The 57,861-nt window shown below is 38.0% G+C and overlaps 4 protein-coding genes across 4 annotated transcripts; all 4 read left to right on the top strand.

The window, feature by feature from the left end:
* The first annotated feature begins 14,732 nt into the window (after positions 1-14,732).
* On the top strand, positions 14,733-18,789 carry LOC120271878 (serine/threonine-protein kinase BSK1-like). Its single transcript, XM_039278558.1, has 7 exons — positions 14,733-15,109; positions 15,191-15,327; positions 16,834-16,964; positions 17,532-17,634; positions 17,770-17,855; positions 18,085-18,273; positions 18,471-18,789. The coding sequence occupies exons 1-7, from the start codon at positions 15,003-15,005 to the stop codon at positions 18,507-18,509; spliced, it is 792 nt and encodes a 263-aa protein (XP_039134492.1). The 5' UTR covers positions 14,733-15,002; the 3' UTR covers positions 18,510-18,789.
* An 11,008-nt stretch (positions 18,790-29,797) lies between these two features.
* On the top strand, positions 29,798-35,782 carry LOC120271666 (serine/threonine-protein kinase BSK1-like). Its single transcript, XM_039278341.1, has 9 exons — positions 29,798-30,104; positions 30,189-30,324; positions 32,816-32,949; positions 33,165-33,279; positions 33,507-33,592; positions 33,852-34,002; positions 34,367-34,515; positions 34,950-35,060; positions 35,175-35,782. Exons 1-9 carry the CDS (start codon positions 29,913-29,915, stop codon positions 35,430-35,432), a joined length of 1,332 nt encoding a protein of 443 aa, XP_039134275.1. The 5' UTR covers positions 29,798-29,912; the 3' UTR covers positions 35,433-35,782.
* A 4,753-nt stretch (positions 35,783-40,535) lies between these two features.
* LOC120271667 (serine/threonine-protein kinase BSK1-like) lies at positions 40,536-45,398 on the top strand. The gene is made up of 7 exons (XM_039278342.1): positions 40,536-41,318; positions 41,393-41,528; positions 43,258-43,388; positions 43,948-44,050; positions 44,282-44,367; positions 44,635-44,823; positions 45,039-45,398. The coding sequence occupies exons 1-7, from the start codon at positions 40,536-40,538 to the stop codon at positions 45,051-45,053; spliced, it is 1,443 nt and encodes a 480-aa protein (XP_039134276.1). The 3' UTR covers positions 45,054-45,398.
* A 5,565-nt stretch (positions 45,399-50,963) lies between these two features.
* On the top strand, positions 50,964-52,933 carry LOC120271668. Its single transcript, XM_039278344.1, has 5 exons — positions 50,964-51,416; positions 51,549-51,878; positions 52,004-52,123; positions 52,391-52,447; positions 52,604-52,933. The coding sequence occupies exons 1-5, from the start codon at positions 50,964-50,966 to the stop codon at positions 52,931-52,933; spliced, it is 1,290 nt and encodes a 429-aa protein (XP_039134278.1).
* The last annotated feature ends 4,928 nt before the right edge of the window (positions 52,934-57,861 follow it).

Below are 57,861 nucleotides of genomic sequence, written 5' to 3' on the forward strand. Positions count from 1 at the left end.
TCCCCAGAGCTTTAAGCAACTTTGCATAGTGTGAGATGTTGAGACTGAGCGATTTCTCCATCGGGGCATAGTGTAGGGTTAGTCACGTACGGTTGACCTTAGGTTTAGAACCATGTATTTTAAAATTTTCACGACTCATTAAGCATCAATTAGGAGACATAATAGTTGGTTTTTCACTTGAAGTAATAGTCCTAGGGGGAGCAATGTCCGGGTGCCCCACTTTCTATCGATTGCCTTTCCTCTTATTTTTTTATAGCATCTCTCTTCCTTCTTCTTTCTTTATTTCCATTTTCATTATTTTTTTCACACCACTATCGATTCATCTTCATTCTAGTTAAATAGCAATCTTTGTGTTTCTGATCACTATTCCCTATGGATACGACTACTCACTCACCAGGGTATTATTACTTCGACAAACCCATGCACTTGCGGTTCACACGCAAAAAAAGGTGTGTCAAAAATAATTAAAATAGGGCCCACTAAATGATGCGCAAGAATACGGAATGGGATTAAAAATTAATTAAAAAATAATAGCACACCAATTAAAGTTTTCAAGGTACATAAATTATGCATTTGTGTAATTAATTTACAATATGCGCATTTTCGTAACTATTTATTTTTTATAATATTTTAAAAACAAAGCCTAAAAAGGGTGATTCCAAATGTGGACCAATCTCCAACAACCGCGCTTCCCCAAAGGAGCCAATTTCCGATTGACTAAGAAATTGTATTGGAAGCTTACTTATCTTTGCAATACTTTTTTTCCCTCCTCGTTACAAATCAACAGATAGGAATTACCTCTAAGTAGCGAGATTATACCGACTACTAGTCATCCGACCACCTCCGCATAATAATTCTCGATATCCTTGAAGATTATACCATTTGCTCTAGAGTTAACCTTAATCATAAGCATTTCTGGAGAGATCTTGCTTGGTCTTTATGATGAGGCAATGAAAGTTTGAGCTTTTGTAGTTGTTGCAAAGAGACTCCAAGCTGGGTCTAAACTTCCTCACAAGAGGACGATGGGCACTGCTATAAGGGGCTTTGAGAAGTCACCGATGAGAGCTTTACTTGTCTTTTGAGAGGGAGTGAGGGATAGTGAGCTACTACGTGACCAATACATTGGTATTTCATGCAAACTATTAGATGTCAGCACTCCTCCACTTGGTGACTTATCCGAAAGCAATACGAGCAAGCTTGGAGTGGATCTAGTAATCTACTTTTTTTTAGGTGTGTTTAGGGCCCTTTTTTTCCTTGCTTGTCTCCTCAAGTAGTGTTGCTTGTATTGGAGCCTCCTTTTTGGCCAACTACCTGGCTAGCCAGAGTGCCCTTTGCTATTAGTTTAATCCATTCAAAACGGTTGAATCTTTAGCGACACTATTCTTGTTGTGATTAGCCTCATCTCCTCTTGAGGGGCCTGTTATGTGATGTCCAAGCAAGCCTCATCTCCTCTTGAGGGGCCTATTATGATCCCCATTATAGTGCCGTGAGATGTAACCCTCCCCCCTCCTATGTGTGCTGTTATGCGCTCTGCTGTATGTGCTTCTCAGGATCTCACTAAGAAAGTTATCCAAAAGAATTTACATTTTATTCATGCAAACATGTATTGGCATCAATGGTCTAAAATCGATTATATTGGCATGATTGTCCTAAAATTTGGTATAGCAAGGACTAGACTAACAAAAGATAAACACCAATAAAAATGTTTTGTCACATGAAACCTAACAGTGTTCATAATTAATGTATTAAATAGAAATAAATTACAAAGTATATATAAATCTTTTAATAAAAATCATGGAAACATGGAAGCTACTTGTCAAGGCAATCTTTTGGAATAGCCGGTTGGAGTAAAATACTTATATTATTTATTATTGCATACTTCCACCAACCGTACGCTTCTTTGATGGATATATATTCTTCTATTAGTGTTATTTTGCTTTTCATTAATCAGTTTGTTTGTACCAGCTAGCCTTTTATTTTAATAAAGCAATAATTTATTTAAATTTTAAAAAAATTATAAACCTGATAGAAAAAATGCCCATTTAAATAATTTTGAGAAAAGAGAAGATAACATTGAAACCAAGAAGCATTTATTCTGATTTTCTTACCAATACATTTTCAAAATATTTGAGACAAGACAACCCTTCTAATTTTTCATTTTTTTTTAATCACTTTCTTCCATCCAAATGGCTTTCTCAATACAATTAATTTAGGAGCTATAAATTTTGCATAGAGTCACCAAACACAAAATCTGAAGAAAATTCTTATAAATTTGACATAAAAAAAACCTTTTTCGGTGTAATGATGCAAAGACTATATTCAGTACTAAACGCAATACAATGTCCTAGACGTTAGGACATGCACATATAACCTTTGGCCAAAGGGTACATCGAACAAGAATTTAGAGAAGAGAAAAACAAAATTCGGACATCTAGTAATTCATATTAATAGATTTCTGAAAACAAACTATAAACACTACATTTATGAACTAATGGTTTTGACTTCAAATAAATCCAAATAAAAGAATTCTATATAAAGTTCCACATGAATCCCACTCCTCAACACATCAATAACAATTATATTAATTACCAAGATGGAAAGGAAATGGCATATATCAGTACTATGAGAAAAGCTCAAAAAAAAAATAGTGTTACTGTTGTATTAGTGGCCAGTAGATGTCAAAAACTCAAAAAAATAAAAAAAATAAAAAAAATAAAAAAATAAAAATAAAAAGGGCCGAATCTCCATCACTTTAGGTAAGATTTGGAGAGGTATTTGGCCCGGCATTCAAGGGGATTGAAGATTGTAGCAGTCAAGCTCATCTTGGCGGCACACGTGGAGTCTACCTCGGCAACTTTCCATCCTAGGGATTGATAATGGGTTTTCATGGATCCTATGTTTACCTTTATGTTTTGTATCTTGAATGCTTGCCCTCCATTAATGGAGGGCTAATTTGTAAGTGTTTGGGCATAGTTGAACTCTAGGGTTTATATTTTGTGACTTTGGTTGTTGGATCTCTTATGCTTTAATTGATTTCTTTTTTGCAATCATATCTATTTGAGTCTAATTGTGTGAATGGATGCTTGATTGCTGACGAGGTAAAAGCCCTAGCTATGATATCTTATATTGCTACGTGATGAGAAGAAACTTCCACCTAGCATAGGCTTACTGCAATTCAAGAAGATAGTGGGTGCCCTCTGGTTAGAGTATCTAGGTCTCCCACAATCCTTCCGAGTGGGTTGATGATGATCTTCATTCTCTTTGCAATCATGTAGAGTAGATTTTAAGAAAAATCACATTTCTACTTTGTATTTAGATTAGGGACAATTTCTCTTTAGGGGGAGATTTTCTACATAAGAGATTATCATTAGCCCATAATAAGGTTTCATAGAGTATTAATGCGATTGTGTGGATGTCTGTATCAGCTTTCTACACCGATTCAATTACACTTCGCCTGAGAAATCGGGATTTTGTATGCTTCTGGAAAACTTTCAGTTCAAATAGGATTGCATGCTTAGACAACCATTGCCCTATACTTTATAACCTAGAGTGATACTATGCCCGGACATCATTCTCTTCCTTGAATTCTCTCCCTTGATTTTCCCGTATTTCCTAGTTTTATTTTTGTTTTGGTGTTCACACAATTCACATACATCATTAGGCTAATTTTTCGGATTTAGAGTTATTACTAGTATTCACCTCATTCCCTGTGAACTGACACTCTACACTTCAAGCACAATTTATTACGCGATCGGCAAGTACAATTGTGTGCGTCCTTATCAAATTCAATTACACACTTTGCATAATTAATAAATAAACAAGTAAATAATCAAGGAAGCACTTATTTTTCACAAATAAATAAGCATAATTAGGAAATAATTAAAATATCTAAATAACCCATATATAAAATGTCAAAAAAATTTATAATTTCAAAATCTGGAATTTTACTAGTGGATTACTTACTTGCTACCAGACAAAACTCCGAATCCCATCCGAACACTAATTTCAACCCACATCAAATGTCCTAAAGACATGCAATGAGAACTAACATTCTACCAAGTCTAAACTTAAAGTTATAAAAATCACAAAGTTTAAAGGGTCACTCTGCAAAATGGTTACTTTAAATAAAATATACACCAAAAGAAAAGTTAGATTTCCAAGCTTAACTTATTAATAATCAAACTAAAATCACAAAATCAATAGAAATTAATCTAAGCTTCAAAGGGTGTTATCAAGAGAGGGGGTGGTAAGGCCAGCCATACAATGGCTATTCTCACAAAAATAGAGCAACCGTATGTACTAGCAATAATAATAATAATAACCAAAAGAAGAAGATGGAGAATAACGAGAACAAGATCATGAGTCAATTGAAATTGAGACCTACTCAATTAAAATCACAAAGTTTAAAGGGTCACTCTGCAAAATGGTTACTTTAAATAAAATATACACCAAAAGAAAAGTTAGATTTCCAAGCTTAACTTATTAATAATCAAACTAAAATCACAAAATCAATAGAAATTAATCTAAGCTTCAAAGGGTGTTATCAAGAGAGGGGGGTGGTAAGGCCAGCCATACAATGGCTATTCTCACAAAAATAGAGCAACCGTATGTACTAGCAATAATAATAATAATAACCAAAAGAAGAAGATGGAGAATAACAAGAACAAGATCATGAGTCAATTGAAATTGAGACCTACTCAATTATATTAGCAACAAGTGGCTGGTGACCAACCTATATGCATATATATATATATATATAACTATATGCACATTTCTATGTAAATCAACGTATAGGTATACATATATATATAACTATTTTCAAGATAGTGCAGCTCAACATATATGCATGCATATATAGCCATATTCCTAGGTATATGATGCAGAATCAACATATAAGTGTATATATATAACTATGTTTAAAAAAAACTGCAGATCCATCATATAAGTACATATATAACTATATACATTGGTTGCAGCCAGTTCAAAGGAAGGGAGAAGGAAAGAGAAAAGATGAAGCTCAGATCATCTCCAAGATATGCAAGGCTTTAAATATGAACACCATGCACCAATCCTTAGCACAAAGTAAGGCAAGATAAACTTCAAATAAAACCTCTTCTATCTAAGGCAGCAAGGACAATCTTCACCCAAGTATTTACAACCACCACAACACCCAATTTTTAAAATAAAAATGCTAGAAGATTACTTGGAAGAGTGACAAGATAAGGCCAATAAAACTTATAGTTGTGACTACAAGGTTCACCACCGGAGGTTCGCCGGAAGTTCGCCGGAGGATCACAACTCTCTCTCTCTCTCTCTCTCTCTCTCTCTCTCAAACAAAATAATGGGTAGAAGAAAAAAAAATAATACTAATGGCTACCTATATTACAAGATGGCAACAACTAATAAAAACATGGCTTCAACATATGGGTTCACGGGTTTTATTGGAAAATAGGTCAGGAATCCAGGCTTGAAGGGATTGTTACAAACAAATGGAGACAAACTGCTGGGGCCCACATAAATTATAAAAAATATTAAATATAAATAAAATTGAAACTATACCTCTTTTTCTCGTAGAAATTTGATATTGATTACAAATGACAAAATGTTTTTATTAAGATTAATAACACTGAAAATATAGGGACATCAAGAGCAAATAAGTGTTCAGTTCTATAGGACTTGATGAGAGTTTATGATATTGAGTTTTATTCAGAAAAAGGGGATGAAGGTACTTACCTTTTATTCATTCATACGGGAAATATATAACAACATATTGTAAACTGATAAGTAATACAAAAAAACATGTAGCCTATTAATAACAACGCTGGCTGACTTTCAACTCAAAAACAACCAATAACTGAAGAGATCTTCAAGCCATTTCATTGGCTCAATTATTGCAACACCACTACATACAAAATATTAACTTCTGACCACCAATCAATGCTTAAACTAAAGAAGGTGATTAGCTCCTTTATTTTGACTTATCAAAGGTTTCAAGAGCTAACCCTCACATGAGACTCAATCAGTTCAATACCTTTAACACCTTCCTTTGATTGAGGCTCCAATAAACCTAGCTTTGACATGATAAACACCTGCTTCTTCACAGCCAACGCTTGGGTGAAAATGTCCTCCATTTGGTCTTTAGTCGAACAGTGCTCCAAAGAGAACCTTTTCTGCAACCAAACTTCTAATAAAGTGAAACTGAATCTCAATATGCTTTGTGCGAGTGTGATGAATGAGGTTATTCCCTAGAGATATTATAGAGCGATTATCACACCAAAGAGTTGCGACATCTTGCTGGGTTTTACCACAATCTTCCAAAACTCGGTGCATCCAAATAGCTTGACATGCAGCCGCGGTAGCTACAATGTATTTAACATCCGTCGTAGACAAGGCAATGATTTCTTGCTTCTTAGCACTTCAAGCTACTATTCTTGAGCCAATATGAAATACTATTTTAGTTGTACTCCTCCGATCTACCAAAGAACCTCCCCAGTCACTGTCACTCAACCCTTCCAATTTACAGCAATGGGTCTTCTTGTAAGCCATCTAAAGAGTTGATGTACCAGAGAGATACCTTAGCACTCTCTTCACAGCTCCAAGATGATTTCTTGTTGGAGAGTTCATAAACATTGATAAAAGACTAACTGCAAAGCAGATATCTGGTCTAGTATGGGTTAGATACATGAGTTTTCTAATTAAAACTCGGTACTGTCTTGCATCTGTTCTACAATCTGAAACTTAATATTTTTTGACATGCGTGTGAGCACTGATCTACAACTCTTCATATTACATTGTTTTAATAACTCTTCAATGTATTTCACTTAGCTCACATTAATACAATTCATATGTTGGCTCACCTCTAACTAGTGGTGTCAATTGGGCTGCCACGGCCCGGGTCCAAGGTCGCACGGACACTGTGCGTGCTCGGGCCGGCACGGCCCGCCAACATAATAATGTCAGCCCAGCACGAGACACGGCCCACTTTGGGTGGGCTCATGCCGTGCCGGCCCACCCATTAATATTTTATTATTTTTAATATAAAATTTTAAAAATAAAAATAAATTTTAAAAATTCAGAAAAAATTGAAAGAAATTTAGAAAATTGATAAAATATAAATTTACATTCTCAACAAATAATCAATTAATTTGTCAACTAATTTATAATTTTACATTCTCATTCTCCATCATATTAATAAAAGGTGTATCATATTAATTTTACTTCTTCTCTAAGGACTAAGGTGTATCATATTACTTTTACTTCTTCTCTTAGCATCTATTGCCATTCGGGGTTGATGCTGAGCAAGAACATAGTCTAGGTGAGCATCAAAGGTTTTCATAGTCTCATAGAGGAGTGAAGCATAAAAAAAAATTGAGAATTAGAAGAAAAAAAAAAGAAAAATTTCAATAATCAGGATTCAAGAACAAAAAACTTCAAAAACATTGATTTAGGTCCAGTGAAATCCTTACAATCCTTGAAACATTCAGCATTCACAAAAACTTCATAATGTTGCATGAACTTCAGTATTCACAATTGTTGAAACATTCTTTGAGCCATTTAATCCTTACTCTCTTCAAGTGAATATAGAATACAAGAAATTCACCATGCAATCAAAGCAAAAGCAAATACATAGAACAATTAGATAACCTAATTCATCATCCCAAACCTTGATAACGAAAAAAAGGGGATAATCTCGAGTAATCAAACACCAAACCATCATCCAACCAAATCAAAACACGATCAGTGAACAATCATCGAGCACCTGGCCTCCGCCTCGCCGCTGGTCTGACAACTGCCAGCATCGCCGCTAATCGATGGTGTTGTGGGAGCGGCTGCATCACAAGCTCCTCATCTTCTCCTTTGATATGGATCCTTTAATCAAATCATCGGCGGACCAAGAGCCAGCAAAAGCAAAGAGGGAGTGGAGGAGGAAAGGGGAGGCGGAGTGGTGAGCTTTCATGGAAAGAGAGAGGCAGTGGTGAAGGAGGTCCTTGTCCATGGAGGCAGCGGTGGAGATCGGCATCATCAATGTTATGGGTGGTGGTATTGTGGTCCGAGACTCCGAGGAGTATCTTTCAATTTCGAAAGAAGGCTTCATCCGGCGGCTAATCCTAACTCTAACTTCAAATATAAATAGGCGAGAAACAAAAATTTGAAATTGCTATTAAATATTAATATAAGAATATTAAATATTTAAACAAAAGTTGACAAAAAAATGAAATATGAAAATATATCTAGAGATTATCAATTATCTATTATATACTTATCTTTTTTTTTTTTTTAATTTGAAGGCTTGAAAGTTGAAACAATGAAAAAGATTAATCTTGGCATCCTACAAGCTTGAAGCTCATCAATTTATTTCTTCTACGTCAGTATATGTGCCTTCTCCGCCGTCATCAGGGGTGAATTTTTCTCTTTGTTCTTGCAATCTATCTTCAGCGTCCAACCAATCCTTCAAACATATGCACATTTACACTGTTTGATTATTCATTTGGCTCCTCCTATCATCCAATACTCCTTTTTTTGCACTAAAACAAGACTCCGATGCTACTGTAGACATCAGTGGAGTTAAAAGATCATGCACTATGACGGTAAGCATAGGATAACTATGCGCCTGTTGTTTCCACTATGCCAAAATATCAAAATTATCCATTTCTTCCGATGTAAGAAAATTATTAATATTATTATTTAAATAATGATTTATTTCATGAGAAGTAGAAGAAGTACTAGTAGTAGTAGAAGAAGTAGAAGAAGAAGAAGAAGAAGAAGAAGAAGCACCCATGGAAAATTTTTTTAATTATATTTACAACATAAGTTGCGGATCTATTTTTGGTGCTCGAAGAGGAACTTTCAGTAGATTGAGGCATATTGAAAGTCCTTCTATCACCATATTTTATATGATATTCATTATACATATCATAAAATAAAGAATGATAATTTTCTTTGAGAAAAGAATGATCTAGCCCCATATTATTATCATAAGAATCAATTATACAAAAAGTGCCATCAATTTTAAAATGTGGGTCAAGAAACATAGCTAAAATAAGAAGTGGTTCAGGTTTTCCAAAATATTTTTAAAATTTTTCCTCCATGGGAACCATAATAGGAGCAAAATTAGGTTCTTCCCTATATTTTTCAAAAATCTCACTAATAAAAAAATATTTGGTTGACAATATAGATGAAGTGGAATAATAAACGCCGGAAAAAATATTAGTTGAAGCATAAAAAATTTCCAAAAACTCCTTAATCAAATTGCTAATTTCCCAATCATAATTAGTAACATGATCTTTTTGGGAAATCTATCATTATCAAACATGGAAATAATATCTCTATCGTTATAACCACAATCCAACATTTCATAAGTTGAATTCCACCTATGCTCAACATCAATGATATATCTTTTACATCTTCTTCCCCTTTCCGAACAATAAGCTTGAAAATCATGTCTTTGGGTTGAACCATTTCGAACATACAAAATAGAATTACTAACTTTCTTAATATGGGTCTCAATTATTTTTAAACCATCTTTAACACATAAATTCAAGACATGACATGCACAATGCACATGGAAAAAAACTACGGAAAATGAAGGCATTAAATTCAATTTTAAAATATCATTTGTATTTTTATTTGCCAAAGCATTATCCGAAGTAATTGAAAATATAGAACTCGAAATATTATACTCATTAATAGCCCGAGTTATATAACTTGCAATAACACTTGCAGTATGCCGGTGACCTAATTCAAAAAAACTTAAAATACGCTTTTGCAAAACCCAATTATAATCAATATAATGAGTGCTAACACAGATAATTTGTTCAAAATTGAGAAGATCAAATATCCGAATTAAGAGAAATTTTAAAAGAACAAGAAGATAATTTGGAAATTAACTTTTGTTTTTAATCATCATAAATAATAAGACAATAATTAATTTCTCATAGTATTTCTTGAAACCGATTTAAAATTAGGATTAAAAACTTGAAGAAGCATTTTTGTAAAGGACGGATTTTCAGCAAGATAAAAAGGTTACTCATTTTGAATAATAAATTTTGCAACTTCTTTTCTTGCATTTTCGTTATTAAAAATAAAATTTCCCATAGTCAAATCAGTAAAACTTATTTGCATTTGGGTGGGATCGTGTGGCTTTCTTTCGCATGCTTGTCCGCATGTCTTTTTAAATGCCCCCCAAGTTTGGCAAGAAAAATCTTTTTTATATTTTATACAAACTGCCCGAGTGCCTTTGTTCAGAAAATCAACAATATCATAAAATTGGCAGACCCTTAAAGTTCTTTTTCTTGAGCTTGATGGAGGGTTGTTACTAGATGGTCCAATATTTGGGGTCTCAATAACATGCTCGACATCATGATTCGGAGAATTTAACAGGGTATTTTCATGAAAACCAAATGGAGAATTATTGGAGGAAAAGTTGGGAGAAGAACCGGCCATTACGCAAATTAAAAATTAAGAACAAAGGATTACCTCAATTGTTTTAACAAATAATTTAGAAAGTAAATTTTTGGTGTTGATTATCTTTTGAGCGCAATTGAGATAGCTGATGAAGAACTTGAAACTTGGATTTGCTAACTTGAAGCTTGGAAGTTAGAACTTAGAAGCCAAGAGAGAATTAGATTAAGAGATGATAGAGTTTTGTGTGAAAATTCTAGTTTGAATTTAGGGGTATTTATAATTTTTTAAAATATTTTTATTCCAAAAATACCCTCATAGACTAACCGTTTATAGTTGTTGTAAAGGGCAAAAATGTCATACACCAAAAAGACTAAATTACCCATAAACCTAGCCGTTAGATAATTGTTGGGATGGGTAAAAGTGTCTTTCTGAAAAAGCAAAAAATAAATAAATAAATTCAAAATTTTTAATTTTTAATCCCCATAAAAGGAAAAACAATAAAAAATTTTAATATTTGGGTTTTGGGCCATTTGGCCCTTTAATGACCTTTGCGAGCCATGCCGGGCCGACACGGCCCGCGGGCCATGGAGCCCCAGCCTAGGATGACCAGGCATCTGGACCGTGCCAAGCCCAGGCACAGTATTGTAGCACCGTGCCTGGCCTGGGCACTACCCAAATCGTGCCAGGCCGTGTCGAGCCTAGGCTGGCACGGCCCGGTTGACACCACTACCTCTAACACAAGAAAATAATGTAAAAAAGACCCAGACCGATCATCTCAAAAGCCTTCATCATGTCTCCCTTAAACTCGGCAATCAATTCCAAAGAAGAACTCAATAAATTATATCATCAACATTGACACATACCAGATTACATACTCTCCTACACCATGCTTCTTGTATAATGTGTGTTCATTGTTGCTTCTATTGAAGCCTTAACGAGTAAAATAACCATCCAATTTGCAATACCAAGCTTTTGGAGCTTGCCTAAGGCCATACAAGGCCTTCCAAAGCTTACACACATAGCTCACCTTCCCTTCTTCTTGATACCTAGGAGGCTACTCAACAAAGACTTCTTCGCTAATGTCGTCGTTAAGGAAAGCTGACTTGACGTCTAAATGGAACACTGGCCAACCAAATTGAGCAGCCTCAGCAAGCACAATTCTCACAATTTTCATCCGAGCCACTGAAGAATACACATCTTCTATATCGATCCGGAGTTCTTGAGAGTAACCTTTAGCTACAAGCCTTGCCTTGTGCTTCAAGATCCTCCCATTAGTTTGGTACTTTGTTTTGTATACCTATTTTAGGCCTAGGACTTTCCTTCTAGTTGGTTGCTCAACCAGATCCCAGGTTCCATTCTTCTTGATTGAAGCCATCTCTTCATCCATGGCAGACCTCCAAACTTCTTCCTTGAATGCCTTTTCATATGTTGTAGGGTCCTCAACATGCGATGCGAATGAACTAATCACATAAATATCACTTAATGATCTCATCTTTCTTGGAGGAGATCCATTAATTGATACAATGGGTGTTGATTCATTTCTCTGATCCTTGCTCGGAAGTTAACTGTGCTTGGGCTGGAGAATTGAGTTGAAGATCATTCCCAGAATTTCTCTGAATTGAACTTGTTTGTTCACTACTTTTAGCTAAATTTTCAAATGCATTAGCACCATACACATGAGTAGTGGATTGTGTGTTTTGTCTCCATTCCCATGCATCGGTTTCAATAAACCTCACATCCTGACTAATTACAATCTTTCTAGTCATAGGATTATACAAACGGTAAGCTTTGGAATCACTGCAATAGCCGAGAAAGACACACTTCTCAGTCTTCTTGTCCAGTTCACTAAGCTTCTAAGATGGAGTTTTCCTTTCTACTGTACTAGTAGGTGAAATATTGATCAAATAAATGGCAGTGGAGATGACCTCTGCCTAAAAAGTAAGCGGCATTCAATTGATGTTGAGCATGCTCCTTGCCATATCCACAGTAGTTCTATTCTTCCTTTCCATAACTCCATTATATTATGGAGAGTATAGGGTTCTTATACCTTCATTTTCACAAAAAGTCTTGAAAACTTGAGAATGGAATTCACCTCCATGAACAATGCGCAAAGCTTTGAGCTTTCTCCCTGATTCCCTCTCAACTAATGCGTTAAACTTCCAAAAGCATTGAAAAGCTTCTCCTTTCACCTTGACAAAAACACCGAGCACATTAGTGTGAAATCATCAACAAAAAGAACCAAGTACTTACTTCCTCCCATTGATTCTTGCTGCATAGGGCCACAAAGATCAGTGTGAACAAGCTACAATGGTGTAGGTGATCTCTAAGCTTCTCTGCTTTTGAATCAATTTAGGGTTTGTTTACCAGTTATGTATGCTTCACATGGTGTTGAAGAAGAGAGTTCAGGAAGTCCAATTACCATATTACTCTAATGAAGCTTCTTCAAGCTTCTCCAATTGAGATGTCCATAGTGTTTATGCCAAAGCAAGGACACATCTTCAATTTTTTTATGCATGATTAGCTCTTCCTACATGATCCACAATGAGTGGAAACATATTGTTAGAAATCTTTTGAATGGTGACGGGCTTCAAGCCTGAGTCTTTGTCTGCAATGATACAAACATTATCTTCAAAGTTGATTGTTTATCCCATTGCTATTAACTAACTAATGCTGAGTAAATTATAACCCAGCTTGGGCACATATATAATGAACTCCATGCATGAGTTTCTTCTTCCTAGTGGAAGTCTGAAGAAGTATAGTACCTTTTCTTTCAATTTCCACTTGGTTGTTATCTCCAAGCTTCACCATTGATTTATATGAGTCATCAATGTTTTTGAATAAGTGTTTAACACTGGACATGTGGTTTGAACACCCACTATCCAAGACCCAAACTGAATGAGAGAGTGATTGTGGCTCACATTCTGCTATAAAGAAATTGGTTACGTACTTATCTTTTTCTTTCTCAACAACCATACTCGCACCTTTGTTTGAGTTTTCACTTCTATACCAACATTCTGATCTCTTGTAACCATACTTCTTACAATGGAAGCATTGTGTACTACTTCTTCCACCCTTTGAATCTTGATTAAAGTGAGACCTTATCTCCATGGGTCCTCCTCAACCTCTACTCCTTCCTCTTCCTCGCCAATTCCCTCTGCATCTCCCTCTAAAGCCTCCCCTGCTTACATCCCAAGATGATGAAGCTTCAATATTTGAAAAAAAAAAGCCTTCTCCTTATGTTTCTCAGATGCAAAAAGAACCTTCACATCATGAGCTTGCAGTGAACTACTGACTTCATCCAACGATATCTTCTCAACATCCTTAGCCTCTTCTATGGAAGTAATGACAAAGTCATACTTCGGTAAAAGGCTTCTCAGGATCTTAGAAAACTACTTTGGACTCCTCTAGTTGATACCCTAAACCCTTGATTTGGTTAATGATAACTAACATCCTTGAGATATACTTCTAAATACCCTCGCCATCTTTTATTTGCAACACTTTGAAGGATTGCTTAAATGTTTACCGCCTCATCGAGAGCACCCTAGCAGCTCCTTTGGACTCATTTCGTATCATCTCCCATGCCTCCTTTAGCGTAGCTGCATCTTCAATCCTATCAAGGATACTTTCATCAACTGCTTGTTGAATTAAATAGAGAGCTTTGGTGTCCCTTTTCCTTGATTCTCACATCCAAGCTTCATCTGCAAAAAAATAATAACTGAACTTCAACTAAAGTGATGAGATACCTACCATATCTTAATATATGATCTTACGTTTTATTATCAAAAACAGAAATGCTCACCATGTCTCAATTAAAATATAAAAATAAATAATTAATTAAAACCATACACAATCTTAACTAATTCATATTTTCAAAATCAAATTATTATAAAATAGAATAAATAAATAAATAAATAAGAAGTCAGTTGTAAACAGTATAAAAAGATTGATGGAATAATTGTGAGGGTTTATTTAACAATAAATTTATTAGAGAGGTGAGATGTGAGTGATTTGGAGGGGTGAAACTCTTCTCTCTCCTCTTTGCTCTTTCAACTAAGGTAAATTCATCTTTATAAAAAAAATTATAAATAAAAATAACTAAACTTCAACTAAAGAGATAAGATATCTACCATATCTTAATATATGAAAATAGTTTGATTATAAAAAGCACAATCTTAACAATCTTGACTAATGCATATTTCCAAAGTCAAGTGATAAAAAATCTAAAATAAACTAACAATTTATTATAAAAATGGATAAAAATAAATAAATAAATAAACTAACAATTTATAATAAGGATTGTTGGACTGATCTAACTAGGACAGTGGTCATCTTCTCCGCTCTGCCAACAACATCATCACCCCATCATTCCATTCCCTCTCCCTTTGCCACCCCCACTCATTCCCATTTCCCAACTCCCCCGCCGGCGATGGGTTGCTACCCCTCCGCCCACAAGCACCGGGTGAACCCCAACCCCCCGTATCATCCGCCGTCGCAGCCCCCAGCTGAGGGAACAATGCCCTTCCGCCAGTACACACTTGCGGAGCTAATGGCGGCGACGCATGGATTCGCCGGCCGGTACATGATCTCAAAAGGCGGCGATGAGTACCTCCCGAACTTCGCCTACAGGGGTCGCCTTCATGGCGGCCAACAGATCGCCGTCAAGAGGTTTTCAAAGGACGCCTGGCCTGATGAAGAGCAGTTCAGGGTTAGTTCTTGTATAAGTCCTTGTTTTTTTGGGGATCTTGTTGTGATTATTTGTGAGAGATTTGGAGTTGGGTTTTTGTAGGATGAGGCGATTAGAGCAGGGAAGGTTGAGACACAGGCGGCTTGCGAGATTGATTGGGTACTGTTGCGAGGGGGCTGAGAGGCTTCTTGTGGCCGAGTTCATGCCCAATAATTCACTCGCACGGCATCTTTTCAATGGTATATTTTTGTTACTCCCTCGTATTTTTAAAAGATGGATAAACCACAAGATTTACTAAAACAGAATCCGTCGTACTTCTTGTTCTTGCCTGGGTTCTGTGTTTTTTTGATATTTCTTAATGTGGTTTGATTGAATGGAGTTTAGGATTATTTTTGAGTGGATTCTCTGTTATTTCTTGATGTCATGTGATTGAATGGAGCTTTGGATTCTTTCTGAGTCACTGTTTGATGCTCTGCGCTTGAATCGATATGCAAAGTTTCCGTTGCATTGAACTGCACCAATTTAGGTTTTTTTTTTGTTTTTATTATTAGTTTTTGTTAATGCATAGCCAAATTCAGCTTTCTTGGAGCAAGTAATTAATCTCATTCAGTAATATTTACATATTTAAGACTAGTTTGGATATAAACTGATTAGAGACTAAAATAAATTACTGTTTGGATGTGTTGATTAAAATAACTTCAGCTATAAGCCCATGTTTTTCTCCATCTTGTAAGAACGTGTAACCTCTATAGAATTCACAACAGCATATGGGTGAGAAGTCTTTGTTAGCACCCTTCTTTTTTGGAAGAACATTAGTGGGGCTTGATTCATTTTGTTTCCAAATTTGCACCGATATAATAAAGTTGGGGTAAAAAAACATATCTTTCCAAGTGCATCTCTTTAAGAGTGTCCAAAATGGCATCAAAAAATAGGTTGAGATAGCTGTCCAAGCTTTCGTGCTTTTCCTGGATACATGAGTCAGATAGCTCCTGTAATTTTCTCCATTGGAAAGGACTTTCAAGTGAAGATAAGTCCATCCAGTTTACGTAGAGAATTAATGGCATTGCAGCCCCCCTTCACTTTTTCTGCTGCTTGAATGGGTTTGGTGTACTAACTAGTATGCTGGGCCGATCTTGACCTTTGGTACACATTAATTCCTTTTTGGTGATGATGCTACCCAGTTTAGCCCTAGATTTGTCATGTTCTCAATTTTAGCGACAGTCTACATCATATACTTTTGAATATTATCCAAACTTCATCTTTTTGATAAAGAAAATTTGAAAATAAAAAATCTTCCCTTTTCTCTCCTCATAAATCACCTCCCCTACTGTATTTTTATTTAAGCTGCTCCAAACTCTACATTGCTTTTTGGCCTTCAGCATGACCAGTAGTTTTAATAGAATATCCTGTAATGACAAGTGGGAAAAGATGCCATCTATTTCTGAAAAATGAGTATCATTTATTTTCACTATTTCTCTAGAAGGTTTAAAACCCTCTAAGGACATATAGCTCATTAGTTAATATCCTGATTACAATTAGGCTTGCTCTGGTGTGTTAACTGTATATTTTTTTGCTTGTTGTGCCTTCAATTTCATTTGTGTTTTCATTGTGATTCTTTATGTTGATCAATTTTATTTCTTGAGATTGATAATGACAAGTTTCACAAGCATCTTGTACAAATTTTCCATTTATCTACATTCCATCATGTTATAAGATTTTAAATAATTTCTTGATTGTTTTTGCAGTTAAAACTAAGACTATGGAGCGGTCTAAGTGCTTGAGAGTCGCATGCTATATAGCAGAAGCTTTGGAATATTGCATCAAAGAACATGCTCTGTATTATGATCTGAATCCACATAAAGTTCTCTTTGATGAGGTCATATTAGTAATTATATTTGAAAGAAATAGATCTTTAGATAATACTAATAAAACCAATTAATAAAGTAAGCTTTCTTTATTGCTTTCTCTACGAATATTACACTATATAATTGCTCTGAGAAACATAAGTGAAATATCATTCGTAGCCATTTTTGCTAATATCTATTTCATTAGATTATATTTGTCACATAAAAACCAAACAAGTTATGTTGGCTCGACTCAACCCTTAAGTTGATATATAGGTTGAGATCGAGATGCCAACATTTATATTATAAATATATATGTGTATACCAACTAAATCACTTTGGGACTATTAACTACGCTAATATGCCTTGTTGGCACATGTTATTTTATTTTAGGTGGCCTCCTTATAAAAACCAATTCATGAAGCTCTAACATTGTTTAAAGTATATATCTAGCTTGAGCATGTTTTTCTTTTTATTTTTATAGTGAAGTACTTGCACTTTTGCTAACAAAAGATTTAAGAAATTCACGTAAATATATGGCATGTCTCTTTAGATGCCATTTTCCTCCTCAATGTTGCAGGTTTGTTGACTTTTTGCAGGTTGGTAATCCTTGTCTTTCTTGTTTTGGTCTCGTGAAAAACCACAGGGATGAAAGATGTTTCCACACTAACATTGCTTACACACCTCCGGGGTGCTTATATGGTATTGACCTACCATTGCTTGAAATTGATTTGCTATAGTTAACAATCATATTTAACCATGATATTTTAATTAAAGTTGCCATATAATAAGTCTTAGTCAAATAATTGTGTGAACTTATTTCTTTTTCTTTTGTAGGAATGGCCAGTGCTAAAAGCATGGTATTCAGCTTTGGCATTCTGCTACGAGATTTACTGAGCGGAAAGCAAATCTCAGATGAACAAGTAAGGCTTTTATACATGTCAGATATCTCATATATTAATTAATTTCTGCTTCTCTTCTACTACTGATGTTCTTTTGGACAGATTTTTTTCAATTTTCATGAAGCATAGGAGTCAAAATCATTATAATTAACTATGCATACACATTTTCTTTTTCATTTCTGGACTTCTATTTAAATTATTTGTGATCTATTTGTCATAATCATGTTTAATGCATGTTTCATTTTTCCAGGCAATGGATGCAATATTGGGTACAAGAATCCCTATCGTTCTGGATTCTCGTTTGTGGGGTAAATGTTCCGCTGAAGGGGCCACTGCTTTGGTGAAACTTGCTTATGACTGTTTGCAATATAAACCTATTGACCGACCCTCCATAAAATATGTTATTGCAACCCTTGCACAAATTCAAAGCAATTCTGTGGTGAGCAACTCAGTGATTTAAAAGTTTGATATCTATATATGATCTATGTTACACATGTGGCTTTTGAAAAATGCATTTCTTGTCAAGCATGTTATAAGTTTGCAGTTTCTAAATAACTTAAGTGAGGCTAATCTCATAACCTTTCCAATTTTGTTCTGAAATCAGTGAGATTTGATGCTTTGTCACATTCAATGCAGGGACCATCTAATCCAATGCCAAAGACTGGAGCAAGATAAAACCACACCATTGAGCGTGGGAGACTCAGAAGCAAGTTAAATTCTCACCTAGAGGAGGCACTTGACTGTTCTCCACACAAGGTGTGCATCATCACGTTGTTCCACATTTGCCAAAAGCCAAAAATTGGAGTGAACTTTTGCATCAGAAACGCCTATATATTACTACATTGATTGGTTGGTGTACATTGATAAGTGCGAATATTATTTGTTGGTGTGTATGGATAAGTGTGAATATTCTTTGTTGGCGTATATAGATACGTGTGAATAAGAATATTAAATTTCTGAGCTACCACATGTTTTCTGTTTTACTAGGTAGATTTCAGCATTGCCATCAATGAGCAGGCTCATGAATTCCTACGTAGATTTCAGCTTTTCCCATGAATGGTCTCCTTTTCTATGAGAAGTTTAGATATTCCCTCAGTTTTTTTTTATACATATTGTTTAATTATGTTGCACATGGTATTAAATTATCTAAATTTTAACCTAATTATTCCTCTCTTGAAACCATGTATTTTTTTTTTACTATAAATCCGGAGATTTTTATTTTTCTAAAATTATATATTTAATTTATTTATTTATTATTATCTTATCTAATAAAATTTTAAATAATTTTAAATTATAAAACTTAATTTTTGATAATATTAATATCTAATAAATTTATCGTCATAATAGGCTCCTCTCTTAGGACTCCGTAATTCTTTTTAAAAAATTATATTTAAAATTTTCATTTATTATTATCTATCCACATAGTTATAATCTATTAAATGGATTAATGAAGTTAACATTGGGACTTGGTTATACCTAGGGGTGTAAATGATACACCTCTACTCGCAAACTACTCGGGCTCGACTCGGTAAAAGCTCGAATTTGGCTCGGTCACAGTCGACTCGAGCTCGAGTAGTCGAGCGAGCCGAGTTCGAGTATTGTGATTCTTGGCTCGAGTGCTCGCGAGCCTAATCGAGCATGTATGTATATATATAATATTAGATTTATTTGATAAAAATCAAGGGGAAAAACTTTCGAGCTCGAGCTCGAGCTCGAGCATAATGTTTATGGTTATTTTCAGTTTTTTCGAGCTTAATCGAGCGAGCTTGAGTAGCTCGATTTGTGTACCGAGCTCGAGCTCGAGCTATAAAATAAATACTCGATCGAGCTCGAGCCGAGTATCGAGTACCGAATTTTCAGTCGAGCTCGCTACTGCTCGGCTCGAACTCGATCGATTACACCCCTTAGTTATACCGTTACAATATTAATATTCTAATATTAAAAAAAACACACACACACACACACAAAGCCTTTACACTTTTTTTTTAAAGAGTCAAACATACCATTATAAAGTTTAAAAAATCCATTATTTGCTTTTGGTGTTGAAATCTTTATAATTTCATAGTGTTCTTAGGGTGCATTTGATACGCAAAAAAATGAAGGATAATACTAAACACAAACTCTTTTATCCCTTGTTTGTTTATAAATGAGCTTAGAGTGCATCACAAAAACTTGGTTAAGTACAGCACAAGTGGTTAAAAATTTTGTCTCACCAAAATCACAGTACAACTTTTTAAATGTGGTATAGCACAACCAAAAAATAGTTTTGCCCCTAGTTAAAATTAAAAATTACAACACCTGACCTCAACCTAATAAAAAATTTTGGAAATAAAAAAATTATATTTGATAAAAAAATTGTTAATTATTGTATTTTAGAAATAAAAAAATATAATTATACCCTAATAATTTTACAAATTATAAAAAAATTAAGTGATGACTATTAAAAATGAAAAGAAATTTCAAAATATATTGTCTTGTCAAAATTTTTTCCAAAACAACAAAAAGATTATGAAAAGGGTCTATAGTAATTTTATAATTTTTAGTCTAGTACTTATGTAAATCAAACAGAAAACAGTAGAATTTTTTTTTTATGTCCACTGAATATCAAATAAAGAACAATACAAGCATTTGTACTGTACTTAAGTATTTGTACTGTGTTGTACTCCTTGTGTTGTACCTATGTGCAAATCGAACAGACCCTTAATCTTAGTTAAAAATTTTCAGCAGTCATAATCAATGTCAATTATCTAATAATTTCAATTTTATTTAATTTTAATATTTTTTAATTTATATGCATTGTTTATTATTTTTACTATGTCAAATAGTTGCTTGGTTTTATTTTTATTTTCTTATAGGGATTATGCAACCTTAATAAAAAAAAAGTTTTACTTGAATCAGGTGTTACGAGAAAATATGACTCTGGATATGAGAAAAGAAAAAAAAAAAGGCCCAAGTAAATAAAACGAACAAAAAATGGCAGTAGAGAATAGGGTAAATATTTTGATAATTAAATTGGCATGAGGAGCTGTTTGTTTGTTTTTCTTGATTTGACCATCGAAGTGACATGCTCGATTTCAATTATTAATTTATCATTTATATTTTTGGTTAGTGTTGGATGGATCGAATCTCCTTATGCCTATATTCAATCAACCTCTATTGGCATTGCCATTGCCATTTAGGGTTAGAGACATATTAATACACTGAGGGCCATGACCTGGTGTAGAGCATTCCTTTTCATCGTAACTAGTTTGCTGATGGGCTTCACTAGCACTTACACTATAGACCAACCCTAACAATTAAGAGGAGGCTTTTTAAAAAAAATATTGTAAAAGAAATTAATAATTATGGAAATGCACATTTTATAGGTTAATTACAAAAATATGCATATATGCACGTACAACCTTCAAAAATAATAAAATATTGCAAAGCAATCCATTTTTTAATTAATTTTAACACACTCTTTCTCTAGCGAGCTCATCGCCATAGCACTCTGCCTCCAACACAATGGTGTGTTTCTAGTATAACCTTCAAAGACATTAATGAGGATGCAAAACACTTATCCACATTTTTTTCAAAAAAAAATGCAAAACACATAAAAAAAATCACTGTAATCCATAAAAATTTTAAAAAATCAAGCTCCCATTGATATCTAAACATACTTATTAGAGCTAGGCTCCATAATTGGCATCATTTAACACCAAGTCAAGATGACATGGCAATAATGATGACATGGCAAGTCTAGTGACATGGTAAGATGACTTGGCAAAGGATGATGATGTGGCGAAAGAAAACATGAAGGCTGGGAATTCGATATAGGAGCTTATATTTGGAGGATCTCTCAAGAAATCATATGGAACTATCTTTAGTAGGAACTTATATTTGGAGGATCTCTCTCAATGAACCAAATGGAGAAAATCTATTGAAGCTATCTTTGGTAAGAGCATCAACCTTGGAAGATCCCTCTTAAAGAGCAAGGAAAATGCATGTGGAGAATATTTATACAACTATTTTTGGAGAGGAGATTTATTTGAAGACACAATGATATCTATGGTGACATCTATTTGATGAGATGAAAGCTATATTTAGAGAAGCTATATAAGGCAAGTGAGTTGCAACTTCAAGTGACAAGAAAGCAAATGATGTGCCAAACAATGGTGACAAGAATGATGATGTGGCTAATGTATGGTGACTTGGAGCATGATGATATGAAGGCTAGAAGATCTTGGTAGGTGACTATGATTGGAATATTTCTCTCAAAAGATTCATTTAAGGAAGATCGATTTTCAACATGAGTATCAAAGTAAAAGGATCTCTCTTGAAAAGCAAGTATTATATTTTTGGCAGAATCTTTTCATATGGGAAGTTTATTTCTAAAGAGAGGAATTATCTATTGTTGACAAGTATGAAGATCTTCTCTTGGAAACCAAAGATTACATAGAGTTTAGTTTGGTGTGAAGCTATTTGAAGACACAAACTAAAAAAAGCAATGACAAGCTACATGATTCTCAAGACCATAATTAGCAATGTAATTTGAAGAAAAGATCCAAGCTAATTATGGGTGGAGTTATTTATGGATGGAGCTATTCCAAGACACAAGATCATCATGAATATTGCTTGGAACATAATTTGGTAAGAAGGCTAATTATGGGTGAAGATATTAAAGGTTACAAGACATATATGGTAAGATTTGATTGAAGATTGAGGACCCAAGTATGGATGATTGAAGATTATGCTTGAAAGATATTGAAGACTAAACTTGGATGAGAGGAGAATAGGTTTAGTAACAATATATTGATGGATCAATTGAAAATCATAATTAAAGACCAAACTTGGACTAAGTTTGGAAAGAAGATCCAGAGATCTTTGGTAGCCATCTTTGGTGAGATGGTGTTCCCACCCTGGTGGGTGTGACCCTTGGGAGAGGGGCTTGCTGAAATGATGTGAGGAAGGAAGCGGTTGTAGGAAGGAGGAGCTCAGGATGAGTCAATTGCTATGAAGGATATTGAAGGAACCGGGAGGGTTGAAGGTGTCGCAAGTTCAGTTGCAACTGGGCTAGAACCCAGTCATGTTCAGCAAGGTAAACAGTGTTGTAACTGGGTGTTACAACATCTAATTTTAAAAGGTATCCAATTTAGGAAGCCATGGAGAAGTCTAAAAGAGGAGGATCTGTTGGAACATAGGTGAGTCCATATAAGATACCCTGCTTACAGATTTAGGATGAGCCACGTGTAAGAGACCCCAAAGTGTGTGGGTTGAGGAGAGTGGGCATCGGGCATCTTCTGGAATTACTTTTAAACAATGAGATCATATCCACTACTAGACATCCGACCATCTTCACATAATAATTCTCGATATCCTTGAAGGTAGCAACTCTGGAGTTAACCTTAATCATAAACACTTCTGGAGATCTTGCTTGGTCTTTATGATGTCCAAGGTAAGAGGCAATGAAAGCTTGAGCTTTTGCAGTTGTTGCAGAGAGACTCCAAGCTGGGTCTAAACTTCCTCACAAGAGGACGATGGGCACTGCTAAAGGGCTTTGAGAAGTCACCGATGAGAGCTTTACTTGTCTTTTGAGAGGGAGTGAGGGATAGTGAGCTACTACATGACCAATACCTTGGTATTTCATGCAAACTATCAGATGTCAGCACTCCTCCACTTGGTGACTTATCCAGAAGCAATACGAGCAAGATTTGAGTGGATCTAGTAATCTACTTTTTTTGAGGTGTGTTTAGGGCCCTTTTTTACTTGCTTGTCTCCCCAAGTAGTGTTGCTTGAATTGGAGCCTCCTTTCTGGCCAACTACCTCGCTAGAGAGAGCGCCCTTTGCTATTAGTTTAATCCATTCAAAAAGGTTGAATCTTTACCGACGCAATTCTTGTTGTGATTGAGAGCTCCCCGCTTGAATGTATGTGACATCCAAGCGAACCTCATCTCCTCTTAAGGGGCCTATTATGATCCCCATTGTAATGCCTTGAAATATAATCTCCCCCTCCTATGTGCGTCGTCATGCGCTCTTCTTTATGTGCTGCTCAGGAGCTCACCAAGAAAGTTATCCAAAAGAATTTACATTTGATTCATTCAAACATGTATTGGCATTAATTGTCTAAAATCGTTTATATTGGCATGATTGTCCTAAAATTTGGTATAGTAAGGACTAGACTAACAATGCGTCTGAGGTTAGAGTGGCTCACTTTAAGGAAGTGAGAGAGCAGGTTAAGGAGACGCACATGGGGGAGAGTCATATGTCTCCTCAGCCGCTGGACCAAGTTAAGGAGGCTGATGACGTCTCACACATGGAGGTGCTGGCACACGTTAAGCAGAGTAGTGCGTTGAGGAAGCGGCTGACCCAATTGCTTTGGATGTTGGGCTGAACTTAAACATGGGCCAGAATTCAAACCCAAATAATAATGTTAATTTTGGGGACTCTCTTTTAATTTGTGATGTAGGCCAACAACTGGGCCTGCACTCCTTTAGTAGGCATCCGTTGGAATGTTCTGTGGGCCATGAGCCGAATACTATGTCTATTTTGAAAAATTGTGACCCTAAGTTGGACTTGGGGCATTAGGAGGATGATTCACAAGCATAAGCAACTTTTTTAGCAGATATGGATTTCAGTAACATTTCTGCTGTACTTGCCTTGGCACCTCAGATGGCTTTAAATGGTAATTCTTGGCAGGGGTGTGGGCTTTGGTCCCTGAATCAGTTTCCTCTGTTGTTAGCATTGACAGTTGCGCTGATATATTAAAAGAGAGAAAAGGAACAGATACCCGATCTATGGATAAATTGTCGCCTGACAATGACCTAGAGTCAGATGACTCAATGTCAGAATTTGAAAGGAACCTCAGAGAACTGTTGTCAGATCTAAATGGAGGGCATGAATCTGCAACAGCGGGGCAACCTATAGGGACCAGGAAAAGTAAACGGCTAAAGAAACCATCCTCATGGTTCAATGAGGAGGCGGGGTAGTTGGCAGAGCCGCCGAAATCGACCATAAAGAAAGGGACTGGGGGTGACTATGCTAAATGTATGAGTTCCAAACTGTTTCTCATTTCAGATTGGAATAATGTTCAAATTGCTAGCTACTGTGATGCATGTGACATTTCCTTTTCTGAATCTGTGAATGATTGCATAAACCATATTCGCTTGCTAGAGAAGACTCGTTATGCCTCTTCTAAGGGGTTGGCGGAGAACTCCTCCGAGGTCCACGGGAACTAGTTAGGTGTTCATGAATATAATCAATTGGAATGTTAGGGGTCTAGGTAGGCCATCTAAGAGATTTCTAGTAAAGGACTTTTTGAACATTCATTTTGCTGAAGTGTGTTGTTTACAAGAAACCAAACTTAATGAAATTACACCGGTAACCTGGTGGAAGATTGGGGAAAGTCGTCTCGACCAATTTGCCTTCATTCCAGCAAATGGATCTGGGGCTGAATTGCTTTAGGTTGGAACAACGTGCTATTAACCAGAAACTTGAGCATGCGGGGGATTTCAGTTTGACGGTGGAATTTGTGTCCAAAAAGGACAACCTTAGATGGTGATGCACGGTGGTGTATAGGCCAAATGAGCGATCTTGCAAGCATGCTTTTTTGGGAGGAACTAAGAGACAGTGGAGGTGCTTCCACTATACCGTGGGTGATTTCAACTTGGAGGATATCCGCAATGCCAATTCCTTAATGTTTGATTTGGGTTTACAAGAGTCACCAATGGTGGGTAGAAGGTTTTCCTGGACAAATGGCCAAACTAATCCGATCTGGGTTAAACTAGATCATTTCCTAATTAAAATAATGAGTGGGTTGCCTACTTCCCTAAAGTGATACAGACGAGTCTCCCTAGACTTGGGTCTGATCATGTGCCACTTCACCTTGAAGTTAGCAAACACTCTTCTACCCCTAAGACCTTTCCGCTATAAGTTGGTGTGGTCCACCAAGGATGGGTTTCACAACTATTTGCATTAGTGGTGGACGGATTTAACTCCTGTTGGTTGTGGCGCCTTTATCTTTTCCAAAAAGATTGATGGGGTCAGGTCCCAGTTGCGTAAGTGGACTAACGTTACTTTCGAATCTATTAAACTTAGAAAACATGACTCACTGCAAAATGTGGAAGCTCTGGACATTGTTAAGGATTCAAGAAGGCTAACCTTAGAGGAGGCTCGGAAGGAGCAGGAATTATTAGATAACTTGAATGAAATTTGTAAACAAGAAGAGATCTACTGGAAGCAAAGATCAAGATTACAATGGCTCAAAGAAGCGGATGAAAACACAAAATTCTATCACGTTGTGGCCAATGGGCGGAAGAATCGTAACTACATCCCAAGAATTTGTCAGAATGGTGTCACTCTTACAAATCCCCGTGATATTGGCAATGTGTTCACATCCCAATTTAAACAACAGTTTGTGTCTAAACGACCATCGAGATTCCGGATCGACTTTCAGAAGCTTTTCAAAAACAAGATATCTGTTGACCTGACTCAGCTGGAAAGGCCTTTTCACTTTAGAGGAAGTTAAAAGAGAGGTTTTTGATCTAGGAGGAGACAAAGCCCCAGGCCCAGATGGTTTTCAATTCATTTCTTAAAGCAATTCTGGGATACAATTAAGTCTGACCTTTTCCTTCTTTGTGAGGATTTCTTCTTTAATAGAGCCAATTTAGAAAAGATCAATTGGGCTTGAATTGCTCTTATTCCTAAAGTGGAATCCTCTGAGTCTCTGAGATACTACAGACCCATCAGTCTGATAAATTCTTCTTTAAAAATTATTTCTAAACTGTTGGCGACGCTTCTGAGCAAGGTCATGAATTCTCTTGTAGACATTGAACAACCAACTTTCTTAAAAGGATGATATATCTTGGATAACATTGCTATTGCAGAAAAACTGACTTCAATATTCACAAGTACAGGCTACCAAGGCACATTTTGAAAGTCAACTTTTCCAAGGCTTTTGATCTAGTAGATTGGGATTTTCTTTTTGATTTGCTGAAAGCTTGATGATTTGGGGATTATTGGGTGGGATGGATCAAGAGTATCTTGTTCTCCTCTAAGGCTTCCATTTTTGTAAATGGTTCCCCAAATGACTATTTTCGATATAAAAGGGGTTACAGCAAGGGGATCCACTATCACCCTTGCTGTTTGTGCTTGTTATGGACGTGTTGAGTACAATGTTCATGCATGAGCTTCGATCCAAGGTTTTGGTTGGTGTGCCTTTAGGAGGATTTGGAAGTAGGTGTAATCTTTACTATGCTGATGATCTGCTAATTTTAAGAATGGAAGACTTGAAGACCAGCGAATTATGAAGCTTATTTTATATGTGTTTGAAGGGATGACGAGTTTAGCAACTAATTTCTCACAAACTTGCTTATACTCTTCTACTGTAGGTGTGCTCCCAGAGTCGGCAGCTGCAGAAACTTAAAACTGCAAGAGGGGCATGCTCCTAATAACATACCTGGGTATCCCGATTTCTGGTAGAAGGTCAAGAAGACAAGACTGGGAGGGGCTCATTTCTAAAGTTAGAAAGCGGTTATCCTCGTAGAAAGTGCAACATTTATCCTTAGAAGGTCGCATTACTCTGGTGAACTCGGTACTCTCTGCCTTTCCAACTTACTGGATGTCAATGTTTAGATTGCCATGTTGGGTCATCAAAGAGAACAACTGAATTAGAAGAGACTTCTTGTGGTCAGGACCAGATATTGACCATCCAAGCTGTAGATTAGTCTGTTAGAAGAACCTCTGTTGTCCTCGTGACCAAGGGGGTTGGGGAATTCTAGATCTGCATAACTTCAACCAGCCATTGATGGGCAGATGGCGGTGGAAATTCATGATGGAACCTTCTTGGTTTGGTGCAGATGTTGTGCAATAAAATTATGGTATGTCTAGATGGAACATGTTTCCTAGGCAATCAGGTAGGATCTCTTTCTTCTGGAAAGACGTTACTGACTGACTTCCAACCCTAAGAGGTTGTGTCTTACAAGGAATTAATACGGCCAGAGCCACTTTTTTGGAAAGATCGTTGGTTGAATGGTAGAGCACCTATGTATTTATGGCCGGAGAAGTGCAGAAGGAATCATTTCTCCAATGGCACAGTTCGTGAACTGTGTTCTCTCTTGGCTGAGGCTCCCTTCTCTGAGGACATGGATGTTTTGCCTTTTAGAGATCATTTGCGGGCGCCATACGAGAATTGGGGGATAAAAAATGGTGGAGGCTTACTAGAAATGGAACTTTCTTGGTTAAATCCTTCTATAACTTCTGAAACGATGGTGGGTTGCACTGTCCAGTTGCGAGATTCTTTTGGTGAAATACTTGCCCGAAGAAAATAAACATTTTCAACTGACTTATATGGAAAAATAAGATCCTTTCTCTAGAGAATCTAGAGAAAAGAAGACGTAACCAACTTACAACCGCCACTTGTGTTATGTGCCACTCTACGATTGAATCGGTGGATCATCTTTTTCTTCGGTGAGATTTTTATAGACAAGTGTGGGATTATTTTGTGAGACTTTTCCATCTACCAAATCCACCAATGTCTTTGCAATCTGTTTAGGGAGCTTGACGAGCGTTAGTGAGGGTAACATGTAGGGACATGGGGGACCTAGTTGTGAAATCAATTGTTTGGAATATTTGCCTTGCTCGAAATGATTACATCTTTAATGCTAATACCTTGCCTATACATGCTCATATTTTAAAAATTGATCATAGGCTCATATCCTGGTTCTCTACAGTCGTAGAGGGAGCTAAAGCGAAGATGGAGGATTCCATCTCTTCCATCCGTCGTAGTCTGGAGTTTCTGGGACCTCGAGTGGAGGAGATTGGTGACGCTCCACCTTCTGAGGAGGCTCTTGATCATAGCATATGCTAGTTCATCTAGGTTTGCTTTTTGGAGGTTTGAGGTGGCCTACTTCTTCCTCTTCTGTCTCATGTTTTCGTTGTTTCTTTCTTCGTTGTTAGTTTCTTGTTAATTGTTGTGGTACCACTCTAGTGGTCTACTATTGTATCTCTCTTCTGCTGTCTATTTTTGATCTCTTCACTACCGATTAGTGAAAGTCTGTTGAATGCCTTTCTGTTTTAATTGAAGTGGTTTATTCACCTTTAAAAAAAATAATAATAACAAAAAAATAAACACCAATAAAAATGTTTGTCACATAAAATGCCCTAGACGTTAGGACATGCAAATATAACCTTTGGTCAACGGGTATATCAAACAAGAATTTAGAGAAGAGAAAAACAAAATTCGGACATTTAATAATTCATATTAATAGATTAAGTTAACCACTCATTCACTAAATATATGGTTTTGACTTCAAATAAATCCAAACAAAAGAATTCTATATAAAGTTCCACATGAATCCCACTCCTCAACACATCAATAACAATAATATTACTAAGATGGAAAGGAAATGGCATTTATCAGTACTATGAGAAAAGCTAGAAAAAAAAATAGTGTTACTACTATATTAGTTGCCAATAGAGGTCAAAAACTCGGAAAAAAAAAAGGGTTAGACTTAGGCCGGCCAAATAAAATTTTATCAAACTTCAACTGAGTCTATGGTTGTATTAGTAGCTTCACCTCAAACTAAAAAAATGAGGAACAATTAATTTTGATGATGAACTGAATAAATTAAAATAATTATTGAAAATATGGTTTTAGAAAATAAATGAATAATAAAGAACATAATATTTAGAAAATTAATTAAAACAATACACAAACTTAACTACTACATATTTTTAAAATCAAATAAAAAAATATTAAAAAAATTAAAAGTTTATTATAAAAATAATAAATAAATAAATAAAAAAAGAAGTCAGCTGAAAACACTATAAAAGGATGGACTGACCGAACAAGAACATCACCTCCATCATTCCCATTCCCTCTCTCTTTTGTTTGAACTTTGATCCCCAACCACCACCCCAACTCATTCCCATTTCCCAACTCCCCCGCCGGCGATGGGTTGCTGCATCTCCGCCCCCAAACAAGACGACGACGACCACCACCACCATGGCGCCACCGTCACCAATGTCAATCCCCCCGGTCATCCGCCGTTGCAGCCCCCAACCGAGGAAACGGCGCCGTCGGAGACCCCAGACGAGGGAACAATGCGCTTCCCCCAGTACAATTTTGCGGAGCTAAGTGCGGCGACGGATGAATTCTCCCTCCAGAACGTACTCTCACAACTGATCGGCGATGAATTCCCGAGCTTCGTCTACAGGGGCCGCCTTCATGGCGGCCAACAGATCGCCGTCAAGAGGTTCTGCAAGGACGCCTGGCCTGATGCCGAGGAGTTTAAGGTTCGTTCTTGTTTAAGTCCTTTTTTCTTGGTGATCTTGTTGTGATTCTTGGTGAGAAATTTGAAGTGGGGTTTTGTATTGTAGGAGGTGGCTACTGCAGTGGGACGGTTGAGACACCGGCGGCTTGTGAAATTGATTGGGTACTGCTGCCATGAGGATGAGCGGCTTCTTGTGGCGGAGTTCATGCCCAATGATACGCTCGCTACGCGTCTTTTCAACCGTATGTTTGTTCTCCCTCGTACTTCTTGTTCTTGATTTGGTTCTATGTTGATTCTTTTTGCTATTTCTTAATGTGATTTGATTGAATGGAGTTTAGGATTCTTTTTGAGTAGATTCTTTGTTATTTCTTGATGTCATGTGATTGAATGGAGTTTAAGATTGTTTTTAATTCACTGTTTGATGCTCTGGGCTTGAATCTGCTTTCAAAGCAGTTGTATGGGCTTGAATCTGGCTTACAAGGACTGATTAGAGATTAAAATAATTAATGTTTGGATATGTTAATAAAACTAACTAGAGCTTTATACCACCTCCACAGAATTCACAACAGCATCAATTCAGCAAAAATATGGCTGATAAGCCTCTGTTAGCATCCTTCATTTTTGGAAAAGCATTAGTGGGGCTAAATTGATTTTGATTTCCAACTGTGCATCACCATGACAAAGTTAGGGTCATAAAATATCTTTCTAATAGTGCGTCTCTTTAGAGTGTCCAAAATGGCATCAGAAAACAGGATGGGATAGCTGTCCAAGTATCATGCTTTTTCTGGATACATGGGCCAGATAGCTCCTGTAATTTCTCCATTGGAAAGGACTTTCAAGTGAAGATAAGTCCATCTGGTTTACATAGAGTATGGCATTGCAGCTCCCCTTCACATTTTCTGCTGCTTGAAAGGTTTGGTGTGATAGTATGCTGGGCAAATCTCTTTATACTCAAATTATACCCTGCTTTCATTATGTAGCATTGTAAACTAAAAGCTTTTTTTTTTTTTTCTGCAACCACCATTTGCAATTTTTTGAAAGAAGGTGATGCTTGTGTCTCCTTAGACAGATGAATTCTTCACCTTTGGTATTCATAATTTCCTTTTTTAGGTGTTGATGCTGCCCAGTTTTGCCCTATATTTGTCATGTTCTCAATTTTATCCACAGCCCACATCATAGACTTTTGAATAATATCCAAATTAGTTTTTTTTTATAAAGAAAATTTGAAAAATTAAGAATCCCCCCTTTACTCTTCTCATAAATCACCTCCTGTTGTATTCTTGTTCTTCCATACATCTTCCCAGTAAATCTTTCCCTATTGTAGATTTAACCCTAGTAGGCTGCTCCAAGCTCTTCATTGCTTTTTAGCCCTTAGTACGACCAATGGTTTTGATAGAATATGTTCAACAGTCTTCCAGCTAAGTTAAGAAAACAAACCCAAGGAGCTGCGTGTGGCAAAAGTTGCCCTGTATTTCTGAAAATTAAGTGTCAATTATTTTCACTATTTCTTCAAAAGTTTTAAAACCCTGATTCACTCGCCTGGCGTCTTTTCAACTGTATGTTTTCTTCTCCCTCGTACTTCTTTTTCTTGATTAATTTGGTTCTGTGTTGATTCTTTGCTATTTCTTAATGTAATTTGATTGAATGGAGTTTAGAATTCTTTTTTAGTAGATTCTTCGTTATTTCTCGATGTGATTTTATTGAATGGAGTTTAGGATTCTTTTTAATTCACTGTTTGATGCTCTGGGCTTGAATCTGCTTGCAAAGCAGTTGTATGGAGCTGCATTGGTAGTTTTTTAATTCACTAGTTACAAATTTTTAAGACTAGTAAGCCAGAGTTTATAAGGACTGATTAGAGAATAAAATAAATTAATGTTTGTATGTGTTAATAAAACTAACTAGAGCTATAAACCCAGATTTTTCTCCATCTTGTTCACAACGGCATCAATTCAGCAAAAATATGCTGAGAAGCCTCTTTTAGCACCCTTCTTTTTGGAAGAGCATTAGTGGGGCTTGATTGATTTTGTTTCCAACTGTGCACCACCATGATAAAGTTAATCTTTCCTAGTGCATCTCTTTAGAGTGTCCAAAATGGCATCAGAAAACAGGATGGGATAGTTGTCAAAGCTTCATGCTTTTTTCTGGATACATGGGTCAAGATAGCTCCTGTAATTTCTCCATTGGAAAGGACTTTCAAGTGAAGATAAGTTCATCTGGTTTACCTAGAGTATGGCATTGCAGCTCCCCTTCAAATTTTCTGCTGCTTGAAAAGGTTTGGTGTAATAGTATGCTGGGCAATTCTCTTTATACTCAAATTGTACCCTGTTTTCATTATGTATCGTTGTAAACTAAGATTTTTTTTTTTCTGCGACTGCCATTTGCAATTTTTTAAAAGAAGATGGTGCTTGTGGCTCTTTAAGCCGATGAAATCTTCATTTTTGGTATACATAATTTCCTTTTTTAGGTGTTGGCCACACCCAGTTTGGCTCTTTATTTGTCATGTTCTCAATTTTAGCCACAGCCTACATCATAGACTTGCTCTTGTGTGTTGATGGTATATCTTTTTGCTTGATGTGTCTTCAATTTCATTTGTGTTTTTGTAGATTTTCATGTGCTTCTTTACGCTGATCAATTTTATTTCTTGAGATTGATAATGACAAGTTCCATAAACATCTTGTACAAATTTTTCATCATATTTTAAGATATTAAATGATTTTTTGATCATTTCTACAGTTAAATTTAAGACCATGGAGTGGTCTAGACGCTTGAGAGTCGCTTGCTATATAGCAGAAGTTTTGGAATATTGCAACATTGAAGGGCAAACTCTGTATCATGGCCTAAATTCAAATAAAGTTGTCTTTGATGAGGTCATATTAGTAATTATTTTTAAAAGAAATACATCTTTCTTGAAGTATCTAGCTTGTGCAAGATTTTTCCTTTTCTTTCTTCTTTTATTTTATTTGGAGAAATTGCGCTTTTCTAACAAAAGAATTAAAAAATTCACGAAATTATGATGCATGTCTCCTCAAATGCGATTTTTTTGCAGCAATGTTGGATGTTGATGTTTTTGTTTTTTTTGCAGGCTGGCAATCCTTGTCTTTCTTGTTTCGATCTTGTGAAAAATAGTAGGGATGGTAGAAGTTACAACATTAACTTTGATTACATGCCTGCTTACATGCCTCCAGAGTGCTTAAATGGTATTGACCTACTATTGCTTGAAATTCATTTGTTTTAGCTGGCAAGCATATTTGGCCATGTTATTGTTGTTTGTATGTGCTCTGATTCTATTTTAGTAAAAAAGAAATTTATTAAGTAGTTGGCTTTATATTTTAATTAAAACTGTCATGTAATAAGTCTTAGCCAAATAATTGTGTGACGCCTTCCTACAAAAAGAAAAGAAATTAATTTCTTTTTCTTTTTGTAGGAATGGTCACTCCTGAAAGCGTGATATTCAGCTTTGGCATTGTGCTACAAGATCTACTAAGTGGAGAGCAAATTTCAAAAGATGATGTAAGGCTTATATACATGCCAGATATCTCATATATTAATTAATTTCTGGTTCTTTTCTTCTACTGATTCTCTTTTAGACAGGACTTTTTTTCAATTTTAAGCAAAGGAGTGAATCAGCAGCCAGTGCAATTCACTTTTCTATGAACCAAAAGCATCATAACTATGCACACCCAAATCTTGTTTTGCATTTGTGGACTTATATACAAAATAATTTGTGATCTTTTTATTATAATCATGTTTTATGTTTCATGCTTTCCAGTCTCTAGAAATGATAATGGGTAAACAAATCCCTACCTGTATGGATTCTCGTCTGAATGGTGAATATTCCTGGAAAGATGCAACAGCTTTGAAGAAACTTGCTTCTCAGTGTTTGCAAAATAACCCGAAAGGACCGGCCCACTATAAAGGATGTTAATGCAGCTCTTGCACAAGTTCAAAGCAATACTGGGGTGAGCAACTTGTGATTTCATTTTTGATGGCTCTATATCTATGTTACCTGTGCGGCCTTTATTTTTTCCAAATGCATTTCTTGTCAAGCATGTTGTAAGCTTGCAGTTTCTAAATAACTTCAGCGTGGCCCTATGTGCTGTGATATGTATTCTATCATCTCTTGGAAAGCCAATCTCATAACCTTCCCAATTTTGTCCTGAAATTAGTGATATTTGATGCTACTTTGTCGCATTCAATGCAGGCACTATCTAGTGCAATGCCAGGGACTCAGGGGCAAGATAAAACCGCACCAGAAACTCAGACGAAAGATAAAACCCCACTAATGCCGGGCTAGTCCCCAGCAAGATAAAACCCTACCAATTCCTCAACAGATTTCCTTTCCTATGGCTGAAGCTGTTACCAGAATGGACCTCACAGCCATTCATCAGATTCTGTTTTTGGCACACTACAAAGGTGATGTAGCAAGCAGGGAGGTATATAACATTATCAATCATCTTCGTTAAATTATAAACTTGAGTTTCTTGGCCTCCTGTTAGTGTATAATTAATTACCTATCAAGTTTTGGAGAAGGGGTTCATAGCTGCTACTGTAAATAGAAAGAACTTGGTTTCATTCTATTGTGGATCCATTAAGGACTAATAGAAAAAAGACACCAAGGGAAGATGGAAAGTAAACATCAGCGTCTGAGTTCAGATTTAGAGTATATTTTCACACATTTAATCTGGGAAAAATCATGCTGATATAGGTTAAATGACTTGTATACGTTATTCATATATTTTAGCAATTATCCTAAGGTTCAATAATAGAACACCTATTAATAGTGAGAACTGTCACACATGAATCTCATCTACTATAATATATCTTATCAGATGTCATCAGTCAGTTTGATTTCCTCCTCCTTTTTTAGTTTTCTTTTCAGGACTGGCAAAAAATGAGAGAAATGCTGGAGGCTAGGAACAGAGGAGACTTGGCCTTCAATGATAAAGATCTTAAGACAGCCATTGAGTGCTATTCTCAGGTAAATTTTTGTAGTTATGCATATCCTTGAAAATATGTGAAAAATAGAATAGAAATCATGCTTTTCATCTGATCTTGCAACTTTCTAAACATAAGGACTTGTTCTCTTATGTAGTTTCTAGATAAGGGAATATTAGTTTCAGCTACGGTGCATGTGAGAAGAAGCCTATGCTACCTCATGTCTGATCAACCTGACAAAGCCCTTCGTGACGCCATGCAAGCACAGCGCATTCAAGCAAATTGGCCTTTGGCATTCTACATGCTGGCAGTTTCCCTACGCCAGCTGAATATGAACAGGGATTCCACAAACATGTTGAATAAAGCAACTGCACTCGAAAAGCAAAGGCCGAGGAATAGCAGACTAGGCACTTGAATGTTCTCCGCACAAAGTACATGGCATCATATTTCTACATTTGCCAAAAGCCAAAAATTGGAGTAAATTTTTGCATCAGATACACATTACTTACATTGATTTGATGCAAGTTTTGTGTCTTACTCTTTGTTGGTGTATATAGATAACTGTGAATATGAATATCAAATTCCTGAGCTAATACATATGAATATCAAAGTTGAGCTAGCTTGTGAAGGCTGTCGATGTGAGTGGCAATGACAGTCTTTTACGTTGATTAAGCCTTACCTACAGCCCAGAAAAGGGTTGCCGCCAGGGCTACACCTGCAGCAAATCATTTGAAGCTCCCATTTTCAAAATTCACTTCTTCGGCAACCCTGCAGGACGGCCAAACACAGTGATATGATATAATACACAAGAGAAAATGATAAATCAGGAAATATCTATATATATATATTTTTCAGAAAAAATATATATAGAACGTTTGGGTAGCCATATATTATAGTGTTTTCTTATAAAAATTTTAAAAACTGCAACGAAAAATTATCGCAACAAACATATATTTGGGAAGCTGTACAAGTACCCATGGTCCTCGGGAAGAATGGCAATAGTCTCATGAGATTAGTAAGGTAACTAACTAATCAAAGTAGTTATTATGAAATTAACTGAAGACCATATAAAATCACATTGCTTGTAATGATCACAATTTCTTCTATGAAAAATAATCAGAATAATCATCATAGCTATTACTACCCTTAGTAGCCTTCATGATGCAATCCTAAAATTGCAACAGTTGTTCCTCCACTAAATTCAGAAATAAATAGCAAAGATCAAGCACCACCAAAAAGGATTTCTTTAATATTCTCACAAAAGATCGTACAATCAAGAGAAGACCAGAGGCAAAGCTTGGAGATCTATCAAAAGGGAGTACAATCAAGAGTAGATCAGAGGTAAACCTGAAGATCTCTCAAGATGGGAACATTAACATTCATAAGTACACACAATCCATAGGAAAATAAGAACAACAACAATATTGAAAATTAAACACAAATACTTAAAGACCAGGGGTTGTTCACCTGGAGATCTTCAGATGTAGTTCAGAGAACAAGGGAAAGGTAGGAAGAAGACAAGGAGAAGAAGGGATTCTTCAATCTAGATGATGTTCTCTTTCACTTCAGCAATTCTTATATTTTGATCATTGAATCCGGCCGAATGAAAACAATACCTTTGACCTCACAGTCAAACAGCAATAACAGTTCGGGGTAATTAATGTCTTTTCACTCTTCCGGATAACTCTTCACTCACATTGAATGTACCGACATATCCCTGCCCCATGTGTGTACCAGAACCACTGCTTGGGGTTAACTTATGCAATTTCCCCTATTTCCCAATGTTCTTTCAGATATTCAGCAAGCATTCTCCCTTTCAAAATTCTTCGTCAATTCTTCAGCTACTCTTCAGCATCTTCTTATCTTTTAATCAACTACTACTAATACTTAGGATTGCAACACTTCACTACCATTCACTTCCCAAAACAATGACCCAGGGGTGATGATCACTGGTTTTCATTTACATAAAACCAAATATATCTTCAGAATTTTTACTTCATCATAAGCTTCAAATACAAAACAATGGTGTATATATGGAAGAACAAACAAATTGAACAAAAAGAGCAAATCCTTATAACTTACAACCAAAGAACCTTCCGAAGATTCTAAAGTGCCTTACCAAACAATTATTAAACAATCTTCATCCACAAAAGAAAGCATGACAAGAAAAACAACAATTCATAAATTAAATTTAAAAGAGAAAAAAAGAGCAATCGTGAATATGAAAAATAAGTAAGGTATTATACAACTAGCAATTAGAAGACAGGGAGCAAGTTCATTAGAACTAAAATGGCAAACCAAACAACTATCAAAGATGAAAGATCTGTTGAGTGGAGAGAGATTATTTGAAAAATTATATTTATTAATCCAAACCGTCCCTAATCTTTGAACTTCTTGGTTATCATCTTTAAATCTCCAACACCGAAGCCTGTGGGACCTCACCTCACGAGCCATTTTGTGGAATATTTGGCTTGAACGAAATACTCGTATCTTTCAATTAATTGCCTTACCTTATTATTCTAATCTTTAAAGTTGCTAATGTGCTTCTTTCTTAGTTCTTAATAGCTGCAAGCAGTCAACAAGAATCTCTCAATGAAGCTACCCAGCGGATTAAGCGCTCTTTCAATTTCTTAAGCGCAAGAGTCTCAAACCAAAAGGGCGATTCAGACCATGAGTTAGCACAGGAGTAGGATACTCCATTAGATAGGTTGGCCCAGTCTGTGTTAAGACAGTGTTCTTCGCCAGCCTAGTTGTTGTTTATTTTCATGCTTTGTATTTTCTTATTTTATTTTTTTTATGCACCTCACTTCTGGTGAGAGGACTTATTCTGTGTTACTTGTTTGTTTTTCTTTCATTAAAACTGTGGTTTATTCATATTTATTTCAATAAAAAGAAAAACATTCTCTTTCACTTACTTATCACTACTCCACTTTCCTATTTTTTTAATCCAAACCCTCCAAGAGTAGAGAATGCATTTATTCCGTCCTATCCATTGGGATCCAAAGCCACGTGCTTGGAGGAGTTCTAGAAGAAAATTCCAGTCTACCATGTCAAATGAGTTCGCAAAGTCTACTTTGACAATGTTGCTTGGCAACTTGCGTTTTTGCAGGCTAAAGATGGTTTCTTCAACGTTGACTACATTATCCAAGATGCAATGTCTTGCAATAAACGCCAATTGAGGTATGTCGATAAGAAAATCTAAAACTTTGTTGAGTCTTGAAGCAAGTGTTTTTGAAATGATTTTGATAGAGAAATTAATCAAACAATTCGCGAAAGTCTAGGGGCAGTTCAAGAGATTTCACTTTGGGAATGAAAAACAGATTAAGCCAATTGATGTGTTTGAAGTTGATTGTGCCATTATAGAAGTCTTGGCACGCACAATGAAGCAAGGTCGTTATTAATAATAGACCAGAACTTTTAGAAGAAGAAGACAAGGAAACTGTCAGGGCCGGGAGCTTTGTCAGCCCCAAAGAAAAGGTGGCATGTTTGATTTCCTCTAAGGAGAAAGGGCTTCCAGAGTCGACAAATCCACTCTAGATTTGTTGCCCACTAGCCTATCCCACTCGATTCTAAATCAAGAACTTTTGGAACTGAATTGAGATTGGAAATTAAAATATACGTGAGTGCATGTCCAATCTCCTTGGGACCCCCTCTATCCTAGAATAACATCTCTTACATCTCGAAAGGGATGGATGTTCACCATTCATAAATATCTCTATACATGCATTAAAGCAAATTATGCGTTAAAAATATAAATATAATAATTTAATTAATTAAAACTGAAAGCAATTGGAGCTCCAAGGCTTCAAGACTGAACCAAGCTAATTGGAATGGTCAGATCTAGACTTTCACCTTGGAAAGCAATTTACCTCTTCTTAGGAGGCCATCTAACTCTTATTATCTCAATTTTACCCATTGTTCCAGTCTACTGGATGTTAGTATTCAAATTACCAACCTGGATAATACTTGAAATTGATAAGATTAGAAGGGATCTTCTCTGGAAAGGACCAGACCTTGGACCCAAAGGAGTCAGATTGGTAGCATGGAAGAGAATTTGTTGGCCTCGCCCAATGAGAGGCTGGGGAATTTTAACCTTCAGGAGTTCAATAATGCTTTACTAGGGAAATGGTGGTGGAAGATCTACAATAATCCTAAAAGTTGCTGGGGCAAAATAATCAATGTCAACTATTTAGTTATATCCCAGCGTAGAGCTCTTTTCCAAAGCCCCCTAAGGAACAAATACTTCTTTTGGGCAGGAATTTTCTCATCTCTTTCCTCCTTCTGATCTTGCCTCTCAAAAATGGTTCAAAGTGGCAATAACACTTACTTCTGGCAATAACTTTCATCGATTTTCCACAATATTTCTCTAGAAGACATAACTCCTCTCCTGAACATAATTCCAGATGGTTTGAATGATTAGGAAGACCTTATTATGTGGACTTTTAAAAAAAGTGGAAACCTTCACAATCAAATGCTTCTACAATTTCCTAATAGATGGGGGATTAAGTAGCCCTTTATACTCAAACTTCTGGAAAGTTCATTGCCCTAGTAAGTAGAACACTTATTTTTAGAATGTGGCTATTCAGAGCGAATTTGGTCCTTCTTCAATTAACACTTGGGCTTCCACTCGTCTCCACCTTCAGTTTCCAAAATTTGGCCTTCATGGGTGTCCTCTCTAAATTCCACTCTTCGAACCCTCTACGACTTTATCACCAGATCCATCTTCTGGAATATTTGGATGGAGAGAAATAAACGCATATTTCAATTAATTGATCTTCCTTTTCATTCAGTTTGTTATAAAAATTGCTAATATGCTTCTTTTTTGGTTTTCCATAGCTTCAGATAGTCAGCAAAACTTTTAATGAAGCTTCCCAGAGGATTAAGCCTTCCCTTGACTTCATGAGCGCAAGAGCAGACAATCGTTATCGGCGAGTCAAACCCTACTGTGGCTCAGGAGTAGTTGACTAATTTATGCTCGGGCAAGCCTGTAACTCCAGACGGCAGTCTTCACCAACTTAGTTATCTTTCTTCCTTGTTTCTATCTTCTTTTCTCTTGTTTTGAGAGGCTCATCGCTGGTGAAAGCCTCAATCTCTTTTGTTCTTCTATCTGTTTTGCCATGTTTCGTCCTTCTCTGGAGTTGTTGGATTCTTCTTCTTTCATCTAATAAAACAGTGATTTATCCATTTTTAAAAAAATAAATAAAAACAAATTACAGTTTTAACTGATATACATATTTTCAAAGTAAAATTAAAACCGTACACAATCTTAACTAATACATATTTTCAAATTAAAATAATAAAAAAATCTAAAATAAATTAAAAATTTTATTATAAAAATAAATAAATAACCATTTTGATATATAAATAAATAAATAAAAAGAAGTCGGCGGGAAACAGTATAAAAGGATGGACTTTTTCTCAAAAAAAGAAAAAAAGTGAACAAGAACAGTGATCGTCGAACAAGAACAGTGATCATCTTCTCCGAGCTCATCACATTTCCCCAACTCCCCCTCCGGCGATGGGTTGCTGCACCTCCACCCCCAAACAAAGGGAGAACCCCAACTCCGGCGACGACGGCCAGCACAACACCCCCGGCACCAATGTCAACCCCCACGATCATTCGCAGTCCCCCGCCGGACAAGCAAGGCCTTCGCGCAGGAGGTTTTTTCTGAAAGATACCTATCGGATCGCAAAGCCATTACCCCTACCCCTACCTCCCGGGCATGCAGGGCCATCGCGGCTCCCCCCCGAGCATGCAGGGCGTTCGCGCATTAGGTTTTTTCTGAAAGATAATTCCAGGAATGCAGAGCCATTACCCCTACCCCTACCTCAAGGGCATGCAGGGCCATTGCAGCTCCCCTCAGGGCATGCAGGGCCATTGCATCTCCCCCCCGGGCATGCAGGGCCATTGCATCTCCCCCCCGGGCATGCAGGGCCATTGCAGCCCCCCTCCGGGCATGCAGGGCCATCGCATCTACTCCCCGGGCATGCAGGGCCATTGAACCCACCCACCAGGCATGCAGGGCCATTGGAGCCAATCCCCGAGCAAGCATGGCCATTGGAGGCAATCCCCGAGCAAGCAGGGTCGTCGCAGCCTCCAGCCCAGGGAACATCATCCTTCCGCCACTACAATTATGGGGAGCTAGTGGCAGCGACGCAAGGATATGCCAACGAGAACATACTCGCAACTGGCGGCGGTCTAATCCCGAACTACATCTACCGGGGCCGCCTTCGTGACGGCCAAAAGGTCGCCATCAAGAGGTTCTCCTCGGAAGCCTGGCCTCTTGTCGATTTGTTCAAGGTTCGTTCTTGTTTAAGTTCTTGATTCTTGGTGATCTTGTTGTGATTCTTAATTTGGAGTGTGGAGTTTTGTAGGAGGAGGCGATTAAAGCGGGAAGGTTGAGACACCGGCGGCTTGCGAGCTTGATTGGGTACTGCTGCCAGGGTGATGAGCGGTTTCTTGTGGCGGAGTTCAAGCCCTATGATTCACTCGCCAAGCATCTTTTCAACGGTAAGCTGTTACATTATCGTAGATTTGGAGATGATGATGGTTTATTGTTAATTGTGCTGAAGATCGGTGACTTGTGAATTGATTTACTGAATGTCCCTCTCAATTTCTGGGTTGATTTACTTGAAATTCAATAGATCTGCTGTTTCTTATTTCATTGAGATGATTGTTCTGTTCTGAATTTACTGGAGAAGCAGTGATTTGAATTTTCCTTGTGTGCTGGGAGAATTATTCATAACATATGCACGTTTTAATTGTTCTTGATTTGGTTCTGTGTTGATTCTTTGCTATTTCTTAATGTGATTTGATTAAATGGAGTTTAGGGTTCTTTTTGAGTAGATTCTTTGTTATTTCTTGATGTGAATTTGTTGAATGGAGATTAGGATTCTTTTTAATTAACTGTTTGATGCTCTGGGCTTGAATCGATATGCAAAGTTTACGTTGCATGGAACTGCACCAGTTAGTTTATTGCCAGCCAAATTTAGCTTTCTTGGAGCAAGTAATCTCATTCATTAATTGCATATTTAAGACTAGTAAACCAGAATATATATAGATTGAGTAGGGGCTAAAATAGATTACTGTTTGGATGTGTCCATAAAAATAACTGAAGCTATAAACCCAGATTTTTCTCCATCTTGTAAAAAAGTGTCACCTCTAAAGAATTCACAACAGCATCAATTCAGAAAACATTTGGCTGAGAAGTCCTTGTCACCATCGCCTTCTTTTTCTAAAGGACAGTAGTGGGGCTTGATTGATTTTGTTTCCAACTGTGCGCCGCGACCAATGATAAAGTTAGGGTAAAAAAATATCTTTCCAAGTGCATCTCTTTAGTGTCCAAATCGGCATAAAATAAAAAAAGAGGATAAATAGCTGTCCAAGCTTCGTGCTTTTCCTGGTCATTTCAAAGAATGGCATCGCAGCTCCCCTTCAATTTTTTGGCTGCTTGAAAAGGTTTAGTGTAATAGCATGCTGGGCAAATCTCTTCGTTATGTAACATACTAAAATAAGATTTGTCTGTAACTACCACTTGCAATTTTTTGAAAGGAGGTGGTAGTTGTGCCCCCTTGTATAAGCCAATGAAATCTTGACCTTTGGTACACAATTTCCTTTTTAGTGATGATGCTACCTAGTTAGCCCTATACTTGTCATGTTCGCAGTTTTAACCACAGTCTACATCATAGCTTTTAAACAATGCCCAAATTAGATATTTTTGATAAAGGAAAATTTTGAAAATCAATATTCCCCAATGTCTCTCCTGACAAATCATCTCACTAATGTATTCTTGTTCTTCCATACATCTTCCCAGTAAATCCTTCTGTATTGTAGAGTTAGCTATATATATAAAGTAAGCTGCTCCAAGCATTTCATTGATTTTTAGCTCTCAGCATGATCAATGGTTTTAATAAAATATTTTTAGACAGTGGAAAAATATGCCATGTATTTTTAAAAAATAAGTGTCAATTATTTTCACTATTTCTTGTAAGCTCATCAGTTAATATCTTATTTACAATTATACTTGCTTTGGTGCATTGATAGAATTTTTTTTTTGCCTGTTGTACATTCAAATTCATTTGGGTTTCTCATAGATTTACATGTGCTTATTTTTGTTGATCAATTTTATTTCTTGCAATTGATAATGACCAGTTACATAAGCGTCTTATACAAATTTTCTACGTATCTTCATATCATTATGTCTTAAGATATTAAATGATTTTTTGAATTGTTTTTACAGCTAATAAGACAATGGAGTGGTCTATGCGCTTGAGAGTCGCATGTTATATAGCAGAAGGCTTGGAATATTGCTGCAATGAAGGACAAGCTCTATATCATGATCTGACTCCATATAAAGTTCTCTTTGATGAGGTTATATTAGTAATTATATTTAAAAGAAATAGATCTTTGAATAATACTAATGAAGCCGATAAAAAAAAACAAGCAACCTTTATTGCTTTCTCTGTGAATATAATACTGTATAATTGCCTTGAGAAACAGAAGTGAAATATCAGCCTTGATCACTTTTGTTAATATATATTTTATTAGATTATATTTGTCACGTAAAAAACAAACATGTTATGTTTGCTCAACTCAATCAAAAAGTTCAAGTTGATAGGTTGAGAGACATTGACATATATATATATACCAACTTAAAGGTACTATCGATTACTTTAATAATATGCCTTATTGGCACATGTTAGTTTGTTTTAATTGGCCTCCTTGTAAAAACCAATTCATCCAGCTCTAACATTGCCTGAAGTATCTAGCTTGTGAAAGCTTTTTTTTATTTTTCTTTTTTGGATAGTGGAGTATTTGTGCTATTCTAATAAAAGAAGTAAGAAATCCATGCAAATATGATGCATGTCTCCTCATATGCTATTTTCCGCAGCAATGTTGGAGATTTGTTGATGTTTTTGTTCTTTTGCAGGGCGGCAATGCTTGTCTTTCTTGTTTCGGTCTTGTGAAAAATAGGAGGGATGGTAGATGTTTTGCCACTAACATTTCTTACTATTCTCCAGATATCATAAGAGGTATATTGATCTACCATTGATTGAAATTTATTTGTTGTAGCTGGCAGGCGCATTTGACCATGTTATAGTCGTCTGCATGTGTTCTAATTCTTTTAGTAAGAAAAATATTTTTATGTAGTTGGTTTTGTATTTTAATTGAAGCTGACATACAATAAGTCTTGGCCAAATAATTGTGTGCATCCTTCCTACAAAAAGAAAAGATTAAAAGATTTTTTTTTTCTCTTTTTGTAGGAAGAACCACTCGTGAAAGCATGATATTCAACTTTGGTCTTGTGCTACATGATCTACTGAGCGGAGAGCAAATTTCAGTACAACGGGTAATTAGGCGTTTATACATGCCAGATATATCAAAGATTAACTCATTTCTGCTTCTTTTCTCCTACTGATTCTCTTTTAGGCAGATTTTTTTCAATTTTAGTTTAAGCATTGGAGTGAATAAGAAGTCAGTGCAATTTACTTTTCTATGAGCAAAAAAGCATTATAACTATGCACACCCAAAACTTCTTTTTGCATTTCCGGACTTCAATTCAAAATAATTTGTGGTCTATTTGTTATAATCATGTTTCTTGTTTTCATGTTTCCAGAACGTAGAATTGATTATGGGTATAAGAATCCCTATAGTTCTGGATCCACGTTTGAAGGGTAAATGTTCCGCTGAAGAAGCAACAGGTTTGGAGGAACTTGCTCATCAATGTCAGCTATATAAACATACTGACCGACCCACCATAGAAGATGTTATTGCAACCCTTGCTAAAATTCAAAGCAATGCTGCGGTGAGAAACTCGTGATTTCATTTTTGATGTCTATATATCTATATATGTTACCTGTACGTGTGGCTTTTTGAATAATGCATTTCTTGTCAAGCATGTTGTAAGCTTGCAGTTCTATATGCTGTGATATTTATTCTATCATCTCTTGAAAATTGAGCCAATCTCATAACCTTCCCAATTTTGTCCTGAAATCAGTGAGATTTGATGCTTTGTCACAGACTGGAGCAAGATAAAACCACACCAATGAGCGTGGGAGACTTAGAAGCAAAATAAAACCTAACTTTTTTGGGGAACTCAGAAGCAAGATAAAACCTCACTTTTCCGGGAACTCACAAGGTGCACAACATCACCTTTCCACATTTGCCAAAAGCCAAAAATTGGAGTAAATTTTTGCATCAGAAACGCCTATTACTACATTGATTTGATACACCAGTTTTGTGTTTTTTTCTTTGTTGGTGTATCTAGATAAGTGTGGATGTCCTTTGTTGGTGTATATAGATGAGTGTAAATATGAATATCAAATTTCTGAGCTACTACATAACTTCGGTTATCCTACATAGAGTTCAGCTTTGCCATCAATGAAGAGGTTCATAACTTCCTCCCCATCAACGGTCCCCTTTTCAATGAGATGTTGAGCTACTTTGTGAAGGATGTGTGAATGATATATGATAGTACTCTTGGCCCTTGAATAAACCTTATTCTACCAGTTCCCCCACCTCGATCAGTGTCATATCTGCTGCATCTGCAGTTGCCATTGAATCATACAGTCTATCTTAATCAGAATCAATTGGCACTCATTAAAACAATTATTTTCATTTACCACTCATCCCAACTAATCTTATTGAAAAAACTATGATTCTAGTCTAACAAATTATCCCAACAAATTACTCAAATAAAAACAGATTGGTGTTCAGGTATACAACTAAATGATAATAATAATCTTGTTACTTTCAGTATTTTTACATGTAAGACATGATGCTCAGTTTTACTAGAAGATATACAGAAGAAGCCATTGGTTTCTCTGTTCGTAGTGGTTGCATATGTATGCATGATTAGATGTTATATTTGAATGTCTGTGTATTGTCTCTATGTTGTGTCGGTGACTTTGACTTACTTGTGTAACTCTTATGTGTTTCAATCTAGTATAAAAGTTGTTAGTTGAATATTTTGCCAACTCTTTGTATCTGTTCTTCTTCCTCCTCGTGTTCGTGTGTGTGGAGAGATCACCAGAGAGAACCATTGTGTGTGAGAGAGAGGAAAAGATTGATAAGGATGAGGAGAACTCTTATAAGTGGAACACTCACTGAACTCAAGCTAACGAAGAGAAAGATGAGATAGTAGTAGCAAGACTTAGCATATATTCAACTTACTTAACAACAATACAAAGTCAGTATATATAGAGACCATAGTTGACTTTAACTACAGACAGAATTCAGAGAAAAGGAAAAGCACAGACAAAAGATATGGCAGTAGAACCAGGTTGTAAAGTGAAACTCCAATCGCAGCCTCGCGCCCCATGCAGCCATCAATCGCTGACTCTAAAGCAGCCAACGTACACAGTAGTCCATACTAGAGCCATGTGAGTAGTTCAGAGTACCACCTTCAATACACTCCTCTTACTCTGAATTTCCCACACCGAGACCATCTCTGAAGCCTTCGAATTTGTGACTTGGAAGACCCTTTGTAAATATATCTGCAAGCTGGTCATGAGTGCTGCAGTACAAAATGTCAATAACTTGGTCTTTTACCAAGTCTCGAATGAAATGATATCTAGTGTCTATATGCTTCGTGCGTCCATTTAGAACAGGATTGTGAGCAATGGAGATCGCTGACTTGTTATCACACATAATGATACTTGATTCAGTCTGCCTTTCATTCAGATCCTCCAACAGCCTCCGTAACCAAACGGCTTCACATGCTGCTGAGGTAACAGAGATATACTCTGCCTCAGTGCTTGAGAGAGCAGTAATAGGTTGCTTCTTCGAACACCAAGCGACTGCACCAGACCCGAGAGTGAAGACCCATCCTGTTGTGCTACGACGATCGTCCGGTGATCCTCCCCAGTCACTATCTGAGTAGCCGGTGAGTTTGAACTTCTCATTCTGTGTATAATGGATTCCAAAGCCCAAGGTTCCGCTCAAATATCGCAGGATGCGTTTAACAGCACCATAGTGGTGTAGGGTTGGCATTTGCATGAATCGGGATACAACTGCAACGGCATGCATGATATCTGGACGAGTGTTTGTTAAGTAAAGTAAACCACCAACTAGCTGTCTGTATTTTGAAGGATCAACCATCCCGGAATTGTCATTGGAATGCAATTTTTCGTTGGAGTTCATTGGAGTAGCTGAGGGGTTGCAATGCATCATCCTTGCTTTGGTTAAGAGATCTTCAGTGTACTTACGCTGTGAGACAAACAAAGAGTGTTCAGATTGTCTCACCTCAAGCCCCAGGAAGTATTTTAGTTGTCCAAGGTCAGACATCTCAAACTCATTCATCATACTCTCCTTGAATTTCATCAGCATAGCCTTGGAGTTACTCATGTAGATGATGTCGTCGACGTATAGGCATAGTAATAGAACACAAGAATTCTCCCCTTGCCTTTTGTAAATTGTTGGTTCATTTGTGCTTCTAATAAACCCCATCTGCTGGAAATATGAATCGATACGGCTATACCAGGCTCGAGGGGCTTGCCGGAGTCCATAGAGAGCCTTGTGAAGCCTATAGACTTGCTCTTCTTTTCCTTTGATAGTAAACCCCTCCGGTTGCCTCACATATACCTCCTCCTTTAGTTCACCATTTAGAAACGCCTGCTTTTAACGCTCAAGTTGGTAGATGCACCACCTTTGTTGAATCCCAACAAAGAAGGAAGAGCCGAACAGTTTCCATGCGTGCAACTGGGGAGAAGACTTCTTCAAAGTCAATGCCTTCAAGTTGACTGTAGCCTTTTGCAACAATTCTTGCTTTCTTCTTCAATAAGCTGCCATCCGGATTGAATTTTGACTTGTAAACCCACTTCAAACCGATCGCCTTCTTCCCTTCCGGTAGGTTTGATAGTTCCCAAGTCTTATTTCTTTGGACTGCTTGCATTTCTTCTTTCATGGCAAGCATCCAATCTTCACATTGTGCTGCCTCTTCGAACGAAATAGGATCTGCTGCGGTTAACGCAAAAGAACATTCATCATATATTTCAGTTAAGCTTCTATACCTCACAGGAGCATCATTTCCTTCAGGTGCGTCTGAGAAATTTTCATTCAAAGAATGGTTTGCATTTTGAATAGGTTCCAGCCGTTGATCTGCGGAGATGTGAGGTTGAGAGGCACCTAACTGATCCTGCACAATGTCACCTTCTAGGTTAGCAATGGGCACAAACATTGTTGCAACTGAATCACCCTTTTCAGCATTTGTCCAATCCCAGCATTTGTTTTCAAAAAAACACACATTTCTGCTGACTTGGACCCGCTTCTTTATTGGGTCGAACACCTTGTATGCTTTCGCGTTGTCACAGTAACCAATGAAAACTCCTGCAGTTGTCTTGGCATCAAACTTTAATCTTTGCTGTGGATCAATGAGAGTGTGAGTCAGACATCCAAAGGTTCGGAGATGATCCACGTTTGGCTTGGACCCGGTCAAAGCTTCATAAGGTGTTAAGTCTTCATTCGCCGTTGTTGGAGATCGGTTTAGAATATGAACCGCCGTAGCCACAGCTTCAGCCCAGAACTCCGTTGGCACTTGTGTTGTCTTCAGCATGGTCCTTGCCATCTCAGTTACGGTGCGGTTTTTCCTCTCGGTGACCCCATTCTGCTGGGGTGATCGTGGAGCAGTCAACTGCTGTTGTATACCAGAGGCTTCACAGAAGGACTTGAAATCTCGAGACGTGAACTCACCTCCACGGTCCGTGCGGAGGGCTTTTAATGGCAAGGACAGTTGCTTCTCAACAAGCAGTTTGAAAATCTTGAACTTCTCCAGTGCATCTGACTTTCGCTGAAGGAAGTACACCCAAGAATGCCGAGAGTGATCATCAGTTAATAAGAAAAAATAAAGATTACCTCCAAGTGATGATGTCTTCATTGGACCAACTAAATCTCCATGGACCAGTTCTAAAGGAGCTTCTGCTCTTCTAGCTTGTCCAACAGGAAATTCCTGCCGTGTTTGCTTTCCCAAGCAGCATGCTTCACATGACTCAATTGTAGTAATCGCAGGAAGACCGATGACCATCTTCTTGTCTGAAAGAAGCTTCAAGCTCCTTAGATTTAAGTGACCAAACCTCCTATGCCATAGATCAGAGGCAATATGTTCTCTCGCGACATTAGCCGATCCAACATCATCGGCTTCGAGTGGGAAAAGCCGATGAGATGTCATGCTAACCTGAGCAACTTTGGCCCTAGTTACACCATTTCTGATGATGCACTCACCCCCTGAGAATTCCACCATGAATCCGGAGCTCATGAGCTGACCAACACTTAACAGATTGTGCGCAAGATCGGGCACAAATTGTACATTGGTTAGAGTGTGAATCTTTCCATTGCTGGTGCGGAGTGGAATGGAGCCGATTCCACAAACTTTTAGGGTTTTTCCGTCCCCTAGCCTGATGGTCTTGTTTGGAACTTCTTGTAGATTGGAGAAGAGACCCTTGTTCCCTGACATATGATTGGAACATCCGCTGTCTATCAGCCATATGCCTCCTCCTTCAGTCTCTTCCTTGCTACTTGCCATGAAGAGCAGCCCTTCATCTACTTCCTTTGTCTCCTCTGCAATATTTACTTCTTTGTTCTTATACCTGCACTGAGATTTTATGTGGCCAAATCTCTTGCAAGCAAAGCACTGGATCCCCTTATTATGTTTGTTGTGATCTGAAGTGCGGCCTTGGTCCGGAGACCAACCTCGGCCCCTTCCTCTACCTCTGTGATACCCGCGTCCACGACCTCCTCTTCCACCGCGACTATAGTGTTCACCAAATGGCACACCTTTGACATGAAGAGCCTTCTCCTCATCTTGTTCACCTGCAAGATTAAGCAGAGACTCGTGACTCTTCAATGAGCTGCTAAGCTCATCCACGGTGAGAGTTTTGAGGTTCTTGGCCTCCACAATGGAGTGGACGACATGTGAGAACCTCGGAGTGAGGCTTCTCAGTACTTTCGAGACCAGCGCCTTCACAGGGACGTCTTCCTTCAACATCCGAATTTGATAGACGATATCCAGAACCCTGCTCATGTAATCTTGGATACTCTCATTAGTTTTCATCTTTGCCATATCCAGCTCACGGTGAAGTGAGTGCAACTTCACCGTGATAGTGTTCTCATTGCCTTCAAACTCTGTCCTGAGAATGTCCCAGGCTTCCTTTGCTGTCTTCGCCTCTGAAATCCTGATAAGAGACCTCTGATCAACGGCCTGTTGAATAAGGAACAGAGCATTCGCGTCTTTCATTGTGCTGTCTTGAACCAGAGTGTCATCTCCTTCCTCACTAAACCCCTGTTCAACGATATGCCAGAGATTTTTCGATCTGAACATCGTCTTCATCATTAGACACCAGAGATTGTAGCTCTCTCCGGTGAACAAAGGTACATTGCCTTCCTTTGATACGGGGCAGCCTCCTGACATTTGAAGTATGTCTCTGATACCACTGATAAGGATGAGGAGAACTCTTATAAGTGGAACACTCACTGAACTCAAGCTAACGAAGAGAAAGATGAGATAGTAGTAGCAAGACTTAGCATATATTCAACTTACTTAACAACAATACAAAGTCAGTATATATAGAGACCATAGTTGACTTTAACTACAGACAGAATTCAGAGAAAAGGAAAAGCACAGACAAAAGATATGGCAGTAGAACCAGGTTGTAAAGTGAAACTCCAATCGCAGCCTCGCGCCCCATGCAGCCATCAATCGCTGACTCTAAAGCAGCCAACGTACACAGTAGTCCATACTAGAGCCATGTGAGTAGTTCAGAGTACCACCTTCAATAAAGATCAGAGCTTCCGGGCTGTCAAAACAAAGCTTCTGGGATGACATTTGGTATCAGAGATTTGAGGCGACTACCGTCACTGCAGGCCTAAGTTCCAACCAGCAGCAAGTAAAATGTCGGGTGGTAGTCAAGAGGCAGCGAAGGAAAGTGGTGCTGGATTCCGTATCTCGTATTGATGCGGAAGAACTTCTCGGTTTGGTCGATCAAGATGCAAGCAGTGATGGAGGCGAATGATATGTGGGATGTAGTGGATCCTGCAGATCCGGAGGCGCCGGTGGGTGCAAAACAGAACAAGGTGGCGCGTGCAACCATCTTCAGCGCGATCCCCGAAGATGCATTCTTCCTCATCGTGAAGAAGGAGAGCGCGAGGGAAGCGAGGATACAATCCCTCAAGGAGGAGCTCGATACGCTCAAAATGAAGAGTAGCGAGAACATTGAGGATTATGCACTCAAGGTTGGCACTATTGTAAACAAGATTCGAGAGTTAGGGGAGAAGATAGAAGACCCCTGTGTGGTGAGAAGGATGCTTCGTTCTCTCCCTAACAAATTCTTGCAGATTGTGAGCTCGATCAAGAAGTTTGCCTATCTGAAAACCATGTCGGTGGAAGAGCTCATCGGGCGACTCAAGGTGCACAAGGAACGCATGCACACTGCCAACGAAAGAGAAAAAGGATGGTGAGAGGTCCAGCAATGGCCTTTATAAAGGATAGCCACGAAAGAGAAAAAGGATGGTGAACACGTCCTGCTCACCCGATCTCAGTGGATAGCCACGAAAGAGAAAAAGGATGGTGAGAGGTCCAGCAATGGCCTTTATAAAGGAGGCGGTGGTGCTCGTGGTCACGGAAGAGGCTGTGGGTGTGGGCGCGGCTGTGATCGTGGCGATGGAGAGCGTGCCCACAATAACAAGAAGTTTGACAAAACCAAGATCAAGTGCTTCAATTGTCATAATTTTGGCCATTATGAATCTGAATACAGATTAAGAAAAAGGGAAGAGAAGGCTCATATTGCTGAAAAAAAGGACGACGAACCTGCGTTTCTGATGGCTAAAGTATGTCAAGTGGCTTGTGCTGATAAAAGAAGAGTTGAGAAGGTGATGTAAATTGAAGAGAAGCAAATTGTCAACCTACTCACCAAAGGAAAAGAAACAATGCAAAAGAGGTAGATAACACTTGGTATCTTCATACAGGGTCAAGCAACCACATGACTGGGTGTTAGGATAAGTTCACTGATCTCGATGACACAATTGCAAGAACGGTGAAGTTCGGGGATGGATCCATAGTGGAGATCTGCGTCCTTGGATCAGTGCTGTTCAAGTGCAATTCAGGTGAACACAAGGTCCTAACTGATTACATACCCTGTTTGTGTTGAGAGGGTGATTGAAGATAGTGTATGGACTGTTGGCATGGTGAGCAAGCTAGAAGCATGGCAGTGAAAGGAACGGTGCTGTGGTGAAGTGAAGATGGGATCAAGTATGGCGCTATACCGTTGGAGAATGGCGAACCATACTGGTTGAATTAGCAGGGCATGGATGCTGAGTTAAAGCAGTTGAAAAGTTTCTTTTTGAATGTATTAATATTTTAATACATAATCTTTGGGTTTCAGTGTTGGACCAATGCTGAAGCTAGTCAAGATTGTTTTGTGACCAATGAGCAAGCTACAGTAACTTTGCCCAATGGTTTTTATGTTATCTGTCTTCCTTTCTGTAGTATTATATATATATATATATATCAATGCTAGTGGATGAGTGTGATTGGCTGATCATATTTTCTTTGTCTCCCACTTCTCTCTTGACTCATTGACTGTATGTTTCTATAGAACCAGAGAACCCTCAGGTATTTTCATCGAACACCTGTCATCTCTCACTCAATCGACATCCAAAACCTTCAACAAACTGGTATCAGAACAATAAGGGTGATGGCAACCAGCAACTCGCCGGCGCCGGAGGGGACTCTGGGGTGTCTCTCTCAGTCGTCGGTCCCGGTGTTCACTGGCCAGGAGTACAAGCGATGGAACTTGCAAATGAAGACCATATTCAGGTCCCAGGAGTTGTGGGACTTGGTGGAAAACGGCGTGACTGAGTCGAAGGATGAGGCACTAGAGAGGGACAACCGGAAGCGAGATGCGAAGGCATTGTGTCTGATCTAGCAGGCTGTGGATGGGCCAAACCTCGACCGGATAGCTGAAGCCAAATCAGCGCACGAAGCTTGGGAGATACTAAGAAAGCACTACCTGGGAACGTCCAAGGTATTGTCTGTGAGGATCCAAGCCCTCCAACAAGACTTTGAGACGTTGTAAATGGGCGACGACGAGGAAGTTCAGGTGTACATCTCAAGGGTTATCACAATTACAAACCAAATCAAGGCTCTTGTGTACAAGCTCAAGGAGCCTGAAGTCATATCCAAAGTGCTTCGGAGTCTAGTGCCAAAGTTTGACTGGGTTGCCGTCTCGATTGAGGAGTCAAAAGAGATCACAAAGCCCACGTTGGATGACCTCTATTGTACACTGCAAGTTCACGAGGTGGGATTGAATCATGCGGTTGGGAAGGCAGTTGAGAAAGGCCTTCATGTTAAGAGTGAGCACCCTATCACAAACCACAGCAAAGGTGGAGGTTCTGGGAGCTCATGGGGAGATGGTAGAGGCCGTGGGAGGTCGTTTGCTCACGGGAGAGGTCGAGCTCGAGGTGGTCATGGAAGGGGCTTTGACAACAAAAGCCACATTCATTGCTTTCACTGTAAGAGATACGGTCACATGAAAGCCGAGTGTAGAGCCCGTGAGAAGCAACCAGAGAAGAGTGCTGGTCTCGTTGCAGAGGAAGAGAACAGTGAGAATCTCTTTATGGACAGTTGCTCCACAGGTGATCAACCCAGCACGGTATGGTTGATAGACTCGGGTGCTCCAATCACATAACCAGGGATAAGTCATTGTTTAGTAGTCTTAATGAGTCAATGAGCATCACTGTGAGACTGGGAGATGATAAGGAAATGAAGGTGTGCGGCGAGGGGATAGTCACTGTAAACACAAGCGCGGGAGCTTAGAAGAGACTTCAAGGAGTTCAGTATGTGCCGGGATTGGCACATAACCTCCTGAGTGTGGGACAATTGCTCACCAAGGGGTATTCCGTGGTATTTGAGAAGAACGAATGCATTATCTCTGATAATCAGGAAAAGAGTCAAGTGATATATGTCACAAGATCAAGCAACAATATGTTTCCACTGGATATTGCAAAGATGGGAAACTTGGTGATGAATTCAAGGAGTCAAACACTAGAGGAACTATGGCATCTAAGGCTGGGGCATTTGAATTATAACAGTTTGATGGCCATGGCTCGCAAGAAGCTGGTGTTTGGGATGCCTGAACAGAAGCAAGGATCACAGTGTGAGGGTTGTGCATTGACAAAGCAATCAAGAAATTCTTTTCCCAGTGGAGTGGCTCGGAGAGCTAGCACATGTCTTCAGTTGGTTCATATGGACCTGTGTGGTCCTATGAGTGAAGATTCACTGGGAGGAAACAAGTATTTCTATCTAATTGTTGATGATTTTAGCAGGTGGTATATGGTGTTCTTCATTAAGAACAAGTCCGAGGCCTTTGCAAAATTTCAAATCTTTCATGCATCTGTGGAGAGGCAGACCGGCATGAAACTCAAGGGAGTAAGGAGTGATCATGGAGGGGAGTTCTCATCTAAAGAATTTGAGGACTACTGTAACAAGTATGGTATTCGAAGGGAGTTCACAGCCCCCTACACACCCCAGCAAAACGACATCGTTGAGCGCAAGAATCGGACTGTTGTTGAAATGGCCAGAGGCCTGCTCAAGAGTGGAGGTTTGCCCGTGAAATTCTTGGGGGAGGCAGTGTCCACTGCGGTGCATCTCATTAACCGATCACCAACCCAACAATTGCACAACAAGACTCCCTATGAAGCTTGTCATGGAGACAAACCATCTGTAAGTTATCTTCGAGTGTTTGGCTGTATTGCTTTTACCTTAATTCCTTCTCAGAAGCTGCAGAAACTCAGTGACAAGTCTGAAAAATGTGTATTTGTTGGGTATTGCCTTGAATCCAAGGCATACAAATTGTTTAATCCCATTACTTGTAAAGTTATTGTAAGCAGGGCTGTAGTGGTTCATGAGGACTCTCGGTGGAATTGGAATGCTTGTGTTCATGAAGGACCCGAGATTACAATTGAGGATACAACTGGAATCTTAGCTGATGCAGTAACTGAAAAGGTTGGAGACCTACCTACCGGAAGACAAAGCAATGAGGGGGCACAGGCAGAAGAAACACTGCCAAGGAAGACACGCTCACTGGAAGATAACTATAACACATGCACATTTGCTCTGTGTACTGGTGCTCCAGCTAATTTTAAAGAATCTGTAAAGTATAAGGGCTGGCGGGAGGCATTGGATGCTGAGATAGCATCAATTGAAAAGAATAGCACCTGTGAACTATGTGAACTGCCTACGGGCAAGCATGTTGTGGGATTAAAGTGGATATACAGGCCCAAAATGAATGCACAAGGAGAGGTTGTTAAACTGAAAGCTAGGTTGGTTGCCAAGGGGTATTCACAGTGGCAAGGAGTGGATTATGAGGAGGTGTTCTCACCTGTTGCCAGGTTAGAGACAATAAGGCTCGTGCTAGCATTGGCAGCTCATACGGGTTGGCCAGTTTATCATTTTGATGTGAAATCGGCATTCTTGAATGGGGACATTCAAGAGGAGGTGTATGTGATGCAACTAGAGGGCTATGAAGTCAAGGGGAGTTAAAAACAAGTTTATAGGTTGAAGAAAGCACTGTATGGCCGAGCATGGTATGACAAGATTGACCAATATTTTCATGATCGTGGGTTCATACGAAGTGAGTTTGAGCATACATTGTATCAAAAGGTGCTGGAGAATGGAGATAGTCTACTACTAAGTCTCTATGTGGATGATATCATCTATACAAGTTCATCAAATGCCCTTGTGAAGTAGTTCAAGACTGACATGATGAAGACCTTCGATAAGTCCGATTTGGGTGAGTTAAGTTTTTTTCACAGACTTGAGATTAAACAAAAATCAAGTGGGATCTTTATTAGATAGAAGAATTACATTGAGGTGATTTTACAACAACTTAATATGGTGAATTGCAAACCAATGATGACACCCATGGGAGTTAATGAGAAAACACTCAGAAGCACAGATGCTGAACTCACTGATCCAATGATGTACAAAAGCCTCATTGGTAAGCTCTTGTATCTCACTCAATCACAGCCAGACATCTATTTTACCGTGAGTTACCTAGCCAGATTTATGACTTCTCCTTGCAATACACATTTCATTGCAGCAAAACTAGTGGTGAGGTATCTCACTGGTACCAAGGATTTTGGCCTATGGTTCGCTCGAGATGATGGTGGTGTGCTCGAGGCCTTCTCAGATAGTGACTGGGGGATCCTTGCCTGATCGGAAGAGCACAACCGGGAAGCTTGTTTGATTGGGATTGAGTGCCATATCCTGGAGCTCAAGGAAGCAAGATGTTGTAGCACTGTCGACCATGGAGGCAGAGTATATTGCTGCGACCACCGCCACCTGTCAAATTGTTTGGTTCAGGAGGTTGCTGGAGGAATGCGGGCATACATTCAAGAGCTCAACGTGTCTCTGGTGTGATAACCAATCATTAAATGCAATGGCCAAGAATCCTGCACACCATGGAAAGACCAAACATATCGACGTGTGCTATCACTTCATCAGGAGCTTGGTCAGTGACGGGGTGATTTCTCTCGAACATTGCTCAACCAATGATCAACTTGCGGATCTGTTTATTGAACCCCTTCCACCTGAGAAGCATGCTATGATGAGAAGCTTGATTGGAGTGTATAAGCTTCAATCAAAAAGGGTTGTTGAGAGGGTGATTGAAGACAGTGTCCGTACTGTTGGCATGGTGAGCAAGCTAGAAGCATGACAGTAAAAGGAACGGTGCGGTGGTGAAGTGAAGATGGGATCAAGTATGGCGCTATACCATTGGAGAATGGTGAACCATACTGGTTGAATTAGCAGGGCATAGATGCTGAGTTAAAGTAGTTGAAAAGTTTCTTTTTGGATGTATTAATATTTTAATACATAATCTTTGGGTTTCAGTGTTGGACCAATGCTGAAGCTAGTCAAGATTGTTTTGTGACCAATGAGCAAGCTACAGTAACTTTGCCCAATGGTTTTTATGTTATCTGTCTTCCTGTCTGTAGTATTATATATATATATATCAATGCTAGGGGATGAGTGTGATTGGCTAACCATATTATCTTTGTCTCCCACTTCTCTCTTGACTCATTGACTGTATGTTTCTCCAGAACCAGAGAACCCTCAGGCATTTTTGTCGAACACCTATCGTCTCTCACTCAATCGACATCCAAAACCTTCAACAGTTTGAAGAGCAATATCATTAGTTTACTGCAACTTGAGGAATATGTGTGCAAAACTGTATTGGACGATGGTTTCTAATGTATATATGATAGACAACAAAAGCTATTGGCGAAGGTGAAAAGATCAAAGAATAGATTGTATGTGTTAAACCTGAATATGACACAACAAATATGTTTATTAGTAAGCATCAAGAATGATGCATGGTTGTGGCACGCTCATTATGGGCCCCTGAATTTTCAAGCTTTAAGAAACTTGGCACAGGAGGACATGATGATCAGTTTGCCGCAGATTGAAGCAAGTAGACCAACTATGCGATGGGTACCTCATCAGTAAGCAACGATGCTCGCCATTCCCACAGGAGGCTGTCTACCGTGCCGAGCGTCCACTCCAGCTTGTACATGGCGATATTTGTGGGCCGATAACACCTGCAACACTAGCTGGGAAGAGGTATTTTGTGCTTATAGTTGATGATTTCACTCGATACATGTGGGTGGCATTACTCAAGAGCAAAGATGATGCACTTTGCACATTTAAAAAAAAAATCAAGGCAACAGCTGAGATGGAGACTGATCTTAAGATAAAGGCTCTTCGCATCGATCGTGGAGGTAAATTCACATCTAATGAGTTTAGTGAGTTCTGTGAGAATCTAGAGGTGACGTGGTTCCTAACCGCCCTATATTC

The sequence above is a fragment of the Dioscorea cayenensis genome, chromosome 11 (genome assembly GCF_009730915.1).
Source record: "Dioscorea cayenensis subsp. rotundata cultivar TDr96_F1 chromosome 11, TDr96_F1_v2_PseudoChromosome.rev07_lg8_w22 25.fasta, whole genome shotgun sequence".
Classification (NCBI taxonomy): domain Eukaryota; kingdom Viridiplantae; phylum Streptophyta; class Magnoliopsida; order Dioscoreales; family Dioscoreaceae; genus Dioscorea; species Dioscorea cayenensis.

Excerpts from the sequence above, each read along its gene's own strand:
- LOC120271878 (XM_039278558.1), top strand. The coding sequence starts at position 15,003 with ATGAGTACCTCCCGAACTTCGCCTACAGGGGTCGCCTTCATGGCGGCC. Across the intron at positions 15,110-15,190 it reads CTGATGAAGAGCAGTTCAGG|GATGAGGCGATTAGAGCAGG; the intron begins GTTAGTTCTTGT and ends GGGTTTTTGTAG. Across the intron at positions 17,635-17,769 it reads ACCTCCGGGGTGCTTATATG|GAATGGCCAGTGCTAAAAGC; the intron begins GTATTGACCTAC and ends TTTCTTTTGTAG.
- LOC120271666 (XM_039278341.1), top strand. The coding sequence starts at position 29,913 with ATGCGCTTCCCCCAGTACAATTTTGCGGAGCTAAGTGCGGCGACGGAT. Across the intron at positions 30,325-32,815 it reads CGCTACGCGTCTTTTCAACC|TTAAATTTAAGACCATGGAG; the intron begins GTATGTTTGTTC and ends TCATTTCTACAG. Across the intron at positions 35,061-35,174 it reads CCATTGAGTGCTATTCTCAG|TTTCTAGATAAGGGAATATT; the intron begins GTAAATTTTTGT and ends TCTCTTATGTAG.
- LOC120271667 (XM_039278342.1), top strand. The coding sequence starts at position 40,536 with ATGGGTTGCTGCACCTCCACCCCCAAACAAAGGGAGAACCCCAACTCC. Across the intron at positions 41,319-41,392 it reads CTCTTGTCGATTTGTTCAAG|GAGGAGGCGATTAAAGCGGG; the intron begins GTTCGTTCTTGT and ends GGAGTTTTGTAG. Across the intron at positions 43,389-43,947 it reads ATAAAGTTCTCTTTGATGAG|GGCGGCAATGCTTGTCTTTC; the intron begins GTTATATTAGTA and ends GTTCTTTTGCAG.
- LOC120271668 (XM_039278344.1), top strand. The coding sequence starts at position 50,964 with ATGCGGAAGAACTTCTCGGTTTGGTCGATCAAGATGCAAGCAGTGATG. Across the intron at positions 51,417-51,548 it reads AGCTCATCGGGCGACTCAAG|TGGATAGCCACGAAAGAGAA; the intron begins GTGCACAAGGAA and ends ACCCGATCTCAG. Across the intron at positions 52,448-52,603 it reads TGACCAATGAGCAAGCTACA|AACCAGAGAACCCTCAGGTA; the intron begins GTAACTTTGCCC and ends ATGTTTCTATAG.